This window comes from Nuphar pumila, chromosome 17, assembly GCF_984573655.1.
Source record: "Nuphar pumila chromosome 17, dmNupPumi1.hap1.1, whole genome shotgun sequence".
NCBI lineage: Eukaryota > Viridiplantae > Streptophyta > Magnoliopsida > Nymphaeales > Nymphaeaceae > Nuphar > Nuphar pumila.
The window spans coordinates 17719009-17791097 of NC_143265.1; the positions used below are offsets into that span (position 1 = coordinate 17719009).

General features: G+C 36.7%; 2 protein-coding genes and 1 long non-coding RNA gene across 9 annotated transcripts in view; 2 read left to right on the forward strand and 1 right to left on the reverse strand.

Annotated features, from left to right (window-relative positions):
- The first annotated feature begins 8360 nt into the window (after positions 1-8360).
- On the forward strand, positions 8361-49204 carry LOC149811737 (3-oxoacyl-[acyl-carrier-protein] reductase 4-like). 4 transcript variants are annotated; one of them, XR_016428544.1, is made up of 12 exons: positions 8361-8635; positions 13694-13833; positions 34432-34485; positions 37991-38071; positions 38152-38197; positions 38275-38369; positions 38452-38484; positions 40452-40586; positions 40713-40806; positions 41325-41407; positions 41701-41792; positions 49067-49204. XR_016428544.1 is itself a non-coding variant. In XM_089993254.1 (11 exons), exons 1-11 carry the CDS (start codon positions 8458-8460, stop codon positions 41731-41733), a joined length of 972 nt encoding a protein of 323 aa, XP_089849380.1. In that variant the 5' UTR covers positions 8361-8457; the 3' UTR covers positions 41734-42185. The 4 variants fall into 4 exon arrangements, 1 of the variants encoding a protein (XP_089849380.1); XR_016428543.1 differs by lacking the exon at positions 49067-49204 and adding an exon at positions 41899-42050; XR_016428545.1 differs by lacking the exon at positions 49067-49204 and adding an exon at positions 41915-42050.
- Positions 44398-51375, reverse strand: LOC149811738 (uncharacterized). 4 transcript variants are annotated; one of them, XM_089993251.1, is made up of 12 exons: positions 50865-51375; positions 50717-50792; positions 47400-47605; positions 47197-47283; positions 46976-47068; positions 46746-46900; positions 46456-46540; positions 46290-46376; positions 46090-46209; positions 45392-45493; positions 45142-45312; positions 44398-44772 (listed from the first exon to the last, which is right to left on the reverse strand). In XM_089993251.1, exons 1-11 carry the CDS (start codon positions 51210-51212, stop codon positions 45145-45147), a joined length of 1527 nt encoding a protein of 508 aa, XP_089849377.1. In that variant the 5' UTR covers positions 51213-51375; the 3' UTR covers positions 44398-44772; positions 45142-45144. The 4 variants fall into 4 exon arrangements, with proteins under 4 accessions (XP_089849377.1, XP_089849379.1, XP_089849378.1 ...); XM_089993253.1 differs by lacking the exon at positions 44398-44772 and adding an exon at positions 44821-45000 and having other exon boundaries at positions 50865-51374; XM_089993252.1 differs by lacking the exon at positions 44398-44772 and adding an exon at positions 44821-45006 and having other exon boundaries at positions 50865-51374.
- Positions 51376-71671: 20296 nt separating this feature from the next.
- LOC149811739 (uncharacterized) overlaps positions 71672-72089 on the forward strand; it is a 1942-nt gene continuing 1524 nt past the window's right edge. Inside the window, exon 1 of the long non-coding RNA XR_016428599.1 lies at positions 71672-71759. This is a non-coding gene — a long non-coding RNA (uncharacterized LOC149811739). The remainder of the gene's footprint in view (positions 71760-72089) is intronic.

Below are 72089 nucleotides of genomic sequence, written 5' to 3' on the forward strand. Positions count from 1 at the left end.
AGGGTTTCAATTAGGGTTCTGGATGGCTACAATATGCCTATGGCTTTTCTGCCAGGTTTTGGTTTGATGAAGCATGAAACCAAGGGAATTGAGTTCACTTAGATGTGAGGGCGCCATCATTCCCAGTAATTGAAGTCCTGTTGTTGCCGGAGACAGCTTGGATCAGGGGCTGAGTATTTTGGTTAGGGTGTTAGAAAGAGCACCTTTTCATTTCCCAAAAGGATTCTAGTAACAAGTTAATGGTGTTTTTCTTTATTGATCAAACAAGTTGCATGACTATGGATCTTTAGCCCTATGTTGGTTAAATTTGGACACTGAAACTTGATCCAATTGTGGATTCAGAATTTGTAATGATAGTCCAATTTCAACTGTTTTATGGTACTGAGGAGACTTTGCTTTGCGTGGAGGTTATCTGGGTCCTTTCTCCAAACAAGCAGCTGGCTATGATATAGTTAGGGCATGGTTGCACATGACAAACAGCTTTCTTATAATAAAGTATGTTGGGCAGCAAAGACTTAAACCATAACTTTGATGGTTCCTGGTGGTTGGGTATGTGTGGTGGTCAATTTCTGACTTGATGGTACATGAGTAGTTGAATATTAGTGTGCTGCTATAAATGGAAGACTAATAAATTAATTATGGCACAGATCAGATTAAGGTTATATTGTCAAATCTGTAAAAAAAAAATTGTCATAATCCGATGAATGCGGCGAGGTTCCAGGATTATCTCAACTTTTACCTAAAAGTCAATGTTGGTTTCTTCACTTAGCTCTTGTATAAACTTGGTCACTCAACCAACGGGGGCTTCGCTTGTCTGGCAGGAGCAGTTAGTGCACGTCACCTTGTGTTGGGACGTTGCAAGTTTGAACCTATTATGATTGTATAACTGGTAGGGGTCTGCCTAACCCCAGCTTTCTCTGTGAAAAAAAAAACCTTGGTTACTCGATGTACTGAGTTCTTATTTTTTTTGTTTTAATTTGATTCAGGGTGGAGGAACTTCTGCTTTTTTGGGCATCTTGCTACAGGCTAAGAGGTGTCAGGTTGACCGTTGAGCTGAGTCGATATCTGCAGTGTAAGACTCTGCGAGTACTCTCCTGCCCATTGGGGATAGTTTCACATTTGGCTTAGCCTTGCACACCAGGTATTAAACTCTCACCTCATTCAACTTAGAAGCCTGAAGACAACCCACCTAGTCGAGTGTATGGAACCCTTGTAAGCTAGTGTACTAATTGATAATGGCTAGGTTGGCTTGGTTTGAGTCGATCAAGTCTTCATAAGCTCACCATCGGGAAGCTCCACTTGTTTGGTAGGAGCAGCTAGTGAACGTCACCTTGCATTGGGACGTTGCAGGTTCAAAACCCAATGCTATAGTTGTATAACTGGTAGGGTTCTGCCTAACCCCAACCCCAGCTTGCCTTTTAAAAAAAAAACAAAGTCTTAATAAGCTCCTAACATTTGCCTAATGTCATGGGATCTTCATAAGATTTAACAGACTTCGCCAGGTGGTAGGCTCGATAAATTGTGAAACTTGTGTCTTTTTTTTCTTCATATAATTCAAGGAAACAACCCCTCATTACTGACAGCACATTGGCTGGCCTCTGATTGGTAAAATCCTTAAGGTTCTCCCTTTACACCCAGATCGACCTTGCAGCAAGGGACGTCCTGTCAACTTGGTAAAACATTCACAAGTAGCCCTTAGCAGATAGGGGTGGCAAAACCTGACACGACCTGCCAACCCGCCTCTTAGGCGGGTTCGGGTTTGGAAAAAATGAACCCGTTTAATAAACGGGTCGACCCGCCTAACCAGTTTATTAAACGGGTCGGGTTCGTGTTAGGGGTATGCCAACCCGCCTGACCCGTTTAATAAACAGGTTAGGCGGGTGGGTCGACCCGCCAACCTGACCCGCCGACCCGCCAACCTGACCCGTCAACCCGATCCGTCAACCCGCCAACCTGACTCGCGAACCTGAAAACCCGTTTACCCGACCCAACCCATTTATTAAATGGGTTGGCGGGTCGTGTCGGGTTACCCGTTTATTAAACGGGTCGGGTTCATGTTTGCCACAGCCGACCCGTTTAATAAACGGGTCGGGTTCGGTTGAGGTATGCTGACACGTCAACCCGCCAACCCGACCCGATTGCCACCCCTATTAGCAGATGAGGTAGCAGCCCTTGTGGGCAACTTGTGTCGTTTAATTGTGACCTCTCAGTTTTTTAGAAATCTTAAAACAGTGGGGTTGGCTCCTCCCAAACATTTGTCAGAAATAATTTATGGATCAACTACTCAAGATTCCCACCTTCTTGAGCACGGGACAGCATTATTCTAAGGACCAAGCATCAAGATGCCAAGATGGATTCTCAATTATAAGTTGATAACCTTTAAAAACCTTAGTTTCCTTCTGTTTGGTTTGTCCATTCCGATGAAGGTGATACGATATAGTTGGCTTGCTGAGGTCTACGTGATAAATACATTGACTGAAATCTAACTGGATCCAGAAAGAATGGGTCAGGCTAAATTGCAAATGGTTGGATGTGGACACATTGATTAGGCTTTCTTTGGGAGCAATTGAATTGGAGCCTTGGAGGTGCCTTGTACCACAGCGGGGGTCACTGTAGGGTCGCCCGCGCGACCAGCAGGGTGGTAGTGAGCAGGGTTATCAATTGGTGGGTTTTGACCTGGACCCAATCCATATCAAACACTATAAGGTCAGGGTTTGGTGATAAATAAGAAGGCCCAACTAGAATTCAGGTTGGACCCAAAGGGTCCGATTAATATATGGAGCCAGGTATAATTTGTGAAATTTCATATCAGACCAGGGTCTGACCCGTGTTCCATTTAAGATCTGCAATTTTTCAATTTAATAATGATAAAACATATTATTTTACTAGGTATAGTCCCTGTCTGGTTCACGTAATCTTTATAGGATCTGGGTATGGTTTCTCTTATGGTGGGTCTGATTAGACCCAGTACCATCATCCCATGTCAGGTTTGGATCTAGTTCCACATGAATCCGTTGACACCCTTAGTTGTGAGGGTACTGAGATGAAGGCACTGGATCAAACCCTGTTGGTGCACGAGTGTGTCCGTAGCTTTTAGAGGTGAGTTGCATAAGGCAGGGTAGTTGTGGGGCTCCACTCAGGGGTTTTCTTGCTTCAACAAGGGTTATTCGTCATATAAAAAAACAAAGGTAGAAATAGAGTTGACAAATCCAATACTAGAAGACCTTTGCAACATGTGATTTGTGGATTTTCTCAGCTTCCTCCGATACACTGCTTTCTCAAGTTTAGTAAAACTTGAAAGTACAAGTTGTGAATTCGATCCTCACATGAGAATGTTTCTTTCTGGAATTCTGTGAAAGTTGGTCACACACAAAACTCATCTTGTGAGCAACAATCACATCTTTTGGGTTCTCGGTTGTGATTGTTTATCCCATACAAATACATTTCAACGCTATTCACAAGAGGAATTTGTTTTTTGCAATGGCAAAACCATTTTTTGGCAAACATGTGGAAAGTGTTTCCATAGTGATGCAAGAATCCCTAATGCTCTATCAAATCTCGCAAAACTTCCATATGAATTGGTAAATGCTGGAAAAGTTTTTTCTGATGTCAACGCATCTTAGGACCCTGTTGGAGGTGACCTCCAACCTGTCTGATTAGTTGGGATCAAACCTGTTTAGAGTCTACAAATCCGTCAAGTTGGTAAATCTCAAGAATGGTAAATGGTGAAAAACTGTTATTTGGTTTGTTACATGCGAAAATAACTAGCGGGTTTATATATGATTCGAGAAATTTATAAAAAATATTTATTTGCATATTTGTCATAATTTCATAAATATGTAAGTACAATATTTAGGATATCTAAAAATTTGCAAATAACTTCGCGTTCAATATATGCAAAGGTAAGCTATTTGCGAAATTAGTGGTAAGAGTTTCACAAATATATTTATGCAAAATATATGCAAAAGAGTAAGATATTTATAATTTTTGTGGTTTCAATTTCACCGAGATTTCGCAAATAAATTTATGTGTGTTCGTGAGGTTTAAATTCGCATAAAAAATCTGCAATTCTGGATTTAAGTGGGTGTTGGAGATATTCGAAAGGCGATATAATTTTATCGCAAAAATGCCTATATTTATAATTACAAAGGGTGAAAGTGTCCTAACGATATTGAATATTTACAATTTTAAACATCAAGAGAATATAAAAAATTATAAGATTTCTTTTTAAAATTATAGCAAATTATCATTTTCCATAAAAAAATTATGTCATTATGGCCCATACGGGCTCTACTCATTCGGCGACTTGTGAAGGTCACCAAGTTGACAAGACATCACGAGTTAGTAACCCATGAATGCATCCCAAAGTCGAAGTTGGGTGCATTCCCTGGTGGGCTGGGGTGGATATCAGAGGTTTTATCCAATGTTGTGGTATCGGCCCTGTATCGTTTGGCTAATGATTTTGGTGAACCAGCCGAATACTCAAGTCAATCATTCTGAATCGGTCAAAAAATAATTAAAAAATATTATATGTCAATCAGAACATGACATGTGTCAAATTCATTAAAATAATATTAAAAAATAATTTTATGTATGTTTATGCTCCTCTGCTGTTCCATCCCCAACAGAACAGCGGAAGACGGACACTGCCAGATACTTGACAAATAAAAATAAAACAAATTTTCTTTTGGGTGCGTGGACAGGGCGGGACGAGAGAGGATCCGCTGTGTGGGGTTTGTGGTTGTAAACGCTGAGAGCGTTTTACAGGATCCTTTCTTGGACGGGACTGTGCGTCACACCCCCAACCAGTACAAGACAGAACAGTGCATCCCTATCTACGTCACGTATGAAACCCAGTGTAATATCGTAGCTTTGCTTTACCTGGAAAGACACATTTTTATCGGTTGTGAGTCTTGTGACTGCACTGACCTCGACTAAGGGTGTCAACAGGTCAGACTTTCACCGGACAATGAGTTGGGACCCATATTTAACTCTTTCTAGCAAGAGTCTGGGTCTGACCATGCTTACCATAGGAAAACTAGGGTTTTAAAATAACTAAAATATGTAAACCAGTCAAATATGTAAACTGGTATGCACCCAGATTTTCATAGTTTTTTTTTTTCTAAAATTTCACAATACAAATGTGATCTAAATGCATGATTTTTATAAAAACAGACTCTTAGATCATCCAATTATAAGAAGGATTTATTAAGGCTTGAAAATCAATGGCTCAAATTTTTTGTAAATATGTAATTATAAAAAAAAACATTTAATCATATTTTTTTATCTGATTATGATGATCCAATAGACGTTTCCAAGCAAATGGACCACGCCGAATGCATATGGAGGGTTAGATTTGCAAAAAAAACTATAAAATTCTTGATTCATACCAGTTTTACATATTTTGTTAGTTTGCATATTTCAGTTTTCCTATATATATAAATATATATTAAATTAAAAAAATTGTAAGTCCTAATGGGAACTCGGGTAACCTGTGCTGGTATAAAATTTTGGTAAACCAACGCCGCACCCCTTTCTTTATTACCAAGCACGGATTCTATGGGGCCAGGTATGGTTTGGGATCCGGTCATACCCGACCCATGGAAACCTGTAATTTGAGCCTTCATCCCACAAGATCAGGACTTGCACCTTCAGTTGCATTAAGGCCCGTCTGGGATGCCAAAAAGACTTGAAACTTCCTGAAAGTTTCATGTTCCTGCAAGTTGCAGAAGACATGAAATTTTAGAGAATTTCAAGGCATCCAAGAAAACATCACTATTAGATCAGATGAAAAGCAATCTTGTAGACTATAAAGAGTCCAGGTATAGAGCTTAATTATATATGCATGGGTATTGCTTCCAAGCCTACAAGGCAAGATAAACAGCAGATCCGAATCATATGCGATGAGGTAGGTTTGAATCTAGATCTGAAATACATGTGGTAATACTGGATCCAGTGAGAAAGACTAAAAACAAGCTTTTCACATGTTAAAAAAATGCAATCAGGTTGGATTTTGATCCGAATCCATATTAGATTCAACATAAAATACTGATCTGAATCCAATCCAAAAGAGGAATAATTGAAAAAGCAAATCTGTATCTGATCCAAATGCAAATTGTCATCTTATTTTAAGTATCTGAATTAGGAAAATAAAATTTTAGATTTGTATTGGATATCTGATTATGCCCAATTCGTTTGCACCTCTACTACACAAGGCCAATCCTGCCTGGCCAGCTTGAGTGAGTTTTGCAATTCTTGCAAGCCAACTTAGTGAGTGGACCCAAACCGGGATATATAAGGATAGGAAAACATAGACTAGCAGGGGTTTGGATGCTCCCATATATCCAAAAAATGTGGGATGAATAAAGGCTTTGCAATGAGTATCACTAATCAATTTCCTATGTCCTATCCCACTTTTCTAGATAAATGTCTCCATAAAGAAAGAAACCCAACAAATTCAACCACAAAAGCACAAGCTTAGTGACTTGATCCAGTTTCAAGGCCCGACTTGGGAGGCACAACTAGGGGTGTAACTGGGTCGGGTCCTGTAAGACTAATTTTCAGTTGGATCTAATTAAAATTAGGCTCGAACACCAACCAATTTGATTTAAGTTTAGGTCCAATCTACGTATGGTTGAAAATTACGGACCCATATAGGTTCATGGGTTTGGGTACATACTGGATTTGGTCTTGAATATGTCCATTTTAATGGGTGTAGAAAATAGATCCGACCCAATTTGATTCAATTTTGTGTCCAGGTCCGGCTATGGGTGAAAAATCTAGACCCATGGGTTTCGGTACAATCACCATTTGGGTCTTATCTTGGCTCAGGTTATAGTTCATATCCAGGTATGACTGAGATTACAGACATGGTTACAGCCCTAACCAAATTTTAAATATGTTTATTGGAGTTAAGCTTCCTTTAACAACAATATGTGCTAACAAACTTTACTATAAGCACTTAAATTAAAAAGTATAATCACTATACTAAAGCATGTTAACATTTAAATATAAAAGAATATTATTTTAAAACTAATCAATTATATCAATTGAAAACGAAAATGCATCAATTATATCAATTGAAAATGAAAATGCATCAACATTGTGTCGTATTCAAAATTATTTTCTTGAATATTATTCATGGAAATTGTGATTCACTTCAACTTGAAATTTTTCATGGCATGAGGGCAATAGAGTATTTGCAAAAACATAATTCAAAATTTTGATTATTGTAGATATGGATTTTTTTCTTTATCGAAATGCAGATATGAAAATCGATCCACTTTTTTTAGAAGTGGGGTTTGTTTTGCAAGACGAGTTTAACTGGCAGGGGTCTGCCTAACCCCAGCTTGTCTTTAAAAAAGAATGAGTGCCTTTCCTCCAGTGATGAGCAGAGATCAACCGTGTCATAACAATGGTTTGTCAGTCACGGATTCCAAGCATGCTACACAAACATACCTCCATCAGATTTCTAAAATTAAGTGAGTCTCATGGTACCATCAGAATTTGAAAGAACAAACGAGTACATGAAAAAATAGAGAAATCACAAAAAGGTCCGATTAGAAATTGGGTTGGACTTGAAGGGTGGAGCCGGGTATGATTTATAAAATTTCATATCAGACCTGAGCTTGACCCAAGTTTCGATTAAGATTTGCAATTTTTCAATGTAAAAAAGATAAAATATATTATTTTATAGGGTATGGTTTGGGTCTGGTTCATGCAATGCTTATAAGATTCAGGTATGATTTCTCTTATTGAGAGTCCGATTGGACTGGAGTCTGACCCTGATACCAATTTCTCAAATCTGGTTTGGGTCTGGTATCACCTTAGTCCGAACCTGGTACCAACTTCTCAAATCTGGTTTAACCTGAGTCTATTGGATAGGTTGACACTCCATAATTTAATGTGATTTTAAATCACATTTGAACAATACCAAAAAACAATCAAACATAATTTTTTTTTTTGAATACATAACTCAAAAAATAAATAAAAAATGAGTTGGTAAATCACCTAAAAGTGAGATCTGGTACATCACGTCACGAAATCCATGGTTTCCTCTTCCGCAGAAACTGAATCGGACCAGAAAACAAGTTCCTTTACTGCAAGAAAAGGAAAGCCTGTGTTTGTATGGCCGCTGTGGGTCTCGCGGAAACAAACGCCCGTCGATGCGTTTCCGCGGAAAGTGCCACTTTCCGTGACAAGCAAACGGACCCCAAGTGGTAACAAAATAGTGTTTATGCGTGTTTTTACTTTTGACAAAGTAGAGGAGAAAAAGGTAGCGTTGGTTATCCACGCTCTTTGCGTGTTCCCTATGCTTTGCTTGAAAAAATGGTCTTTATAGTCAGATTGCCTTCGCCACCGACCATCTCGACCTTTAATTGACGCCTACCCACCTTCATTTCTTTGCATCTCTTTCCCCACCTGGCGTACTTCCTCCACAGCAGCATTGCCAGAGCTATGGCCATCTCCTCTTCCTCCTCCTCAGTCATCTTCAAGCCCACAGGAATCCTCTCGAAATCTTGTGTTTCAAGCCATATGATAGCTCCTTCCCATCTTAGGACCCCGTTCCGATCGAACCAACTTCATGTTTTGCCGAGATTGTTCTGCAAACCCGTCTCTTCTCTGAGAATTTCTGGTATTTGAGCGGTTTCCTTTTGTGTGTGTTTGAGATTTGGTGGTATTATGCGGGTTTTCATGTTGGTATTGATGATTTTTGTTGATTTCTGGTGGTGGGTGTGGTGGTCTTTTTGGTTTCTTGTTTCTTTCTATTTTTTATGTTAATTATTCGTTTAGTTTTTACTCATGGTGTGTGGAATTTTTTGGATGGGCGGATTCGTTTTCTTCGTTCTTCCTTTTGTTTTCCCCTTTTCCTCTGTTTTTGGTTTAAGTTGTGTATTTGGTGTCAGATTTGAGCTGCATTTTTGCATCTTTAGTTGGCTACTCTCACTTAAAATTTGTATGTTCAGTCATGAGGTAAATTACGATGAATGTTTACCTTTCTAGATCCTTCATGCACACAATCTGTTTTCTTTTTTAGCTTCACATGCCCACATGCAAACGAAGGAAATATGGTCTGAGAAAGATTTTATTTATGTTTTCATGACATCAATATCCGGTTTAGTCTAATGGTTGCTACACGAGCAGAAGGTGGGATATGAGCCAGGTTTTGTGGGTTGAGATGCCAATACCATTTTATTTTCTACACTGCCTAGACAGCTTGATCTCAATTGGTGACCTTTTAATGTTGTATAGCCCACGTTAACGTCATATTTGGGAGTTTGAGTTAACTTCAGCATGGAGATTGTTGGAGATGCCTATTAGGGCAATACTCTAGGCATTTACTAAGTTTGATGATCTGAGCTATTTGTTAGTGTTCCTTTTGTGCTACTAGAGTGGATTGGCGATTTTGGAAAGGATACTTGTCAGTCATATCTGTCATCCCTGTCTTAATTTTGGACGTTATCAATAGTAATATCTGGAAATTCAAAGATGTTTTTTTTTCTTCCTTGAGATGTGCTTTATTTGAGGCGAAAGGCTGATTCCTCTTATAATGTTAGGAAGCATCCGTTGTAATGGTGAAAATAAATTAAGCATTTTGTGACTCTTTTGTTTTTGTTTTTTGTTTCCCAGTCCTAAAGCCATTTTAAAGATCTGGAGTCTTAGTTTATCATTAGGTGACTCAAAAACATAATCCAGGAACTCTGCATGAGATGCATGCTTTTGTAATAACAACCTGACTAACTAAGATAATATGTATGTTTAAAGTAATTTGGGGAGGTTTATGGATTTTCTAATTGTTTGATATCTATTTATCTTCCTTTCTTTGATCTGCATCTATGAAAGGCATATCTGGGTTGTAAATGTCTATACTTTGTGTATGGTTGTTGGGTTTAACAAAATTTAGTCACCCATCTGTGATTCTATCAGAGTAACGTTTGAAATTCCACTAGAGGGGGGGGGGGTGAATAGTGAAATATGATAATGATCGATAAAATAAAATAATTAAGCAATAAGGCACAACACATAAAACACATAAGTTATACTGGTTCGGTCAATATCCAGACCTACATCCAGTCCCCAAGCAAACCACTTGAGATTTCCACTATAACATCCGAGTCACCGGATAAATAGTACAACACCCTCTTCCCAAAAGGTCTTCTTCTCTCAACAGAGAAGGGCAACACCCTCTTTCACAGAGGTCTACTTCTTTAAACAAAGAAGGAATACAGTGAATAACAGAGTTACAATACTTCCTATAGAACCTTCAGAATGATATGAATGCACGAATGAAGGATTCTAAGAATGTTCTGTTTGTCACTCAGAGGATACTCTTTGTCAAAGAGCTGGACTTGACTTTTTCTCTTTTCTTTCTTTTTCTTTTTCTCTTTCTTTTTCAAGGCTCTCTTTTCAAATCACGAATAGAATTTTTTCTCTTTGTAAGCTCACACGTCTATTTCATTCCATTGTTCGAATAGTTTATTTGTGTGTGTTTATATAACTTATAAAAAGTAGTCGTTACATTTTGGAATTGTAACTTTTTGAAATGTGAAATGTTAGGTCATTTCAAAAGCATCTTTTAGAGAAGTTCGAGAATGCCTTTTTCCATAAAGGTGAAATAGAGGGTACACTAGTCGTTGTAATATTTTAGGTAATACATATTTTATGTAAAAAGTCTATTTCTTACAATAGTACATTGAACGTTGGGTTGTAGTTTTGTCTTTATTCTAATTAATGATTTGAGGTACATTAGTACTTCTTTACTTTAAATGAGTGTAAGTACTATGAGTGCTTTGAGATATTTATTTGTACATAGTCATGTCAAGTGTTTTCTTTATGTTGTGTATTTCAAAGTCTCCAGAGAGAATGAGGACCAAAAGAAGGTCGACATTCTTTGAGAAGGATATTAACAAGGATTTGTTACAGGAGGCATTTAATGCTTTGTAAAGAGAATGATGACTTCAAGTAAGTCGACATTCTATGGTTATGAGAAAAAGTAACTAGAGTCCTTTCAAAAACATATTTTATTTGTTTTTCTTTTGTGTAGCCGATTTATGTTTTTGTCTTCTTCTTGTATTAAGAAATATTTCATTAAAGAAGATAACTAAAGTCTTTTCAAAGACATATTTTATTTGTTTTTCTTATGTAGTCGTTTTTATGTTTTTGTCTTCTTCTTATAAAAAATATTTCTTTAAAGAGGGAAACTAAAGTCTTTTCAAAAACATATTATATTTGTTTTCTCCATGTAGTCGATGTTATGTTTTTGTCTTTTTCCTACATTCCTTTTTTCATGTTGTCTTGTATATAGTATAAGGTACAATTATTATATGACAAAATATCTTTTTTATGAAAGGTTGTACGAAGGTACAATATTAGTTTTCAAAAAGGAGCTTTTTGAAACTATCGTATACTTTTATGATATAGTGTTTATGAATGAGTATGTAATATGCAATATGCAAGTTTCTGAAGGTTATGTTACATATGACTCTAAAGAAGAAAAAAGTCTTCATCTTGAGGTAGCCGATCTCTTCATTTGAACTTTAGGAAAGCATGGCTCATCAAGCTTTTTCTTCAAGGAGTATGATTGCACCATAGTTGTATTTGAACAGGAAGTCTCCATCCTTATTTGGTGAGATATCCTTGCATCAAATACTCGTTAGATTTAAGGCAAAACATATTCAGTCATAATATAACATTATTTCAAGAGGACATATTATCATATCATATAAAATCAAATGAGACAGTGTATCATATTATGTGACATCAAAACCGAATTTCTCAACAACGTTGTCATGAACTGAAGTTAATAAGATATGAATATTCACTATTGGATGTCAAATTGTATTTTCATGCACTGATAGATGAATGCCAGTGATCTTGGTTTCTCAAATGTTTCCTTCTGATTGGAATTTTTTTAGTCTATCTGGATGTTGAATTCCTATATTTATGGGAGTTGTATGTTACATTCTAATCTTTGTTTTTCAAGGAGCAATCGTTTGTTAACTAATTTCTACTGAGCCCTTACCATTTTCTAGAAAATGGACTTTATTCTATTTCTGGGTAAATTATACATGGCATTATCAGACTAAAGTATTCTCTATGATGATTCTGGCCCTAGTGGCATCTCATGAGTAGTCTTGATACTTGTATGATTGGTTAGAACTCCATCACTAAATCAACCAACAATAGTTATGGATATGTTGATATCTATATCACAGATACGGCTACAAATACCGGGATACGTCCATTTTTATGAAGTTTTGAATATGTCTAGTATATAAGGGGACAGGATATGGGGGCCAAAATGGAATATCCGTGTGACATAGGTTGATATGCACACACACATGACAGTCACAAATATCCGCTTACTTTTTTCTTTTCCAATGTGTTTCAAGTTGTAAAGGCTTTTTTGTTCAAAAAAATATCAGTTTCCTTTTGTTCATTATCCAGCATGTTAAGTGTGTGTCTTGGGGTTGGGCGTGCCAACTGCTTTTCACTTCATGGAATAAGGGATGCTTGGATTTTTTAAAGGTTCATCACTGTATGTTTTGGGAAGATCAACTTCATATTGATTGACTTATTTCATATTATTTTCTTTTGAAAGCTAAGACGCCCATGAGGCCAAACCGGTTATCCTTGTTATTATTTGATTGCTTATGAACACATTTTTCCTTTACCATTTTACTGTCAAAGCAAGAGGAGTTATTTTCTTTTATAATTAGGGAGCTTGATGCAGATGTTATTTATCTTGGCAAACGATGAGTTCTTTGGTAAGCACTAGTAGTATTTGTATCAAAGTGCATTATCATACTTTGTTGAGACCAGACTTTAATATACATGTTAAATATGATGCTTGACTACCCTTTGAGCTTGTAGGTCATCATATAATACTATTAATTCAGTCTGAAAATTGAACATTAATCCATTGTGTTTAACTTTCTAGGATTGCAATATTTTAGATTCCTTTCTTATGAGTCAGTGTTGGTATGATTATTAATTTTTTCATTTGCTTTGTCAATATATCTTTAGTGTCTCAATTGTAATAGCGGGATTCTCCTACAATTGAATCATGCTTCCTTTAACTTTGTAATTTTCAGGCATTTTCTATGTAAGATTGGCAACATAGATACTCTTGATGCAGGTCCTGTCATTGCTTCTGGGTTCTGGCTACTATAGTTTTGATTCTTAGCCTAATTTTGTTTGTAGATTGAATATAAGGTCTAATAGAGTAGAACCAATCATGTCATTCTCCATTAAACGTTTTGAAATCTTTATGTTGGTTGTCCTTTTTATTAAAAAGGGCTAAGTCATTGGTGCATATTTTTTGTTTAATGCTATTTAATCGAAGACTTCTGGGGAAAAGAACAAACTGCTTCCCACTTCTCGGTGTAAACAATTATACCAAGTGAGGAGGTCTCTTGTGATGCGTGCAGTTCACTTGCATAAAAGTTAAACTTCATGCGGGTATCAGCTGTTCTTAATGGCTGATAAAGTTTGTTGTTCCATGTGGCAGTGGATGCTTTCATTCAGCATTTTCATCCCATGCCTAATGTGGTATTTGATGATGTTTGCATGCATAAGTTTCAAAACCTTTTTACAGGTTTTATTTTCTCCTTGCATTTATTTTTTTCTAAATCTGTATTTTTGTGCATTATTATCTTGGATGAAAGTCTTATGAATGCAATTTTCCATGTAGGAATAAGAGCTGTGGCTACCATAGAGGAAGCAAAGACTGAAACTTCTCAAGGTGTGGAAGCTCCTGTAGCCATTGTTACTGGAGCTTCCAGGGGAATTGGGAAGGCAACTGCACTGGCGCTAGGAAGATCAGGCTGCAAGGTTCATGGTTGTCTCCTCTTGTGTTCATATAATGGCTTTCTAAAGAAAAAAGCTGTAGCAATAAATGTTGCACACAGTGTGCATTCTTCTATGACATGATTATCTAATATTAGAACTTCAACTGGCATCATAGCGTAAAGTTTTCATACTGAAACTTTGATATGCAGAAATTTACTACATGACAAACTACAGTTTGTTCTTTCTATACTGTTTTAGTTCTTCCTCTTGCCGTTGGGAAAGTGAAATCAATTAGGATTGCTTTTAAGAGACTAAAACAAGGTAATTGATTTTCATTTGGAAATAGCGGTTTTATAAATAACTCTATAAAATGAAAGCTATTTCTTTCTTGATAAGTGCCTGCCTTATTATTGTAATATTTGAAGGCGCTATGTCTTCATAATATTATGTTTCTTCTTTTTTATTGTCGAATTTATGGGTCATCTACTATAAAGAGGCTCTGTATAATGGTGGTGCTTAATAGGTGTCTCTATCAGTCACTGGGAGAAACAACTGATGTAGTTTTTATTGTCTGGAAAAGCTTGTTATCAATGGCACGGCATTTTATTTATTTAAGAAATTATTTGAAAGAAAACCATGGTTAGCATTTCAATGTTTTATTATATTTAAAGTTTTAAACATCAATGTGTGATGTCTTAAAGGAGGATAATTGTGGCACCATGGAATTAAAGGCACTAACACCATTTTTATTTGTTTCATTATGTTTTCTAAACGAGCAATATTCACCTGTTTTATTGAGTTCTTATTTGATTGACTTTAAGTCTTTATGAAGCCTATCATGGAACATGATTATTGCATCATGTTCTAAATTTTTTTTCTTGTAGTTCTCATGATCTTACAGTTGTGTATTGAATGAATTATTTTACACTAATATATGTTGATATATACAGTCATATAGTTGTTATATATATAGATATATTTTAATACAGATGCATCTTTTTTTTCCTTGCCCTGTTCTTAATATTTTTATGGTACCATTTGTCACTAATAGGTATGTTTGTCCTTCCGCAAACTCATTGGACAGTATTGTGTTTGCAAGAACCTTATGCCTTTTTTCAATTTAGTTAAATTAGTTTTGCATTGTTTGCTCACATGTTCCCTATTTCATGCTATTAGAGCTTGGGCTTCTCAGACGTGGAAACTCCTTTGATTCTGCACAATGTTTTTTTTTTGGGCGCTCCAGGAGCTTGCATTGGTATTTCTCAATTTCCATGAAAACCTAAAATAAGTTAGCATCTGAGAAAAAAATTTGGGTGACATTCTTAATCTGTCTATATCAAGATTTACGCTTGTTTGTGTTAGGTTGTTGAATTGTTAGAAAGTGACTCTTTGTTGAAGTTTAGTTGAATTATGAAATTTTCTTTTGAATTTTGAGATGTGATACTTGTTAAATTATATCATCTTTCCTGTATATATATATATATATATATATATAGATTGTGACACATATACATATATATGTCTATGTGTCCTTCCCTCTCTATATATATATCTATATCTATATATATATATATATATAATTTTTGTAATGCCCACTAGGGGTAAAATAGTCATTTCCCTGTAAATACACATATTCACTTTTTGAATATGCTTTTCCTTTCTTTTCTTTTTTGTACTTTCTTTTTTCAACTTTTTTCTCTTTTTTTATTCATTTGAGAGGGGTCCACATAAAGTCATTGGACCCCTACAACGTAAAAGATTCTGTGTGGGCTCAACCTTCACTGCAGAAACTAAGAAAAGAGAGAGAGAGAAGAGGGAGATTCACAATGGCTAGGGGCAGCGCACGATAACCCAACCTCCCAGCCCTAAACATTATAAATAGGGAAAAATACAATAGCTGGAAAAATTACAGACATGCCATTAATGAAATGGCATTGAGCATGTGTTAAAAGTTAGAACATAACGTGCGTATGGATCTGAATCCAGATCCACACGCATACCATATTTTAACACCCTCCCTCAAGTTGTACGTGGTCCTGGAGCATGTACAACTTGCTCTTCAAATACCAAAATTGATGTCCTGTTAACCCCTTGGTAAACAAGTCTGCCACTTGATCTTCTGTTCGAACATGATGTAGTTCTATCTCCTTCATCTCGACTTTCTGCCGTATAAAATGTTGATCAATCTCAATGTGCTTCGTTCTGCTATGCTGAATAGGATTACATGCAATGTTTATTGCGCTTTGATTGTCACATAAAAGAAATGATCGAATAATTGTCTCTCCAAGATCACTCAATAAGTGTCTAATCCATGTAGCGTTTGTAATGAGATATTGCGGAAATATAAAGAGTGCATACAAGCATTTACAACAATGAATAAAAGAGACAATATCACAAGTCCACAAAGGGACAATACAAGCACAAGCCTTTAAGAAGGCAACAATATAAAAAGCCTCTTATTGAGAAGAGAGAAAGCTCTCAAGAATGAAAATACACAAGGGGTTCACCCCTATTTATACAAGAGGGAGAGGAGGAAAAAGGAGGGCCAAAGGGCCTCAAAAGGAGAGCCAAAAGGGGGCTCCCATAGAGTCGTTGGGAGCCCCCAACGGTCACATTTGTGACCGTTGGGGGCTCCAACGACTCTATGGTTGGAGCCCCTTTTAGTCCTCAAAAAATACAAAAAAAGAATTCTAAAAAATAAAAAAAGAAAATTACATTTTATGAAATTCGAAAATAGTTGTTTTCTAAAACAACTATGTGAAATTACAAAAATACCCCTATCGGGTATTGATGTAATATACAGTATATATATATATATATATATATATATATATATATATATATATATATATATATATATATATATATATATATATATATATATATATTAGATACATTTTAACACCCCCCTCAAACTTTACGGGGAAATGACAAAAAGTTTGCCAAGAAGAAACATGAAGCGAGGAGCCGGAAGAGCTTTAGTGAAGAAGTCCGCCAACTGATATTCTGAAGTGACATATGGCAGAGCAATAGTTCCTCGTAAGAATTCGTCACGAACATAGTGGCAATCCATTTCGATATGTTTTGTACGTTCATGAAAAGTATGATTGCTCGCAATATAGATGACACTCTTGTTGTCGCAAGATAGCTTTGAGGCTTCGGTAATATCAACTCTCATGTCTTTAAGCAAACTGCGAAGCCATACAAGTTCCATTGTCGTGGTTGCCATAACTCGGTACTCAGCTTCAGTGGATGATAGTGAAACTTTCTGCTGCTTCTTGCATCGCCAGACAATCAAAGAGTCTCCTAAAAAGACACAAAAACCAGTAGTTGAGACTCGATCATTGGGATTACCTCTCCAATCCGCATCAGTATAAGTAAGAAGATTCAAGGAAGAAGAGGAGGATAAAAATAGCCCTTTATTGATAGTATTTCGAATATAGCGGATGATTCAGAGAACAACACTCATATGCACAGTTGTAGGAGCATGCTGAAATTGGCTAACTGAGTGAACCACATGAGTGATATCTGGTCTGGTGATGGTTAAATAGGTAAGAGACCCAATGAGTTGTCTGTAAGGTGTGGGATCTTTCAGAAGAATCCCATCCTCCAACCGCAATTTGGCATTAATAACCTCGGGAGTCTTTACTTTCTTATCATCAGAAATCCCAGACTTAGAACATATATCTGCAGCAAGCTTCATCTGTGACAAAATATATCCTCTAGGGGAATATGAAACCTCAATGCCAAGAAAATATCTGAGAAAACCTAAGTCAGACATATCAAAATTATCTTTTAACATATTTTTAACATTGATAATACTACTTTGATCATTCTCAGTGATAATCATATCATCAACATAAAGCAACAAAATTATGATACTAGAACCTGCATGTTTAACAAAAAGAGCAGTGTCAGTATAACAAGAGTGAAATCCTAACTTTATCATGATATCATTGAAACGATCATACCAAGCCTTAGGGGCTTGTTTAAGACCATACAAGGCCTTCAAAAGCCGAAGTGTTTGACCTTGCTTAATATTTATTTCGGGTGGCGGATCCATATAAACTTCTTCACTTAAACTTCCATTTAAAAATGCATTTTTGATGTCAAGTTGATAAATATGCCATTTTTTGGTTGATGCGACAACTATTAAGGTCCTGGCACTAGTCATTCGAGCTACGGGAGCGAATGTTTCTTCGTAATCAATGCCATATTCTTGAGAGTATCCCTTAGCAACTAATCTAGCTTTATATCGTTCTAAAGAGCCATTGCTTTTAGTTTTAACTTTGAAGACCCAGCGACAACCAATAGGTTTTTTGTGTGAGGGTAGATTAACTATTTCCCAAGTATTGGCCTTTTTTAAAGCATTTAGTTCAACTTCCATTGCTTCAACCCAATGAGGTATAGATTTAGCTTGATTATAGTGGGCCGGTTCAAAATAAGAATGTAGGGTTATTAGACATGCCTGATAGTTGGGAGTTAAGGAATCATAGGATACAAACCTATTTGGGGGTATTGATATTCTAGAAGAATGCCTAACTTGTGGTTCCTCAGTGGATTTAGAAATTTGAGAGTATTTTTCGAGGGCACTAATAGGATTTTCTTGATTTCTTCTTGAGTAAACATTTATATTGGTATCACTATCATGAACATTTATATTTGAATCACTATCATTTGAGAGTGTTATGTCAAGAGGGGATACCTTACGAGTATCGTCTATGTTTTCAAGAAAATCTTCTTGTATGTCATCAATAAGATCATATAAGAATACAGAATCAATTTCATTTGTTTCTTCTATTTTATCAAAACCATTTTCTTCTTATAGAAATGTTACATCTTTTGAAATATATAGTTTATCATTCTTAAAATCATAACATCTATACCCTTTTTGATTTTCACCATATCCCAAAAAAACACATTCAATAGCTTTTGGAGATAACTTATCCCTTTTATGTAGTAGGACAAAATATTTGCAACAAAAAATACGAAGACGATTGAAATCGGGTGAAAATTTAAAGAGTTTTTCATAGGGAGAAGCATTTTTTAACTTAGAAGAGGGCATTCTATTGATTAGATAGGTTGAGGTTAGAACGGCTTCGGCCCAAAACTTCTTTGAAATATTCCTAGAAACAAGTAATGTTCTAGCGGTTTCTATAATGTGCCTATGTTTCCTTTCCACTAGGCCATTTTGTTGAGGAGTCCTAGGACATGACTTTTGATGACAAATGCCATTTTGGGTTAAATAACTTTGGAATTCGTGAGATAAGTATTCGCCACCGGAATCGGATCTTAAAATAGATATGTTACTTTGAAATTGATTTTGAACCTTTTTATGAAAGTCTTTAAAGAAAGTAAATACTTCCGACTTATGACTAAGAAAATAAACTCAAACATACCGAGTAAAGTCATCAATAAACGTAACATAATATGAATAGCCCCCTTTAGACATAACCGGAGAAGGCTCCCAAACATCCGAATGCACCAATTCAAAAGGCCTTGATGAGAGAAAAGTTCTAGTTGGAAATTGAATAGACTTCATTTTTCCAAAACTGCAATCTTTGCAATTAATTTTTTTTCCTTACAAAATTTGTTTCCAAAAGGAAAGAGATACATTTTGGAATAACTTGGATGACCAAGTCTTTTATGCCAAGTTTCCATGTTTTTTTCTTGGACATAAGAACAAAAAAAGTTTGTAGGGAGATCAAGATGGTCCATATAATAGAGGTCTCCCTTTCTATGGCCTTGCCCAATCCGCTTCCCGGACCGGAGATCCTGCACAAAGCAACCATTAGATGAGAAAGATATTTCACATCCATGGTCGGCAATTTGAGAAACCGAAAATAGGTTTAAATTTAGTTTGGGAACAACTCTTACTTTTGGAACACAAAAATTTTGTGAATCTTTAAAAGAGCCAATACTTGAAATTTTCAAAAAAGTTTCATCGGCCGTAGAGACACAAGAGTCCTTTGAATTGGTGCAAACATCACTAAGTGCATTTTCATGAGGGGTCATATGAAAAGAAGCTCCCGAGTCAAGGATCCAAGAATACGTACCGGGTGATGATGATGAAGCAATAGCCGCACCCGATGTGGAGGAAGAAACTTTTAGCATTTGTTGGAGAGCCATAGATATTTGTCCAAGAGTTTCTTTAATGTCATTGTTCTTGCCTTCATCTTCCTTGGTGGTGGTTTCTTCAAGAGAGGCCACTTTAGGCTTGAAGGTTCTAATAAGCTTTGGACAAGCGGGTCTAATGTGACCCGGCTCATTGCAATAATGACAAACAATCATTTTTCTTCCTTCATTGTAGTTTTCTTGTTTCCCAAAATGAGGAGGCTTATAGGTTCTAACATTGTTACCCGGTTTTGATACGGCAAGGACTTCATCAACATGCTTACTCATGCCAAGCCTTGTCTCCTCTTGAGTGATTTCGGCAATAGCATCCTCAATAGGAGGAAAAATAGATCTATGGAGAAGTGAAGATCTCACTTGCTCAAATTCGGGACGTAGCCCAAAAAGAAATTGAAACAATCGTTCTTGTTCCATTTGTTTTTGCCTTAAATCAATATATTCCATAGAAACCCATTTTGGCTCCAAGAGAGCCAATTCATCCCATAGTGGGTTTAGGGCACTATAATAGTCTTGAATGCTAGAATCACCTTGCTTGGTGGTTCTAATCTTTTCTTGCAAGAAGTATGCTCTTGCAAGATCCTTTTGGGTATACATACCCCTCATAAAGGACCAAGCCTCATTGGCTCTACGAAATTTAGCTATATTAGCACATACCTTAAGCTCCACATTGTTCATAAACCATGCAAGGATTTTTGCGTGATTGATTTCCCAATCTTTCACTTCCTTTTGATGACTTTTAATGGCCTTGAGGCGAGCATCTCTCTCAAGAGCCTTTTCTTGACCTTCTTCCATCTTCGTGAGCATAAGCTTTGGTTCCGGAACGGTCCCTATGACAAAACCCTAAAGCTTCTTTCCTTTGAGATTATTTTCCATTGCCGATGCCCACATCATATAATTCTTTCCATTGAGCTTGAAAGTGTGGAAGTAGGAAGCAACCACCTGTGTAGAGAGAGAGAGAGAGAGAGAGAGAGAGAGAGACGGCTGCACAGAAAACTCAATTCCATCATTAGGCTAGGGCTTCTCTTTATATTAAATAGAGAGAGGCAAAAAGGAAAAATTATATATAAGCCCTTATGAGAACAAAAATTCAGAAAGCCTCTAATATAAGAGAACTTAACATAAAACCACCTATTCTCAACACTGCCCCTCAAGCTGGAGCATAGATATCAATCATGCTCAGTTTGTCACAACATTTTGAGAAGTTTGGCCTAGCAAGAGGTTTTGTAAACATATCTGCAACTTGGTCTTCCGACTTTAGGTATTTGGTTGTGATATGACCAGCTTGAATCATATCTCTTACATAGTGACAATCAACCTCAATGTGCTTTGTTCTCTCATGAAAGACAAGATTGTTTGCTATATATGTTGCCGCTTTGTTATCGCACATCATTGTCATTGGAGAGGTAACCTTCACCTGGAGATCATGAAGAACAGTGCGAACCCATATCAATTCAGCAGCTGTTTGAGCCATAGCCCGATATTCTGATTCTGCACTCGACCTGGAAACCACATTTTGTTTCTTACTTCTCCATGAAATCAAGTTGTCTCCCAAAAACACACAGAATCCTGTGGTAGACTTTCTATCTACTACAGATTCAGCATAGTCAGCATCAGAATAGGCAACTATCTCCAGAGTTCCACCTTTCCTGAACAATAACCCCTTTCCATGAGAGGATTTTAGATATCTGAGAATCATTATGGCTGCATTCCAGTGTACCTCAGTTGGTTTGTCCATAAACTGGCTAACTTCGCTTACTGCTAAAGCAATATCCGGCCTGGTCACAGTTACATATAATAACTTCCCTACTAGGGAGCGATAGCTTTTGCTATCAACAGGTTTTGCCCCTTCTTCAAACAACTGAACTTTATGGTCCATGGGAATATTAGCTGGTTTAGCTCCCAACATGCCCGTTTCCTTTAATAAGTCAAGAACATACTTCCGTTGAGACAAAATCATCCCTTCACGGCCTCTAGCAACTTCTATACCCAGAAAATATCTGAGTGAACCAAGGTCTTTTGTAACAAAGTGTTTTTGAAGATGAGCCTTTGTGGCTTCAATAGCTTTCACATCATCTCCTGTAAGAATGATGTCATCCACATATACTACCATAACAACTATGCCTGAGCTAGTTTTCTTTATAAAAATGGTATGATCTGCTGCTGATCTATTAAAGCCAAAGCTTGACATCACTTCAAACAACTTTTGAAACCATGCACGAGGACTTTGTTTCAAACCATAAATCGCCTTTCTCAATCTACACACCTTCTGACACTCCCCCTCAACCTCGAACCCTGGAGGTTGTTGCATGTAAACTGTCTCAGATAGATCCCCATATAGAAATGCATTTTTCACATCTAATTGGCACAAGCTCCAACCATGTTGAACAGCTACTGAGAGAACAAGACGAATGGTACCCATCCGTGCAACAGGAGAAAATGTTTCAAAGAAGTCAATTCCATATGTCTGAGTATACCCTTTTGCGACTAATCTGGCCTTGTACCTTTTAATAGAACCATCAGATTTATACTTTATTGTATATACCCATTTACATCCAACAATGTCAGCATCAGCTGGGGAATCAACCAGATCCCAGGTATGCTGAGATATTAAGGCTGTCATTTCTTCTTGCATAGCCAGCTTCCAGCGAGTATCAAGTTCTGCCTGTTGATAGTTCAGAGGAATAGTTTCAGCAGATAAGGCTGAAATAAAAGTCTTCATCTGATGTCCAATGCGGGCATGGGAGACAAAGTGAAATATGGGATATAAGGTACATTGTCTTGTCCCCTTTCGTAGAGCAATAGGCCTGTTATCATCATCCTGGAGATCACTATTGTCAGTAGAACTTACCTCAGGAGAAGAAGAAGATGAAGGCTCTTGCGGAAGTGGAGCTCTACCCACATATACCAATGGAGGATTATTAGATTTGGACGTGGATGAAGTTTGGTTCGGTAATGGGGGCACAGATTCCAAAGGAAAAGGAGGTATAGGTAATGGAAAAGACTCAGCTGGATCAACCTGCAGCGAGGAACTGGAAATAGAGTAATATGGAGAGGATTCCAGGAAAGATACATCCGCACTGACATACTCTTGGCGAGAAATAGGATCATAACATCGATAGCCCTTTTGATTTTTTGGATAACCGATAAATATGCATTTTGTAGCTTAAGCGGCTAATTTATCACGGTCAGGGCCAAGTTTGTGTACAAAACAAACACATCCAAATATTTTTGGAGATAAAGAGAAAAGAGGAGCATTAGGTTTTAGGATATGTAATGGAATTTGATCACCCACAGAAGACGAAGGCATGCGGTTGATCAGATAGCAACCTGTGGTAATCGCATCACCCCAGTATGACGCAGGAACATTGGATTGAATCATAATGGTCCTGGCAACATCAAGGAGATGTCGATGTTTTCGCTCAACCACCCCATTTTGTTGAGATGAATAGGCACAGGAAGTTTGGGGTTGGATGCCATGATCTTGGTAAAATTGTAACAGACCTTTGATTTAAACTCGAGAGCATTATCAGTGCAAACAATCTTGACAATAGATTCAAACTGAGTTTTTATTTCAAGAATTAGGGATTTTATAAGACTTGAAACTTCAGATCGTTCTTTTATTAAAAATACCCATGACAACTTAGAGAAATCATCAACAATAACAAGATAATAACGACACTGAGTCCTAGTAGGAATCTTACTAGGACCCCATACATCTGCATGAAGAAGTTCAAAAACTTTATTACTAGACTGACTCTGACTCGAAGGAAACGAACTTCGATGATGCTTGCCCAATTGACATGCCTCACACTGAAATGATGTGGTGGAAGGAATCTGAGGAAAGACCGACCGAAGCTTTGACAATGAAGGATGACCAAGACGACGATGCCACTGAACAGGATTGAATAAATGTTCCACTGCAGCATGAACAGTACCCATTGGATGATGTAGGTAGTAAATTCCATTTTCTTCATAGCCTCCACCAATCTTCTTCCCCGTCAGCAAATCCTGAAAATGACAACCCATTGGATCAAATATTACTCTACAGTTTTGTTCTTTTATAAGGCAACTAACAGAGAGTAGACTTTGAGGAAAATTTGGAGCATGAAGAGCATTTTTCAACTGTAATGAGGAGGATATAGAAATATTTCCCTGACCAACAACTGGGGAGGAGCTCCCATCGGCTAAGGAGACTGCAATCTGAGCCTTAATATCCTTTAGATCTGAAAAAACACGAGAATTGCCACACAAATGTCTGGATGCACCAGAGTCAATAACCCACTTACTATCAGTCGGATGAAGATGATTTCCGGTTGAATATGCAACACCAGCTACAGGAGGAGTGGAACTCAAAGGTCGAAGTGCGATCAGCTCCTCATATTCCGCACGACTAAGGGTGATACTACTGTCATTTTCAGCGATATTCTTTTGTACATTTGTAGCCTCGATAGTAGTCACATTTGCTTTAGGAGTATATGACTTTGATGAAGAAGAGGTTGGCCGACCATGCTTATCCCAGCAACGATCTTCTAAATGTCCAGATTTTTCACAGTATGTACATTGAAGTTTTCCTCTGCCACCCATACCACGTCCACGTCCTCGTCCTCTGATATTTTGAATATTTCCACACCCATAACTAGATGGAACCACAAGAGCAGATGACTGAGTTATTTGCTGAGATTGTGGCAGTGAGATAGCAAGTCTACTCAGACGATTGTAAGCATCAGCAAGAGTGGGAACATCTGATCCAGTCAACATTTGAACTTTTGCAACAGAGAAATCTGAAGAAAGACTTGTAGGAAAACGAGCAACCATGGTTTGTTCTTGATGATCCTTTTGCTTCGAGCAACAAAGAGGCCTGTGAGCATTAAGTCTTTCAAACGCAGCTTTGACAAAGGCATAGTACTGGGCCAAGGTCTGATCTCCCTGTTGCAAGTTATATATTTCCTGTTCGACTTGTAGGATACGACTCACATTCGTTTCTTGTGAGTATGTATCACGAAGATTGTCCCACATCAGTTTGGCTGTATTATAGTAGTTCAATCCATCTGCAATATAGGGTTCAACACTATTCATGATCCATGACATAACAATGTCATTATCTTCATCCCAAGTAACATATTTTCCCAATTTCTCAGTGGGTTCGCCTTCCAACAAAATGTGTTTTCGACGATGTCCAGATACCGACATCATAAAGGTTCTGGACCACCTGGCATAGTTGGTTTCATTCAACCTTACAGAAGAGCCATACGAGAAGGGGTTGGCAAAAGCCTTATACTCCCCAATCTGTTCCATTTTAGAATCACTTTTCGAATTTTCAGCCATACTGTTCACTAGAATAGCAAGAATCCAAGTAGAATTTTCAACATTGTAAGGAATCAGCCCCGCTGTTTCCAAACAAGAAAACAGTCCACAACCAGCAGGTAATCACTCCTGCTGCTGTTACGACAAAGGGATAGCTGCACCAAATACACCACGGCCAACAATAATATTGAGTTGCAACACTGATGAACACGACAACTGCTGTTCCCCAAACATATAAAGCATAACTACCAATAAGTCTTCAGAAGACAATTAACTAGAGCAATCATATCTCTATCATACGCAGCAAACACAAAAAAAAATCCAGAATCACGCAGCAACACAGAAGCCAACAACTTACGGCTGAACAGAAGCCAAACAGCATGAACAACCAACAACTACAGCACGCACCAGCAGGCCAAACAGCATGCTGGAACGCAGCAACACATAAGCCAAACAACATGAACAACCAACAGCTACAGCACGCACCAGCAGGAACACGTCAATCTCCAGAGAATCACGACAGGAGATGACAAAACAAACCCCACGAAAAAAAATATTCAAAGGAAATGGTTACGGCTCCAGGGAATCACGACAGGAGGAGATCCATCCTTAGATCTGACGACAGAGAGCGTGACAACCATGACATTCACGACAGCATGCTGTAAATCACTACTGCTAACACAGGAGGTTCATTTCTTCAAAGAACAAACAACCATACGAAGAAATACAAATCACGACAGGGGCACGATAGCCAAACCTGAATATCGCTCCCTATTTGGTCATTAGATCTGATAACAGATCTGGACCAGATCTGTCATCAGATCTAAAAAGTAAATCCACACCTGGTTCGAGATCGTTGCAGCAGATCACGCTCCTGATGTGGGTCACGCTCCTGGTGTAGATCACGCTCCTAGGATCGTAAGCTTTGATACCATGTGGAAGGAGGAAGCAACCACCTGTGTAGAGAGAGAGAGAGAGAGAGAGAGAGAGAGAGAGAGAGAGAGAGAGAGAGAGAGACGGCTGCACAGAAAACTCAATTCCATCATTAGGCTAGGGCTTCTCTCTATATTAAATAGAGAGAGGCAAAAAGAAAAAATTACATATAAGCCCTTATGAGAACAAAAATTCAGAAAGCCTCTAATATAAGAGAACTTAACATAAAACCACCTATTCTCAACAGAAATAAAGGTCAATCTTTGTCTCCATGATGTTGCCAAGAAGTGGGAAGATGTCCACTAAATATGAGATACACGAACCACACATTTCCTTCAAGAATCGAGTGGCTCTAATACCATGTAATGAGATATTGCGGAAATATAAAGAGTGCATACAAGCATTTACAACAATGAATAAAAGAGACAATATCATAAGTCTACAAAGGGACAATACAAGCACAAGCCTTTAAGAAGGCAACAATATAAAAAGCCTCTTATTGAGAAGAGAGAAAGCTCTCAAGAATGAAAATACACAAGGGGTTCACCCCTATTTATACAAGAGGGAGAGGAGGAAAAAGGAGGGCCAAAGGGCCTCAAAAGGAGAGCCAAAAGGGGGCTCCCATAGAGTCGTTGGGAGCCCCCAACGGTCACATTTGTGACCGTTGGGGGCTCCAACGACTCTATGGTTGGAGCCCCTTTTAGTCCTCAAAAAATACAAAAAAAGAATTCTAAAAAATAAAAAAAGAAAATTACATTTTATGAAATTCGAAAATAGTTGTTTTCTAAAACAACTATGTGAAATTACAAAAATACCCCTATCGGGTATTGATGTAATATACAGTATATATATATTAGATACATTTTAACAGCGTCTGCCGTGCCTGCAGCCATCGACCTGTATTCAGCCTCTGTACTTGACCGTGCCACTGCCTTTTGTTTTCTGCTACTCCAGGACACTAAATTGTGTCCAATATATACACAATATCCAGAGACAGATCGTCTCTCATCTGGATCCCCTGCCCAATCTGCGTCTGTATAAGTGATGAGTTCATGCCCTCTATGCAGGTTATCGTTCTTGCGATAAACAAGTCCATCTCCTATAGTTCCTTTTAAATATCGTAAAATGCGCTTCACAGCTTCCATATGACCTTCCGTTGGAGCATGCATAAACTGGGATACTTGATTGACAGCATAAACTATATCAGGTCTGGTAAAAGTCAAGTACTACAACATCCCCACAAGGCTTCTATACGTTGTTGGGTTGACACAGAGATGACCATCTTCAGAGCTCAGCCTTTGATGTAATACACTCGGAGTGCTGACTGGTTTGCAATTCGTCATCCCGGCTCTTTCTAGAAGATCAAGTGTATTTTTGTTGCATGAGTGTCAATGTGTCTTGTTGCCTGTCAACTTCCACACCAAAGAAGTACCTCAACTCCCCTAAATCTTTCATCTTGAAAGTTTTTATTAAAAACTGTTTCACGTCTTGCACATGATTATTTGAGCTCCCAGTTATCACAATGTCATCAACATATATAAGAAGAAGTATAACGATGCCTGTCTTTTGGTAAATAAAGAGCGAGTGGTCCAGAGAGCATCTTCTAAAACCATAGCTTTGAATTTGCATAGAGAAACTTTCAAACCAAGAACGGGACGCCTGTTTCAACCCATACAGAGATTTCCTTAGTTTGCACACCCAGGCAGTAGGATCATTTTCGGCATAACCAGGAGGTTGCTCCATATACACTTCTTCCTTTAAAGTTCCATGCAAGAATGCATTTTTAACATCCATCTGGCTAAGCCTCCATCCTCGGTCGACTGCTAGGGATATGATGACACGAATTGTATCCATTTTGAACACTGGACTAAAAGTTTCATCGTAATCTTCACCATATTGTTGTGTGAATCCCCGAGCAACAAGTCGCGCTTTATATCTGTCAATACTTCATTCAGGCTTATACTTTGTTTTATAAACCCATTTTGAGCCGACTACATTCTTTCCTTCTGGCCGAGGTACTATTTTCCAAGTCTGGCACTCATGAAGTGCTTCCATTTCTTCGTTCATTAGCTTCAGTCCAATGACGAGATTGAAGAGCTTGATTAAAGCAAGTGAGTTCATCCTGTTTTGTGAGCTGAGACATAAACAACTGGAAATCAAGAGAAAAGGTCTCATAACTCACCCATCGTTGAATAGGATGCCTAATGCGTGACGAGCTTTGAGCCGGATCATTTGCGATGCTTTCCACATTCCTCTGCTTTATATTTTTGTCCCGTCTAGTGTATATCTGTCTAGAGAAGCGTTCTACTGGGGTTGGTTCAACACGCATCTGTGAGTCATCCAACCCCCGGCTCAAGCCAAAGGAAGTACAATTCGCCTGACATGTTTCTTCTGTATTAGCAAAAAGATCGCTCATTCATGGATCATATACCTCTACTTCTCGAGATGGCAACGCTTCAGAGTCATTTACCTGAAAATTTTGTTCATAAAAAACAACATTCCTAGAGGGCCTAATACGTTTTGTAGTAGGATCATAGCATCGATAGCCTTTGTATTCATCCGCATACCCAACGAATCTGCACTTAACGGCCTTATCCTGAAACTTATTTCGCAGAGATGAATCAATATGTACATAACATACACAACAAAAAACACGCAACTCATCATAAGAAGGATGTTGCACAAATAAAGTATAATATGGAGAGTGTTGATCCAGAAGTGCCATAGGAAGACGATTTATGACATGAACAGATGTATGAAAAACTTCTGTTCAGAGACTAACGGGCACATTGCTATCATGTAACATGCTTATCGCACTCTCGACAATATGCCTGTGTTTCCTTTCCGCAACCTTATTTTGTTGAGGTGTATGAGGGCAAGAAACCTGTCGACTTATTCCTTTATCCCGAAGAAAGGCAATAAACTCGTTTGATGAATACTCGCCCCCACCATCACATTGTAAGTGCACAATATCAATGGAAAACTTTGTTTTGACCATCGAATGAAATTCCCGAAATACTTGAAAAACTTCATGCTTATGTTTCAAGAAATATATCCAAGTATAACGGGAATAAGAATCAATAAAGATAACATAGTAACGACTACCGGAAAGAGAAAGAATAGGTGCGGGTCCCCAAACATCGGAACAAATAATCTCAAATGGCTTTGAAGCCCTTTTATTAATAATATGAAACGGAAGAACATGGCTTTTGCAGAGTTCGCATGGGGAACATTTATTATTATCTAAAAATGAACATAAACTAGACTCTGGAAACGACTGTGCCAAATATCTGGCTTATTACAATGAGATGAATTAAAAACTTCCAACGAAGGGAAAAACAAAGACTCTGAAGGCGAAGACACTGAAGAATGCTTGAACGACTTCAACTGGAGGACTGGGGCTGAAGGTAAAGACATTGAGGGAATCTCCTTGAAGACGTACATGTTTCATTGTCGCTCCCCCTTAGCGAACGTCTCCTTCGTTCGTAGATCCTTAACATAAACAGAAGAGAGAGTAAATTCGACGGAAGAATTCATATCGTCAACAAGTTTAGCTACATAAACAATGTTCTTTTTAATATTAGGAGCAAGGAGAACATTGGACAAGTGAAGTGAGGACTTTGACATAGGGATATGTGCACTGTCAGTATGACTAATAGAGTGACAAGTTCCAAGTTCCATCTCCTGTAACTATACTACCTTTTTCAGAATAAGGCAATAAGTGGGATAACTTATCGACATTACCCGTAACATGAGTGGCAGCGTCGGAATCAACATACCACTCGCCTTGTTCATTTTGCTTGATCGTCATCTGTGATAGTGCTGATAACAAAAGTTGTTGCATATCTGTAGATGGCGCTTTTGTGTCCACGGTAGTAGCTGACTTATTTTCAATTTTGTTTATCTTTCCTCTATTTTGTAGATTAAACCAACAATCAGCTTTCACATGTCCTCTTTTGTTACATAAGAAACAAGTGGGCACTCTCCTTTGATTCCCTGTATTAAAAACACCAAAAATATTAGGTGTAGGCAAGATACCACGACCTCCCTGCCCAAAACGTCCGCGGCCTCTGCCTCCTTGATGCCCTCCATTTCTTCGTCCAAAACCGACAGAAGTGTCCATGGCCAAAACTGAATGAGAACGAACTGATTCATTTCCTTCTGCTCTTTGTTTCATAATCATCTCATGCTGGAGAAGTTTCGCTTGAAGATCGTTTAAAGTAGGCAAGTGAGGAAGACATGACAAAGCTGTGGTAAACATGTCAAAATCAGGGCCCAATCCATTGAGGAGTTGTTGAACTTTATTTTTATCTGAAATAACACTTCCAATAACCGCCAATTGGTCAGTAATACTCTTCAAGCGACCTATGTATTCCATGACTTGCATGGAGCCTTTTTTCAAACTTTGAAACTCATTTTTTAAGTACATAACTCGAGCTTCTGATATCTGAGAGTATGTCTGAGACAACTTACTCCACAGATCCGCCGCAGTGCAATCATCTGAAAGAGTAACCAACACTTCTTGAGACAGTGTTGACGTAATATAAGCAACCAAAGACTGATCCCGCTTCCTCCAGGCTGTATACTCTGGATTCTTAAAGGAAATAGTAATTGTGTCACCCTTCTCATTGGTGGTTTCCTGCAAAATAAACCGTGGTGGTATAGGAACCAAACCATCCAGATGTTCATCGAGATCCTGACTCCATATAAAAGGAAGTATTTGTCTCTTCCAGGTCAAAAAATTAGAGTGAGTAAGTTTTTCTGTAACAAGCTGACTCAAGAAATTTGCAGAGGGACCGGAGGACAAGATGGATGATGAAGAGTAATCCATATCAATGGGACAACGAATAAACGAACAAGACGAATGAAGAGAAAGAGAAGAAAATTGAAGATCACTTAATCAATCAATAGAACTTTAATAAGGGATGCACCCGTGATATTAATAGACGTAAACCCCCCCCCTTTTTTTTAGGGTCGAGAATATAGATTGTTATAACCTGCCTATAGGCGTTGCACATAAATCATTAAACAGTAATAGAAAAGGAAACTTCTGTAATCAAAGAGGAAATAAATCAAAAAATACTCAATAACTGCAGTAGATTTGATTGCAATCAAAGAGGGGAAACTGCAGTTAAAGAGGGAAAACTGCCGTCGCAATCAAAGAGGGGAAACTGCAGTTAAAGATGGAAAACTGCAGTCGTTGATGTGAAAACTGCAGACGTTAATGTTGAAGAAGAGAGACAGATGGTGATTGCAGAAGTTACCAGAAATCAGAAGTTACCAAGAAGTTACCGATGAACAAGAATCAGAAAAAAAAACGAGTGCAGAAGTTACCGTGATGAAGGAAGAATTGAAGGAGGAATGGGCGAGGAAATGTATTAAAATTGTTCCTTCAGAAGTTACCAGGACTCGCTGAACACACGCCTGGTAGGGTTTCACAACCGAGCTCTGATACCATAAAAGATTCTGTGTGGGCTCAGCCTTCACTGCAGAAACTAAGAAAAGAAAGAGAGAGAAGAGGGAGATTCACAATGGTTGGGGGGCGGCGCACGATAACCCAACCTCCCAGCCCTAAACATTATAAATAGGGAAAAATACAATAGCTGGAAAAATTACAGACATGCCATTAATGAAATGGCATTGAGCATGTGTTAAAAGTTAGAATATAACGTGCGTATGGATCTGGATCCAGATCCATACGCATACCATATTTTAACACAACGGTCATATTTATGACCGTTGGAGGGGCTCCAACGACTCTATGGGAGCCCCTCCAAGGGTCCCATTTGTGTATAAATAAGGGGCAAAGCCCCATGTATTGTTAGGCTTCTTTTGAAGCTCTTTATGAGTAAATCTCCCATATTTTCTAGCTCTTCTCTCTTTTTGTGTTCATTGCCACTTTGTGGCTTGTTGTAGTTTTGCCCATTAGTGGCTATTGTGCTTATTGTACTTGTATGCTTGTACATTTGCGCTTGTGCATTTGCTAGTCACTTTGTGACATTACCTTTCTTTCTTAGTGTTTTGTGACAATACTTTGACAAATTCTATCCCTAAAAGTTGAGCATCTGGGTCATATTTTCTATGTAATTTATGATTGACTGTGCCATATCAGTAAGAGGTAAGTTGGTTTATGATATCTAGGGTTGACAGTTAGACCTTTTTCATTTGTAAAAGATTCAACTTGAATTTTGTGGATAGACATCTGATCAACGTGTTTTGAGCAGAGTTATCAGAAGCGCGAAACATCGTGCTTCTAAAACGTGCAGGGAAGCGCAAAAAAAATTGGGAAGCACACTTCCCAATTTAGGGAAAGCTCGCTTTCCCCTTTTTTTCATTTTTTTGTATTTTATTTTTTTATTTTTTTTTTCTCTTTTTTCGCTTTCCCCTTGTTTCCTAGGTCGCTTCCGGTTCGCTTTCGAGACGATTCCTGGCTTACTTCTAAGTCATCCCACACTTCCTGCCTTCTAAAATTTTGAAAGTGCCTCGCTTCCCGCTCCCGCTTCCTCGACTGACAACTATGGTTTTGAGTTTACTAGTCCTTAGTCTTGGCTTTGAATGATGCTTCTTGTGAGTGATTGAGGAGAATTCTTAAGACTGTTAGTGCTGATGCTGGTTGGATTTGACAGGCAAGATTGCTTTAGTTTAATTTGTTTATTAGGGAAATATGCAATTTGGTGCTGTATGTTTAAAGTTTACAGGTGGTGATGATTTGAGAGCTTCGGAACTTCAGCGCACTTTCATCTTGGGTTTAGAGACTGATTCTGCTTCTGTAATGGGTGGATTAACTATCGTTCTTTGATCTCAGCACCAAAACTTCCAGCAGATCGAGACTTTTCTGTCTTTTCTGGCCTTAGTGCTCCCTGAATCTCATAGGCCTCTAGATTTATGTGCTTTAAATATGACAACTGATGATTTTCTCACACAGTCTGAAACCCCTCCTTGTCATCATTGGAGTGGAGAATATCAGTCTTAGCAAAATAGCAAGTTAGTCCATTGTTGTTCATCATGTCCCCATATTTTTTCTCAAATATCTTTCTATTTTTCAAATTATTGAAATGGCTAGAATGTTAATTTATTTTTTATGACTGTGAATAGGATCATGACTTTGAAAAAAACTTGTATTTAGCTATGGGTAGTTTGAAGTCTACACTACATGAGCAAGTTTCATCTGCTTGTTATGACTGTGATTGTTGAGCCTATAGTGTGGCTGAATTTCTTTTACGAAGCACATTGGATATCCTTCTTAGTTTCATGATTTCATCTCAAAAACTATGAGCCTTGGCCCCTCATTCTGCTATTCAACATTGTCTTTTATTAGATGATCTCCTTGTGAGTCTATTCTGCTTAATCAAATACTGTGGCCAATTTTTAGTGGCAGTCATCCTAATGCAGCTTAAAAGTGTAATTCTATATTGTACATTTCTTCTTGGTGGTTACTTTTAATATGTGGGCATGTTTCATAAAGCACAAGTCCAATATTTTCTGTGCCAGGATCAAACTCTGATTTTGAGGTGGATTGGGCCTGCAAAAGGTAGAACCTGTTGAACCGGGCAAAGTCCTGAACATCTCTTCTCTCTCTTGACATCTCCATCTGAAGTAAGATGCGATGGCGATGACTGACAATTCCACCTTTCACTTTCCACAGATTTGCATGACACCCTTATTTACTAGGAAGTAGTCTGTCACTAACCCACAGAAAACAAAGAAAACCCTTCTGGTGTGTCTATCTCATGTTTTTTCACTTCATGGTATTGTCTCCCACAAATCTTTCCATTGCACTTTCAAGCAAAGTGCTCATAATTTATTTTTATTCTTAGCTCATACCTCATGCATTTGGAACAAAGTTCTTCTTACTTCTGTTTGTGTGTGTGCGCGCACATGTGCATGTGCATGCATGCGTGCTTGCGCACAGGCATGTGTGTTGATTATGTCTCTCGTGTAGAGGAACTGTTTAATACTACTTGTTATCTAAGCCATAGCACAAGTGCAGGCACATGTGTGTGCGTGCATGTGTGTGTGTGTGCATGTGTGTGTGTGTGTGTGTGTTGATTATGTCTCTCCTGTTGAGGAACTGTTTAGTACTACTTTTGATCTATTTGATCTAAGCCAGCCCAAAGTCTTTGGTTATATTTGTTATGCTTTGTTTCTACTACTATGAGGGAAATATTAGCTTTTAAGGACCAAAGATTTGCTGTAGTGCTAGATTTATCCAACTTATTGATTCTCTGATTATTTCTTTTCTATTCATTGTTTCTTTTATTTTTATTTCAGGTTCTTGTGAACTATGCAAGGTCCTTAAAAGAAGCTGAAATGGTTTGCAGGGAGGTGAGTTCTATCACCTCCTCCTTTTTGCAGTTAATATCAAGAAATTGTTCTAGACGATGAAAATTTGTCCATGTGATTTAGGCAGTTGGCTGTATTTTTAAAGTTTAGTGACTTAAATTTCACTACCATGAGTAATGGATAAGGATACATTCATGTTTAATGATTTACAATTGGGGCTTGAGGTTAATAAATTATTGAAGAGTCATGTTCTTTGAAGAGTTGTGTGAAGCAAGTTACCTTTTGGATAAGAAAGAAAAATACTTTTTCGTGATTGGTAAATTATGGTAACCCGTATACTGCAGCTCAATAGAGATGAGAAATAATGAAAGGGTGCCTAAGTACTTTAGTTAGGGTTATGCACCTCTTTACTGATGAATACTTTTTTGCAATGCAATAACAAGGATGGACCAACATTTCAAAATCTTGATTATCACTTGAAGCAGGATGCCATTTTGACTACATAATTCTACTGCTTTTACAGTGTAGGAAGTCGAGTCTTATTGCTTGTTTGGATTTTAGGAAGCTGCTGGGATGCACGGTTGCTGCAGAATAACTAGTTCTATTTAATGGAATCCATAAAAGTTATTTAAAACTGTATATGAAAAAAAATGGAGTAATTCATTCGTTTCAACAAGCAAAACTATGTTTCTTTTCATTGATAGTGGCGTCTACATAGTTGATATGGAGTTTATGGCCTGTATAATTTCAATTTTTAAATGTGTCTAAATATCTAAATGCATGCTGCATGCAGGCTCACGTGTATGTCAGCCTGCTACTGAAGATAATTGAATTTAGGACAGTAAATTCTTGTGCATGTTTTCCTTTCATTTTCATTTCCATTTCCATTGTAATTTTGGTGTCAAAACACTTTGTTGTAAGCCTTCTTTACTCTGTTTTAAATGACATGTTTTATAACTTTTACAAGGAAAAGGTCAGAAAAGGTTGGTACAAGTGACCAGGTATGTATTTTGTGATTGAGCCCCCTTCATTACCTAAATGATTTATGGTCCAAAAAAGATGGTTTGATGTATATCATGCCATCTATTTAATGCTCAGGTTATGGTTATTCTGAAGTTTGCTATGTTCTCATTGTATGCAATCTACTCTATTGTTCAACTGTGTTGTTTCTCTATCAGTTTTAGTTTTAAAATTTACTCGAGTGCTGAATGCCTATTTTGATGTTTCTCTACACTAGCAGCGAGTGGTGATGTCACAAAACCCTATATATGTTTGAAATGCTCATGTATCCTAGCTTTTAAGGAACATTATAGTATATCATCATCATCATCTCCCTACAATCCTTATTCCAACTACATGGGGTTGGACTTATGAATCACATTTTCCTATTGCTTCATATCTAGAGCTACAGCCTCACCTTACAATTTTTTGTATCGCCTGGTGTGGCTCTCTTTCAAGTTTTCAATGTTTTTTTTCCTTTTTAAAATTCCTTTTGCATGCATCATGCACCACTTTTCTTATTGATACTGTGATATACTTTTGCACATGTTCAAACCGTATTAAATGGCATTCACTATTTTTTTTCCTTGGTGGTATTCTTAAATGTTTCCTTATCTATTCATTTCTAATCTTATTCTTTCGTGCATCTCTCTCTCTCTCTCTCTCTATATATATATATATATATATATATAGAGAGAGAGAGAGAGAGAGAGAGAGAGAGAGTAATGGGTAATATATATATATATATATATATATATATATATATATATATATATATAGAGAGAGAGAGAGAGAGAGAGAGAGAGAGTAATGGGTACGTGCTAAATGAAATAGGCTAAATGAAACGTGCTAAATGAGTTTTTCAGGTTTTTTCATTTTATTTTTAAATTCTGACCGTACAGATGTGATCTATGTACTTGATTTTATAGGGATCAGCTCTTGAAGTGTTCGATTCCGACACATGGGTGGGTTTTTATAACATTCGAAAAATCAACGGTCCAAAATCTTTATAAATTGTTGAGGCTCCAAATATCAAATTTTTCATCGAAAACACATGATCCAAGTGTGAATTCCTCTTAAATCGACCATGCCCAACACATTTATGGGGTTGGAATTGCTTTAAAAAACACCGGAAGAGCAGAAAAACCCATTTAGCACATTTCATTTAGCACATACCCATTACTCTCTAGATATATATGACATGTACTCTCTCTTCCTGTCATTTTTAGCAGCCCAAATCTTAGTGCTATCGAAGAGTGTTGATCTTATAGCAGTGTCTTGTAAAATTGTGCTTTTACAATTATTGAATAACACTCTACTAACTTGTCATCACATTGTCTAGACAACACAAATCCTACTATTTGTTTCAGAAACACAAATCTTACTATTTGATATCTTTCTCAAATGTACCAGAACTATTAAGGATTAACACGTCAAAACTTTTGAATCGTATATGTGGATTGCTCTATATGTATACGTTAATCTTTTAAGGAATATCTGGTACATTTTTCGATAAACCTTTTCGTTTATGTTCATTTTTTCTTAAATTAGGACCTATCAAAGTCAATGGGTATATGGTGCAAACTTTGCTTTATAAAATTTTAAATGGCATATGAAACCTTCTTTCTTGATGCCATTTAGTTTTTCTCTTTGGATTAAGGATACTTACATTCTTTGAGGATTGCTTGATTGCCCTAGACATTTCTTTCCTTGGTGAAGTTTGTCTAAGGAGAACTTTTCACCAAGATATTTCTTTAGACAAAGATGTGCATCAATTTTACCCAAAAATAGCATGGGGCTCATGCTTTTTGGACACCTTTTCCTGGTAAAAGTTCCCTCTGTTTGTTGTGCACCATTGAAGAGGGGCTCCATGATATTCCAGAGTGAAAGTGTCCAAGTGGATGTTGTTTCTTCCTCTCAGTCCATACTAATATAATATTCTTTGATCAGACCATCTAATTATTTATTACTCTTGGATTGGAGTGTTTTCATTTTATTTCTATTTGTACCCTAATTTTTTGAGGTCTGCATCCATTATGTGGTATATGTACATAATTTAATAGTATGCCACTTCAATGAATCACTAGTAATGCTGCATCGCAACCGAGTTTTGGACCTTTTATCATGATTTCTACTTGTTGTGTACCCTAGTCTACTCCTATATGAATACCATTTCCTGCTTCTGTTTGAGCAGCAACTGGGGTACCCCTTTTTCTGCCCTCGAATCCACTGGTACCTGCAGAGCACTAGGAAATGTACCGACCTTGTGGGTCTGTACCGATAGTATTGTTGAAACTTGCTTCAACATGAATAACTCGTAGGTGTTCCACACCCACTTTGAATTCATATGGCTATTTCTATGTGAACATGTTGTTATGATGGATTTTGTCATAAACCAAAAAATTACTTAATATATCAAGTTTGAATTGCTTAAATATACCACTAGATGAAGTTTTAGTTTTTCCTTAAATTTGAAATTTCTAATCACCCTTGTATTAGCAGGGGACAGTTTGGCTAGTCCTGGTGGTAATATTCAATTCTGTGACAGATTGCAGAGTCTGGTGGGCAAGCACTTACTTTTGGAGGAGATGTTTCCAAGGAGGAGGCTGTTGAAGCCATGATCAATACTGTGAGCAAAATATTGTGAATAGTGAATTATTTATACTGTTTTCTACATGAGTTGATGTCATGACATTTTGCTATATACAGGCAGTTGATGCTTGGGGGACAATTGACATTTTAATAAATAATGCAGGTTAACTTGAATGCTGTGATTTTGTATTTTGTCACTTACTGGTTCTTAAGATTCTAATCATGCTTCAATGCCTTCAGGGATTACTCGGGATAATCTCTTGATGAGAATGACCAAATCACAGTGGCAAGAAGTTATTGACTTGAATCTCACGGGTGTGTATCTTTGCACACAGGTATACACGTTGCAAACTTTTGCTTCCTCTGTGCTAGTTGACTTTGAATTTGTAGCTTATTGTCTCTGTTCTATTTTTATAGGCGGCTGCAAAGGTCATGATGAGAAAGAAAAAGGTATTGTGGAATTCTTTTTTTTGGTGTGTTTTTAGTCTTTCAAACTAAATGGGGTTCTTGTAATCTATAGTTGAAATCACATACTTGTGTTCTACAGTTGTATATTGAGGTAGCAAGGGCTGAGTATGTTATGATAAAATACCAAAAGCAAATTTAATATGACTAATAAAAGATTAGTTATCCTAAGCACTCATCATTGTGTTGGAGCCTGCATCTCTCTCTCTCTGCTAAAATTGACATGGTCTTTGATGCTTTGGCATTAATTCATCCCAAGAGGTGACTTTGACTTCTATTGATCTAAAATCTTTTCCTTTTAATTATTCCAGGATTTTTATCTTGCCTTAAATTTTTCTATGGCTGTTCTTTATTTTCAATATTGAATACCTTTTCTTCTTTCTTCCTTTCTTTCTTTATCTCTCCTTTTCTGCTCCCATCAATTTGATTAAGTCATAGTGGATCTTTTGAAGAGAAAAAAGAGCTGACCAATTTTACTAGTCATTCTTGAAAGGGGATTGCTGGAGAGTTGGTGTCTTCTCTCTAATGATCCAGTTAGCTCAGGGTTTGGGGAAGAATCAATCTTACAATAGGACATCTTATGTCACACGGATGCTTAGCACACATATCCCGTGTCGACATGACACGGCACTTGGATGCACCACAACACTTTATGCATATAGTCAAACTAGTGTCAGACACAGCCAGTGTTCTGTCATTTACTTTGTCTATTTTCCTTGTATGATCTTGATTATTCTTTTGGTATTTCACAGGCTTTTTATTTCTTTCAAAAATCATCTATCAATTACATTATATTTCAATTTCAACTTATTTTATTATTTGATGTTTTAATTATAATGATTTCTTGTTGCTATTCATGAGTTTGCATTTGAGATGATTTTCATGTTTTATTGCTTTAGGTTAAGTATACACACACATACATTTCTCTCTGTGTCTGTGTTTGTGTGTGGCCATGTCCCATGTTCCATGTCCTAATTTTGAGAACCTTCGTGTTATACCAAGCATATCCACATTGTGAAACATTCCCGCATCCCTATCCATGTAACATAGGGTTTATCTACTTATTAGCACCAGAGGCAACAAATGTTTAATGGATATCGTAACTTCTGGCTTTTTAGGGTTTCAGCTATAAAACTTTGTTGGATACATGAGATAAGTTTGCATCTTTGCATACTCACACATTGCACTGTCTGGATTTTGAGCAACCCTTCATGGAACATTTGATCAACATGTTAAACTACTTTAAATTATCTAGACATATTCCTCCAGTCTGGTGTTGCTATACTGATAAACTTCTTCTGTAGAAGCAATTTGCTTTGGTGCTTTGTGAAAGTAAATATAGGGTTGAATGAGAATACAGTCACGCCATTAGCCCTAGCAATAGAGCTCAACACGAGCGTAGTTCGAGCCAAGCTTGGGCTGTATTGGCTCCGCTTGTTAAGATAGTAGGTTGTTCAAGCTTGAGTCTAGCTCGAGCTGAACATCTTTAACTAAAAAGATTTTTTAAAACAATGAAGGGTTACAATTCAAACTCACCACCTCCCCTGTGAATGACCAGGGGCATACCCGTTAAGTTAAGATCTTTTCTCTATTTATTTTGGTAATAAAATATTTGCATATACTAAACTAATGCCTTATATGACCACACAAACCGAGCTTGATCGAGCTAATCAAGCTTAACTGAGCACCTGTTCAAGCTCGGCTCATTTATTTTCTAAGAGCGAGTCCAAGCCAAGCTTAAATGGGTCGAGCCGTAGTAGCTCAGTTCGTTATGCACCCGTACCTAGCAATGCAAATCCGAGTACAGAGAACAATACATGACCATGACATACAGTTTCAAACATCTTTCACCTATGTTTTATATTTTATTAAGGCAATTTATGGTATTCTTGTGTTCACTTGTTGGATTATTTCACTAATATGTTAATCTTTTCCTCTTCTTGATTGTGCAGGGAAGAATTATCAACGTATCTTCTGTTGTTGGTCTAGCTGGGAACATAGGACAGGCCAACTACAGTGCAGCAAAGGCAGGAGTGATTGGATTGACCAAGAGTGTAGCAAAGGAATATGCAAGCAGAAATATCACAGTGAGAGAGATAGATAGATAGATAGAGAGAGAGAGAGAGAGAGAGAGAGAGAGAGAGAGAGAGAGAGAGAGAGAGAGAGAGTTTGTGTTTTCTTTCCTACATGACCTTTTTTTACCTATGGTATAGGCAAATGCTGTTGCACCTGGATTCATTGCATCTGACATGACTGCAAAACTTGGAGATGATATAGAGAAAAAATTTTTGGACACAATTCCTTTAGGTAAGCAATGTTGAATCATGTGAGGTTTTGTATTAGAGTCCAACTCATTGTCACCAACTTAAAGAGAAACAGAACGTTTGGTAGTTCAGTGCTGGAAGTTGTTGGGCTTTACTCAGAAAAGAGCACATTTAACTATAGTAAAAAAATAAGAAAACTCTAAAAACAGAAAAGAGAAAGATGGTGGAAATAAATAAGTCTGCACCAAACTGAGAAATGGAATGAGGCTTGTTATCAAGGCATACTTTTCACAGGAACAATCACACTCACTCTTTTTCCTGATAACATGCTAAATAACATGGAAGGTCATTTTGATAAGTAAAGCCGAGTTTTTCTTACTATGTTCGCTTGGTGGCTAGAATAAGGCCAAGTGAGGCAATTTATGTCAAAAAGGGATTGGAAAAAGCCATTGGATTCATCACTGAAGCTCATCATGTGATTCTTTTAGATGTTATTCTTTTAATTTGTTTTTTTACCTTGTTTAATGTGCAAATTTCATTCTTAGCCTGGTTCATTTACAGGGAGATATGGAAAACCTGAAGAAGTTGCAGGGTTGATTGAATTCCTGGCTCTTAGTCCTGCAGCTAGTTACATCACTGGACAGGTAATGCTTTCATTAAGTTTCCGTCCTGTGACTTCTTGTCATTTCATACAAGTACCACTTAGTGTCTCATACCAATGAGGCTAAGTGGCATGGGTTGACTGGTATATGATACAATTACATATGCCTTTCCCTATACATGGTTGTGCTTTGCTGGTATTGAGCAAGTGCAACCTAATCTGCAGTGATAAGCAACCTTCTTATGTTATGAGCTCATATTCATGTGAAAAGATTTGTCATAATCCATCAAGTGGTGAATGTAAACTTAAAGCTTAATATCAAGTATTTGTTTTCAGGTTTTTTCCATTGATGGCGGCATGATCATGTAGATCTGCACTGCCCTTTTCCATGCTACTGCCTCCAGCTAGGTGCTTCAAAGTTGAATGAGGTAGGGTGGCACAGCTTACTTGTATGTTGGAGAAGGCGGTTTTAACAGGATATATATATATATTATATATTATTTTTCAAAGTGAGAAAATATTGATTTTTGGTAGGATTTGTGGGTATAAGTTTTCGTCTGAAGCTTTTACAAGGTAGCTGGAGTTTTTCTTCCTTTTGGTTGGGACTGGCAGTTTTGATAGTGAATGAGCAGACAAAGACCGCTAGCATATTGGGAAAGGTCCTCAATTTCTCAAGCAAAATGAAATGAATAGTTGTCCTGTTGGCTGATTTTTTTCAAATCTTATGTTGTCAGTTTGATGCATGGCTATATAACGGCAGTACTTATTTTCCAACAATAGCAAGAAATTATATTAATTGAAAATGAATATTTTCATAGGAATGATGTCTAGCTGTAATTTGGGACGTCCATTGACAGGCTGAGATGTAGGCAAAGATGTGCGATGTTGACTGTGGTCCTGTTTCGATGTCTGCAGTGTAAAACACGACGAGTACTCTTCTCCTTCCCACTAACCTTAGTTTTCTGTTGGCTTTGGCCTTGCGATAAGGGCGTACACCTTGGGGTATCTAACTCTTGATGCCCTTCAATTTGAAGGCTGAGCCCTGCGGGGTTTGTCACTTGTGCTTAACCACACTAAAGTCCTCTTAATTAATTATTTTCAATTCACACATATTTTTCCCGTTCATGTTTATATATGCAACCTGAAGGTGAAACTAAGGGTATGGTTGGCTGCTATTTTCAAATTTGAAAAAAAATCATGAGACTCAAAATCACATAATTTGAAATCTCATGAGATTCTTTTTATCATGTTTGTTGAGGTAGAACCCATTTGAAAGAGTGCCCCTTTGAACCAAAAACCTAGCTAGAGTGAGGGGGTGTTGAACTCACTTGCGCCACCAACAAAAATAGAAAAAAAGAGAAAATGCTTCGATCTCCTATTCGCCCCATCCGAGAAGGGGGAAGGAGCTTGTTGGCAATGATCTTCAGCAAGCTCCATTCTCTGGTGCCATCTGTTCAGATGGTGGTAGCGACTCTACTAAAAACGAAAAAATGGAATCAAGGGCTCACCAATACGCTCCCTTGTTTGAGTTGCAGAGAGGCCAATGGAGCCCGTTGGTGGTTGCAGTGGCCCAAAAAAAAAACAGAAGGGAAATAGGGGCCACAAGAAAGGTAGTGGAGCTCGCCAGAAAAGCAGCATCCCCCCCCCCCCCCCCCCCCACACACACACACACACACACACACACACAAACAAAAAAAGGGAATAAATCATACTTGTACTACTGGTAGGGGTTTTCTTCTCCAGCATCTCAATGGGCTTCTCCGACACCATCTCTGCTTTAGGCACGGGCTTCTGGCATCATCTCTACAGGTGGTCGATGCAATTTCCCTCAGCTTGATAGGGTGAAGAAGCAGCAGCAGAAGAACGTTGGATATGATTCTAAATCACAACCATGCCTGTGAGAATCGGACTCTCGGTGTGATTTCAAATCAATTATGTTTTGAAATCATGGCCCTATTTTCTCATGTTCAGCTTCATTTTCTCATGTTCGGTAGCCATGAAAAAATGGGGCCTAATGAGATTGACCCATTTGTGTGAGAATCTGAATCTCATGTGACCAAACCAAACACGCCTTAAGTGACATTTCTGTTGTTTCTGTCCAGGTTTCTTAATATAGGTTTGATTTACCCTGCCCTAGCTCTAAGTTTAGTTTGGTTAGCCACGGTCAGGCTTCTATGTTCAATTTGGTTTTTCCGGGTTCAATTCAATTGAGCTTTCTAAGTCTAGATGTAAATCATTTTGACCCGGTTTCAAGTTTATTTTTGGTTATCCGTTGGCTGAGCCATATTAGATCAAGGCACAATCTGGCTCCTGATATATTCAATTTGGTTCTCCGATTGGTTGAAACCAGGAATTCTTTGCTTGGTTGGTGCTCAGCTGGAGTCTGCCTAGGTAAGGTTCTGTTCACAAAAGGGCTAGCTAGGATTGTGTTTAGTTCAGCTTGGTCTATATTTGGTCTTACATTCCAGTGAGGTCGGATATTAATAAGTTTATTATCTGCGGCTATTCGCATACGCATATGCTTCTATGGATTTATATCGTATGGAATATGAGAAGAGATAATATCTGAAGTTAAAAAGACTTTGCTCTCTTGATGTTAATTGTGTTCAAGGGAAAGGATTTCTTGATCCATTTGTTATGTTGGTTGATGTATATTTTTTCAACAGCTTGAATTTTGAGTTATGTTGGTTGATGTATATTTTTTCGGGTTATTAGACTTATGAATGCCACCAAGTTGATAGGACATCACGAGTTCAAAATACATGCGACATCATCCCTTGCTGCAAGGTCGAAGTTGGGTATACTTCACAGTGGGCAAGGTGGGGCGCAAGAGATGGAAAGGAGGCTTTTCCTTTGGCCTAGCAAAAAAAGGACATGTAGAATAAGATGGGGCTAAATGCCATGGCTAGGTGGGGTAAGTCGCCTATCTTGTCTAGGGTTTCAAATCCTGCCGGGGGGCATACACAACTTGCAAATTTGGTAAGGTAGGATAGATATAAAATCTTACGTGAGTACAGCAGACTCAAAAACAGATTTAAATCAGCACCTGACACTGACCCCCCATAATCGCAGAACACACATACAACCATATAACTCAGTGCCAACTTAGTTGATTACACCATAGAAGTTTGATAACATTTGCAATTACAAACTGCTGCTAGAGTTTGATCATAGGCTTTATGAAGTTTTCCTGTAAACTAAACCGTAAAAGTCCAGGCTGAGAAATTAACACAGGCACTGCATTAAGCCCAGTTTGCCGTGAGAACCCCAGCATATTAATAAGGTTCCTCTTCCAGCAAAAAACAGCTTTGAGAAGGTTCAGTTAAACCAATGTTGGACGTCAACTCAAGACTAAGATGGTAGCCGTTATCAAGCAAGAATCTCTCTCTCTCTCTCTACATTCCGATCCTGCAGATGAACCATTAAATGAATATTGTTGACCGTGTTGAATTTATAATCACTAAACTAATTCCAAATCAACAAATTCTGTACAAAATCATATTAATAGCCACCGCACAATGACTTTTCATTATTTTCAATATCGGTGTACAATCCCCCATCTCGTTCCCTGCATGTGAGTTCTGCATGCTTCTGCAGCATCTTAAGATCCATTCTAGCTAGTTGATTTGTCAAACTCTGCAACTAGTTCAAAAGAATTGCAAAAATCAAAACACTGTGCATACAGCTTTAGTAGTGGCCACCTAGATATTTGTTGATGCAAGATACAAACTTATGGCAGCCAAAAGGCTACGACTGATGCAAGAGGCAGAAGCTTACACATCATTTTAGTAAAGGAGCATAAGGAGCAGGGCATGGAGCAACAGCATGATCAGGCAAGTCATTTATGAGATTGTCCACTGCTTTTAGACAACCATTTAGCATCTTCTTCTCCAACTTAATTAGCTGGGTTGCAACTTGTCTTTTCGGGTCAATGCGGCCATCTGCCAACTGAAAATGACATAATGGTATAATGATCAGAACAACCTTCAAGAGTAGAAGATAAGAATGACTATATTTTGACAATTACCATGGTTTCATCTTCAGATTGATTGGCGGGATAACCAGCAAGCCTAGCCTTGAAGTAATCACTCAGTTGGTCCAACACTGCTCGCTCCATACATGGGCTTACCTGCTCCGATTTCATAGACTAATGAATTCACAAGGTCGTGAAAATAATACTTCTTCAGAAAGATATAAATTAAGGTCAAGACTCCAATATATTAAGCATAATTGCTAAACAATACTGATTGATACTCAAAAGTGACAGACTACCTCATGCTGGAATGCAGGACACGAAGAAGACACTTTTTGACAAACTAGGCATGCCCAACAAGATAAGATGTCTTGATGTCAGCTTGCCTTGGTTCGAGCATCCAGCATGACAAAAAAAAGAGGGTTACAACACCAGGACATCCATGCTGTTGTTCAATATCATTGCCATTTGTCCACAGCTCAGACACTTTTGAACTGCTGGACTTTGCTAATTATATCCATACAAAATCTTGGTATTAGTCGGGACACAATGTGTTGACAGTCAAAATTCTATGAATAAGAATTCCTACGAATAGAAGAAAAAGACAAAGGAGGATTGAAAGCAATAAAAGTAGAAGTAACCAACAGAATGACTATATGTCCTTTCTTGAATGAACAGCATACAGATATCCCAGAAAACGTTTTGGTAGCAATCACAGCACAGAGGAAACAAGCGATTTGAGATAAACTTACAGGACAAATAGGGCCCTGAGAGGAAATAACTGAATGCATCTCTATAGGATCTGACACATAGCCCAACCGTAGATAGGGCAGCATGTCTATGACAGCCTCCTTTTCTCTTCCCACATAGACCTGAAGAAGTTGCAATACTCAATAGTATGGATAAAAATGCACATAACTTTGAGTGAGTACTACAGTACTACATTACACACATGAAAAACTTGCACTGTTAACTTTCCATTTCTTTGAGCAATCATTCTCTTATCCTGATATTGGGGATCATCCGTGTTCAGGGATGCCTGTTGCAATCACAAATACAAGAATGAATAAAAAAACGACCAATGATGGGAACCATGTAAACATAAAATAAAATTTTACCTCGATTGATAAGCGATCATATGGATTTTCCTCATCTACAAACCCATAATTCAGAAGCAATTTTGAATTTGGTTGTGGTCCACACCTACATCTGACCCCTTTTAAAAAGACATTTCATGCAGAAAATTTTGTACACAAAACTATAGAACAAATTTAGATTGGATTATCCAAACTCTGAAGCAAACTACATTCAACAGAAGAAAAATGCAGCATTCATTAGGATATATGCAAAAATGCACAAGGAATTACAAAATATAAATTCATGATCTCTATGGAAGCAAGGTAAATACCAAACACAGATTGGTTCTCCAGACTTATATGGGCGGTCAACCACCAACTGAACAGCATCATCTGTGGCTGTTGGCATTGCTTTACAACTGCTTTTGTAAGCTAGCAATGGAGGCCCTAAAGGAACCAATGCAAATCTTCGAGCCAGCGCAACTTTCTGAATGAAAAACACAATTAGAATTTAATCCAAGGAGACCTTTATGTAGGAAAGAACAAAGCCACAACTTGTTACCTGCAAATGCACCACACATGACTGAACTGCAACAAAAGCTTGTTTGAATATCTCAAAAGGAAAAGCCTCAGTTGGAGTGTCATATGGATATTGCTATAGATTAAGAAAACAGATTATTTTTGCATCAAACATACAGTCTCCCAAAAGAAAAAATCTGAAACAGTGTAATGAGCTCTTAACAAAAAAAACTAGGAATAACTGAATACGCATATAGAGAAGACCTGAAACAAAGAACCAGCCATAAACCAAACAGTATCAAGCTCATCATATTCCCTTTTGATGCCTGCAGCTCTTTCTAAAACCTCCTCCTGGATGATCATCACCAACATTATATTTCAAGGACTTGGATGACTTTATTTTAATTTAGAAGCTCCTGAAATTTCCAGCCCCAATATATAATGCTACCATGACATAAAACCAGTACCCTTGTTGGACTGCCTGCAAGATATTCCAGCTCACTATCAGACCACAAGAGTGGAGACTCCACTGCAAGTTGCCCTCTTCCACGATGGCGATCAAGTTCCTTAATGAACGGGTACCAGAACGACTTCTTCCCTTGTTTTTTCTCATACATAAGATACAGAGCTAAACAAGCCAATTCAGACAGCTTGTTGGTTGTTAATAGCTCCGCTGCAGAACAAAACCAAGATATCAAAAGATCAACAACAATATCTCTATGAGATGATTCCCTGGCAAGGTATTTATTTGTCCAGCATCAGATAGAAAGAAAAGCCTTGCTACAAAGAACCTATGTCACGTGGATACTCCGTTTTGGCCTCTGTCTCATGTGAAAACTTCACAAAAATGGCCATATCCCCATATCTGCAGCCGTATCCATGTGACATAGCAGAGCACAGTTTGAAATGACCCGTGACTTGACTCATTCAGTCTTGACTCAGGACTCAACCAGGTCAAGCCAGTGATTCAGTCAGATTTTGTTAAACACATAAATAAAAAAATTATGTACATTAGATATGGCAGAAATATCCATGACATCAAAATATTATCATTTAAGAAACAATTATTTAGAGATGTAATTAGTGCCTAAGTTTCAAATAAAACCAGGAAAGTGAACTCATATTTACGAGTTACTCAACCAAGCTTGCCAAGGATCACAAAACTAATTACCACTAGGCACAAAGTATCAAATTCCAAAATAAATCATCATGAAATGAGAACTTAGCTGTGAAGTTGTGAAATTGATAATGTGTGAGATTTTCAATTTGAAAAAATGTTGCAAATCCAAAAGAGTAAAGAATAATGACTAGAAAAGCTAAACTACTGCATTTTACTGGAAGTTAACATAAAAACAGGTTCATGTTTAAAAAAAGCTTCATATCTATCACCAGATTCTGCACACCTGATGTGGATCATGTATAATTTAAAGACTGAAAAGTTAAAAATGTGGGATGAATATTTGCAGACCAAGCCAACCAACCGGCAGCAGTAGGGGGTTGACTTGACTCAAAAGATTCACAGGTCAACCTGTCAGGTTTCTAAACTACAGCTCAGAGTATTGTGTATCACTAATAAGCACCTGAGAATGGACAGCTTCACATGGACTGCCACATAGTCACGTTGTACTGGTTAGTCAGAATATGTGTACTAAGTGGACAGAAGGATTCTAATGAAAGAACCATATCTGCAGATTGACAGGCGTGTATTAGATTTTGTCCAACAATGTTGGAAGTCCTCAAATTAAAAACTTGCAGAACTTCACTTTAGACCGTGGAAAAGTATAGAACACAAATATGAATGCAACATTATGGTTCATAGTTGTTGAAATAGATACCCTGTGGATAGGACTAGGATTATGAAAAGACCAAATTTGGAAAGTAAAGAAGAGACTTAAGGTCTAAAACCCCATGGAAACAAGTTAGTTATTTTGTATTTGTTAATGTTTTTGTGATGTTATATGCACCACTACCCTTTGTTAATGGAAATACAAAGAAAAATCTTACTAGGTTCTGAAAGTAATTACATCTCCTTTTATGGTATCGACATTCAGAATTTTATAGGATAAGTATTGTAAATATGTTAGATATTATCTCCAATTCAACCTAACCATTTCCCCTCTTTCTGTTTTTGTAGGAAAAAAATTAGTCAAATGAAAATACAAGACATGAAGATCTCCCTTGGAAGCTAAAGACAAAATATAGATAATGCTGCCTACCATAGAAATCAAGACGGGGATTGTCCCTTTGAGAATGTTGTGTTTGATGTGGCATCAGAAAATCACCCCAGGATCTAAAAAGTGCATCTGTTTCTTTCATTCCAAACTTTTCACCACAGAAACCAGATCGGCCAAAAATTAATTTGCCCTTTTCCACCCCATCAAATTAAAATACAAATTACTAATTTCCCAATTCCACCAGACGGATGATCAACAAATCAAGCAAAAAACAATGAAACCCTGAAATATAAGAGCCCCATTACTTGTGAAAACCCTGAAATATAAGAGTGACATTACTTGTAAAATATTAACTTGGTAGTATACCAGAGACAGTGATAACATCGCATGGTCTGAAGTATCTCCTTGTAAGAGGGAACTGTTGGAACATCTATATTAATGGTTGATTTGAAGATTCACTACTCTGCAGCTCAGAAGCACCTCATAAAAGTGTCTTTTAGTAAGAAACGCCATACTCAGTTCATAGGCTGCGATGTTTTAGGAATTTTCTCCTTTCTACTAGGAAGTTTTGGATCGACAAAACCATATGACATAATTGATATTTCTATAACTGTCTCTTTTAGGTTTTAAGAAAAAAACTTTTGAATAGATGTTGTTCCATATCCTAGATATTGTGGATCCTCTAAAAAATGGAAAAAAAGTTGATAACAGTACCATAATAACAAAAAAGCAAAAACATAATAAATGGGATGCATAGACTGTTCCACTCGACACAACCATTGTTTCTGCACTACATACACTGCCTCCACTATTCCCTCATTGCGTACAAAGAACCCCATGAAAACAATCTCCCACTTAAGAAGTTGACATATCACTATACCATAAATCAAATATGGATGGTCTTGAACTTTTCAAGTGCAAAAATTGTGCACCAGTATTTTACAATATCTGATACCACTTGGTTCAATCAGTAACACCACTCCAATTAGAAACTAACTAAATTGCATACTCTTTATATTGCCGAAGACCAGTACTAATTTCTCTTGAACATTTCTCATTCACATCATTCCACATGAAATACTCCTCATCAACCTTCATTATAACAGTTCTTATGATTCGAATTCATAACAGATCTCTATTATATGCACTGGTCGTCAAATGGTAACACCAGAATGAGTCCAGCTTACCATGTTTCTGTGACGAACTTCACAGAAAACAAGCAATCCTTTGCACCCCATTTCCTATATAATGATTTCCAATATATCGTTTGTTCATGTTAGTGGAATTTGACATTCTATCATTAGAGAAGGGGAGGAAAAAAAAAGAAGAAACCTCCCAATAAAACATGTACAATATTCAAATTCTATGAAAAACATTCTGCCATAGAACACATTATAAACACAAAATATGGAAACAACTCGAAAATAACATTGAAAGAGAAGCATGAATAAACATCAAAACAGAAAGAACAACCATATAGACGTCTAAGAAGAACCCCATAAACGTCCAAGAAGAACACAGTGAAAAAACATGAAAAGAAAACAGAAATCGCATTCCCATCTAAGAAAATCATCAAAAGAAAAACAAAAAGAATAAAGAAAAGGAGCTACCGATCGTCTCATTCCCTAATACCCTTTCGAGCGTCACTATGAGCGAATTCGGCACCGAGAAGGCCACGTCCCCCGCCTACCAAAAGACCATAAACAATGCAAATCACCAAGAACCGAAGAAAAAGAAGAATCGATGGCTGGTGCATACCTGAAGATCTTCGCCAGCGGCGACGTATCGAATCGGGCGGTGCTTCCGATCGTGAGAGGGTCTCTCTTTGAGGACCACCCTGCAAGGTGGGAGCCCCTGGCTATGCATCCAAGCCTTCAGATCGATCTCCTCCCCATCTTCCTCACCGACCAAATGGGGCTTTCGGTGCACCTTTGTCTGGCTCTGCTTCGCCACCAACGTCTCGGAGGCGCCGTATCCGCGGCAGGAACCCCATGAACGGCCGGAAACTCGTCGGAATCTGGTGGGAACGAGGCGTTTGGATGGGAGGGGGAAACCTTGGACGGAGGAGACGCTTCTTGGGGCGTTGAAGAGTTTCATGGCGCCCATTTTTGGTTGGTGAGTGTCTCTGTGCGTCAATGCCGATGGGAGGGAAGGTGGGTGTCCACCATTGATTGATTTGGTTAACTGATTCGGCACTCCTCTTGTGGGATTTGAGAGAGAGAGAGAGAGTGTTTGGTGTTTGTCTTTGGCCTGAGTTTGTGATATTTGGGAAAGTGAAGGTGTAGAGCGAGGATCTTAAGATAACGCAGATTTTTCCCACACGTGTCTGTTGCACGTGTGTGATATTGGATTTGGATCGCATCCTACCGTATGTTTCCGGTACGGTTTCAAGCTAACACCTCATTGGTAGGTAGGGTATCAACGGGTCGGGTTTGGTTCGGACCCAGGTAGAACCAGACTTGGACCAGATTTTCAGCTATGGTATCGGGTCTGGAAATTGGGTCTATTGTAAGAAAAATCATACCCAGACCTGATAAGAACTACATGAACCAAACACAGACCATAAAACCATATTTTTTTATCATTTTTGCATTGAAAAATTGTGGGTCTTAATCGGAACTCAGGTTGGATCCGGGTCTGGGTTTGGTATAAAATTTTACAAACTATACTTGGGTTCATGTATTAGTCAGACCTTCGGGTATGAACCCGGGTCTTAATCGGGCCTTCTTATTATCACCATACCCGGACCCTATGAGGTTTGGTTCAGGTCGGGTACGGGTAAACCAGGCCCCTTGACACCCCAATAAGTAGGGATGTAAACTGGCCAGACTTGGGTTGGATATAGCATTACTGAGTAATCGAATTCAGAGTCGATTAGTCACAGAATGTAGATCCAACTAGATTAAAGTCTGATATTTGCAAATAATCATATTCAAATTTTAGCGGGAATTGAATTGTAGTCACTCCTATCTAATGCAAAACTCATTTATGAGTCTGGCTATTATTATTAATTGGATCTAAATTTGACTACTGAATCCCACTAATCAAATTTGGATATGAGTGGGATGTCGGATTAGATTCTATCATTAGCGGTCTTCGTGGTGGGTAGTTATGACCCGTGACAAAGAATTATTGTATTTTAAAACTTTTTCAAAATTGTTCGATGTAATGACCTTAAACTTTTTCAACATCACTATTAATCTATAGTTTGCCTGAGTGAAAACACGAGCGTGATACACCAAGGACAAAGACTCTTGTCAAACACCAAATACCACTTACCTAAGCACTAGGGGCCCACTTTTGCTCAACCCAATAGATCCAAGTTTGCATAAGAGATACTTGTCAAAAAATAAAATACAATTTTATAACTAATACCAAAAATAAACTATTGATTTGGGACCCATCACAGATTCACAACCCAAACACTCATTTCAACAAAATATAAAATGAAAACAGTTTCAACTATAAAATCATCTATTCTATGCAATTTAAGATGAAATAGTTCTAAATGATTAAAATCATTAAATTCAATGTAGTTTAAAATAAAATAATCCAAACCATAACCGAACTTAACAAACTCAAACATCAAGTTTATGAAGTTAAACATTTTCAACAATTAAAACCTAGTGACCATCATACCATTATAAACTGCCACCTCTAGTGACCCAACTCCACGGTCTGCTCAACTAAGATTGAGCCTCACTATCTATAAAATGTTAAAAATTAATGGGTGAGAACTCACTTTTTCATATGAGTCCCACATAATTCAATAGTGAGGAACATAGTGTAAATCAAACAAACATTTATTTTAGAACACATTAAAGCATGCATAACAGTTCATATATGTATACTTGCACCCAAATACATTCAAACACATTTGTAGTGATACATGGCACACGAATCAAAGCATAAAGGAAATGTAACAATGCATATTTGATCCATGAATCAAATGCAATAGCATGGGTAACTTTATCTCATTAATGATCATTGCTTTTGAGTGCAAATAAACATTTAATACATCCCCGTGGATACTGATGCAACCTTTTGTAAAAGTATTTTAAAAATATTTTTTCTGTAAAATTCGCTTGTGTAAACTGTGCATCAAATTTCAAATTCTGATTTACACTAGTGGTGAAGTCCGGGCCAAACACAAAAAATGTAAAAAGAAAACTTTTATACCCCACACAGAACAATCTTTATTATCTTAAATAAAAAGTAAACTAAAAAGTGTTACTCTCTGCAGAGGGCTAAAAAATAAACAGGCTTTATTACAACCCAACTTAAAGTAAATGGCTTTCTAGCCTTAAAAAAAAGTAAAAATAAGAAAAATATAAATTTACAAGGTCTTCTTCTCTTGTGGTCTAGCCTCTTTTATTTGCTTGGATGCTATAGTTGAATTTGCAGGCTTAAAGGTCCCTTTCTCAAGGTGCACGTCCCTGAGGGGATCTTTAGAGGGCTCTTTGCACATGAAAACTACCCTGCAAAACACAAAAACATGAAAACAAAATAAAAAAGAGATTTTTTTTCTAAAACTAATGTTAGTTATAACAAGAAAAGAAACATGAATCAAAACTAACTAGATCTAACAAACTAACTAACTTATAACAAATTAACTAAAATATAACAACTTCAAGATTCTAACTAACTACAAAATAGATTTGAAACAAACTAATTAATTAAATATCTATGAACCACTAATTTAATAAACTAAAAGGAAAACGTTAAACAGATTAACTAATCAATAATGAAAAAGCAATAAAATTTAAAATTAGTTAATCTAAAAATAAATAGTTTAAATGACTTTATTTGATTGAAGCTGGAATATTAAATGAGTTGTGTACCTCCAAACAAATACAGTCTACCACTAATTACCAAAAGAGTTAATTGAAATTTAAATTAACTTTTAAAACTTGATGAATCAACTACCGCAACTGTACTACTCGATATTGGCAAAAAAGACTTTGTCTGCATTAATAATGATGGATCATGATTCTGTAAACACCTCAATTTTCCAAGTCTCTTTGAGACACCCTCATTTTATAGATGTCAGTCCCCTGTAGGGCAATATAGAGTCCCCCCTTAGGTTCACTCCAGTCTAGAGGTCAGTTTTACCTCGTTCAATCAATAAAATTATCATTTTACCCTTGAGTCACCCTTAGACCTTTCGTCAGTTAGGTTTAACCAAACCCATTTCAAGATCAGAAAAGTTAGAATGTCTGTCATTTCTAGCTCACGATGAGCAAATCCTGATCACTTCTGATCATTTCAGCTAATTTAGCTCATTTTATGCGAAATAAGCTCATTTTAGCTAAAAAATTAACCAAACTGTCCCCGAGTTAGTCAAATCCATTATATCTTATCCCCGTGAGTCTAATCTAGGTTCACCAAGAGTTCAAACAACTCACTTTTAGTTCAAATTCACTCAAACCTTTGTTTCAGCTCATTTGAGCTCGATACAGTCCAGATCGAGTTGACTCCAGCTGGTTGAGCTAGTGATTCGGTTATGAAATTAGTTCATCTGAGTATAACTTGCTTCTGATTCAGTTCATTCCGAGCCAGTCCAACTCAAATTAGTTCAGACCAGTTTTGTACCGTATTTTTATCCCTGGTCCTACAGGGTAAAGACCAAAAAAATAAAAATTATCCGGGAAACTGTTTCCAACAATTTTTGAACTGTGATAGACCCCAAATTTGGACTCGGATCAATTCCTTCACCTAATATCTTATCAATATCCAAGATCCGATCCATTTCAATTCAGATATTGGATCCAAAGATCGATATGGTGTTTAATTTCTTCTCGGACCTGGATTTTTCATATGATTCATTCAAAAATCTATATCCAGAGTCCAATTCGTTCTTTGAACCTGAAATATCTCATCAGATATCCAGGATCCAATTAAGATATTTCAGATCCATTTCAGTCTGAATCCACCTTCTGATCCATTCAGAAGTTCAATTCAATCAATTTCTGAACTCTGATTCATCTAATATCTGAGATTCAATATTCTCTTTTTGGATTATGATCTAGATCCAAGATCTAATTTCATTTTCTAAACTGGATCCAAGATCCAAATCTCAATTTTCATTATGAAATTGGGGTTTTTCTAGTTTCAATTCTTTAGAAACTCATATTCAAGGTTTGATTCCCATTTTTGAACCAATTTTCCTTCAATTCGAGATCCAGATCCAATCCTTTTTCAAAACCTTAGATTCAGATCCCTTTCAAAAACTCAATTTTTATCCTAATTTCAAAATTAATCTTTGGATTTTGAATTAAAATCCACCATTTTGCAAAAATCCTTTTAAAAAATACCCTGGATCCAGTTCAAAATTCAGTTTGGATTTCGAAATATCAAAATGAATCCAGATCCAGTTTCAAAATCCAATTTTTATTCAAAATCAATTCGGGGATTTTAAATTCAAAATTAAAATCAAATTTTTATCTCCAATTTCAAAATAATCTTTGAAATTTCAGAAACCAAAATCAGTTTTATGCAAAAAATTCTCAAAATTCAATTTGGATCCAGTTTTTGCCCAATTTGGATTTCACAAATCAAAATTGGATTTTTTAATCCAATTATTTTCAAAATTTCTCTTTCGTTTCTCATTTTATTTCCCTTTTTATATTAAATTCAAAATCAAAATGAAAAATATTTATTTTTTAAAAAAGGGCGCCACTTGGTATTTTCGAAAATCAAAATAAAAATCATTCTGAACAAACCTTTAAAGACCCTTTTGCTTTTAAAAACCCACATGAGCATCACTTACAAGGTGATACCATGTGTAAAAGTTTTGCCAAACTTCCCCTTTACCCATTTAAGAATTTTCAAAAAGACCCACATGGACACCCATTTGCAAAAGGGGTGCCACATATGCATTTCTTAACAAATTGCCTTTTTTGCCCATTTGACAAAAAAAGAAAAGACCCACATGGGGGTGGAATCATTTTTGAGAAAATATCTTTAATTTTGATGCCCAAAATACCCCATTTTAAGCTATAAATAAAACCCTTGGGGTCTCTCCTTTCACAAGTTAAAAATTTGAGAAATTGAGAGAATAAAAAAGAATTCTCTCTTTCTCTTCTTTTCTCCTCTCTCTCAAGTGCTCCCCCTCCTCTTTGACTCCTCTCTTGGTGGCTGAAGTGAAGAAGAAGAAAGTCAAGGTGGGTTTCTCTCTCTCCTCTTTTCTATTTTTTTCTTTTCTTTCAATTTCTCAAAAATTGCCCCCATCTTTCTTCTCTTCTTTTTTGTATTTTCCTTTCAATTTCATGTAATAGCAATGTAGATCTATCCTAATTCCATATCAATTTTCATTTTCTATATTTTGATTCATTCAAATTGTCATTTACTTTATGCATTTTCATTCTAGCCATTTAGAATTGAGATTTGATCTTCAATAGATCAAATTCCACACTCTATGAGCCAAATCAATTCTAATTTATGCAACAATGCTTTTAATTTTATTTTAGATGCTTTCATTTATGTTTTTATATCATTTTTATTATCATTTATGTTCTAGAATAATAGATCTCATGATTGATCATTGGCTCAATTCATTTATGAGATTCTATTCCATTCAATTATGTTTAGATGATATTTTCAATTCTGGTTCATTTTTGTTTTCATCATTTTGCATATAATCATATGTTATTTTGATCTTATTTTTTTACTGCATATTCATTAATATGTTTTCAGAATTTTCACCAAAAATAAGATTAATCTGGTTGGTTTAATCCCTCAAAAAAATCAGGACACGGACCCTGCTATTTAGTCTCGTCTGAATTTTTCCTAAACTTTGACCAACTTGTTGGAGTGATTTCTCCCTAACCAGAGATGATCTTTAAAATCTGTAAAAAAGGATGTCTCCAGAATTAAGTATAGTTTGTGCACACCAAATTTCATCAATTTCTATGGTGTTTTCATATCTGATTTTGGTCAAAAACCATGACCCTGTTACTCTATGTCATTTTAATGGTTCAGAATTTTGCCTATTTTGTCAGAGTCATATCTCCTTAATGGAGATCATTTTTGAGATATGTAAAAATTATATTTTTTATATGAGTGTCTTGTTCATCTCATTAAAATTTCATCCATTTCTATGAAGTATTTCTATTTATTTTGCATTTTACCTCGAAACTCTGCCTATTTGTAATCTCAGACATTACTCAGGCCCAAAATCAACTTGTTGCATTCATATCTCTCTAATGGGAGATCATTTTGTAGATATGTATAAAGGAGTTTTATCCTTAGAATGTCTATTTTATGAATGCCAATTTTCATAAATTTTAATTAAATTTTCATCTATCATTCAGATAAAAAACTAGAACCCTGTTGATTTTTCTTTCACAGGCTTTTACAGATTTTTGACCAACTTGATCAGATTGGATCTCTCTAATGAGAGATCATTTTCTAGATCTGTAAATTAGATATTTTTTCTCTGAATGTCTAGTTCATCTTCATAAAATTTCAACAATTTTTATAAAGTTTTCATATCTGATTCTAATCAAAACTCGGAACATTGTCATTTTGCCTCATTATGCATTTCTTAACATTCATTTCAACTTGTTTGGATGTGTCCTGTCTAATGAAAACTTATTTTTAAAATATATAAAAAGGGTTTTCTTTCATTTTAAGTCTAGTTCATGCATACAAAATTTTATAAATTTCTATGGTCATTTGACCATTCATTCATTCCATTTTCCAAAACCGATTTCACAAAATACATCTTCTTTGTTAAAATAGAGTTAATTAGGCATTTTAACATAATTTTATTTCAATTCTTAAATACAATTCTTGTATTTTATAAATTTAAAATATTTTTTTTTCAACTTATAATGCCTTAACTTCATTTTAAACAATTTTTGGAGTTTATTTGCTTTTTATTTCAATCATTTTCAAGGTATTTTCATTAAAATCTCAATTTCATGGTTAAATTCATTTTGAATTCAAAGTTTAAAATGGATTTGTGTGTTTTAAACCCCAATTTCGAAAATATAAAACTCCAAAAACATCTTTTGAAATACTTTTACAAAAATCATGCATCATTTGCATTTTATTATTGATTTTTATTTTATTTTTTGGGGCATAATGGTTAACTTTGGATTTTCTTCAATTTTTAAATAATTGAAGAAAATCCATAAATGCCTACATTTCTAACATGTTTGCTCATTTTGCAGGATTTTTTTATTTTATTTTCAATTATTATAATTAATTCAAGTGTTGTAATAATTACATTAATGAGAATTTTCATTTTATACTTAGTTTAGAATGAATGAGCATATAGATTAATTTCTCATAATTAATTATTGTATTTTCTTTTTTTATTTATTTTAATACACTATATAAAACATAAATGGAACGTGCACCATTTAATAAAGGATAAATAAAACTAAGTAAAATTTATATTTTTGGCTCTAGTCGGAATACGAATAATACTTAGATTTATTATTCTTTATTAAATAAAAATTCAATCTACACTTTTAGATCATTTTTAAAAATCATCATGTCTTTCATAATTCCCTTTTCTTTATTTATTTGAGTTAAAATAAAAATTAATTCAAATTGTATTTGGGGCCCTAGTCATGAATATAATAAAATTAATTTTGTTTTAATTCTATAAAGGCACAAAATCTTTTCTTTCTTTCTTTTTATTAGAATTTTAAATAAAGATTAATTTAAAGTATATTTATGACCCTAGTCATGAATATATGAAAATTAATCTTGTTTTTTATTCTATAAAGTATGAAATTCTCCTTAAAATTCAAATGTTTTTTCAAAGAAATAGCATATTCATCATTTAAGATAGAATTGCATCATTTTTTTCAAATTATTATTCAAGTTATTTTCAAATTTCTAAGTGATTTTCAAAATAAATTTCAAAAATAGTTTTCATTTATAATTTCAAAATCATTTTTTATTTTCATTATCAAATTAAAAAGTTATTTTTCAAATTCCAAATTCAATTTCATCCAATTTCAAATCCTATTTCAAATATCCAATTTTAATTTTTATTTTTTATTTTATTTTTCAATTCTAACTTTCCATTTTTGAATTTCTAATTTCAACTTTGAATTTCATTTTCAATTCCAAGTTTTAATTTTAATTTCCAAATTTCAAATGTTGATTTTTATTTCAATTTTAGTTATCATTTCTTATTTTCCATTTTCGAATTTCAGATTTCAACTTTGAATTTCATTTTAATTTCAAATATCAAATTCAATTTTCTATTTCTTTCAGATTTCAAATTTCAGATTTTTCTTCAAATATCAATTCTAAATTTTCTATTTTCGGGAATAACGTCAACCTTAACGCGTCATCTCCAAAATTATTGATTCGCACTGTAGTGCAGATCTCGAGAAATTCGTCGAGATGACGATATGAGTCTTCGTTGCTAAGGCTATAAAAGGAAGGTAACATCTGGATGACATTGGCCTTGATTTCAAAATGGTTTGCTCCCACATCAGGTCTTGTGATGTAGGAGGCAGGAGTGTATGTGTTAGGCATGAAGTACTCCCTAAGAGGACGAATCAACTGCTGATCTTCAGCCATGGGGCTGGATTGATAGTCTCTCCTAAAGAAAGATTCAGGATCCTCAACAAATTCGGCAAGCTCAGGTTCAAGTGAACGCCGCCCGTGCATGCACCAAAGGGTAGACCGGTGCAGCAACCATCCTAAATTGAGTTTTTCTACATAACTAACGCGCTAGCGGCCAAACCACACAAACCACAAAGCGAGTAACAGAAACAAATACTGAAAACAAGAAATAAACAAGCACCACACAGTTGCACTCAGTAGAGAATGTACGAAAATAAAATCTATGTGCACGGTACCAATCGTACACAGTCACTTTTAAGGGGATCCTAATGGGTGGGCTGTGCAGAAAAGTAACCTCGTCTCTACGGTATGCACACACACATGGTTCTTAGCCTAAATGCGAAAAGCAAACTAAACAATCTTAATTAAATAACTGAATTAAACTAACAACCTATAAATACGAGAACAAACACAAGGCAATAAAGTGAATACTAGTATTTCGCCGTTCCCCGGCAACGGCGCCAAAATTTGGTGTGAGTTTTATGAAAACCCTTTTTAAAACAATATTTTTAATGAAAATCCAGTGAAAGCCAGACACCAAAAATATAAAAACCGGCTCACGCGAGTGGTAGAGTCCGGGTCGATCTCAGGAAACAGAAAATACTTTGTATTCAATCACACAATCTAAACTACTCTTTATTGCCAAAATAAAAGAATTAATTTGATAATTAAATAACTAAGGGAGTACGGCCCTACATAGAGGGCTTAAACAAAATAAATAAATGGTTTTATTACAGACCCAATTAATAAAATAAAATAAAACCCTAATCTAAAAAGAAAAGAAAAGGCTTCAGTGCTTCAAGTCTTCTTGTCCCTTCTTGAGGTAATGTATGTTTTCTTGAACTTTTGCTTTTCTGAGGGCTCCTTGAGGACCTTTCTGAGAGTACACTTAGGGCAAAAAAAGGGCTCTACCACACTTTCCAATGCTTCCCTGCAAAACACAAAACAAAACACGAAGCATAAACAAGAAATCTACAAGAATATCAACAAGAAATATGACAAAAAAATCACAAAAATCTAAAGTAAAGACATGAACTATAAATGCACCACTCACACTGGATGACAAATAGCAACACTATCTAACACAAGAATTCAAAAGCTATTTTCTACAAACTACTCAAGAAACTAACTAACAATCTAACTACTTCAAGAAATCAAAAGTTCCTAAATCACAAAAGAACTAAAAGATCACGAACATACTCAGCTGAACTATAAAATTAATCTAATTAATTAATTTACTATGCACATATAGATCACATGAACGAGAACTATCAAGATTGGCTAATAGAGACTATAAAAATTGGTAAGTTTGCTTCAAACAACTTTAATGCTAATCACAGATGGAAACAAAACTACACTAACTTAACTCAATATGACACACACAAACCTGCTGACCCTAATACCCAACACACAAAAAAAATAGAACTATGTAATGAACTAATTGAGCTATGTATGTGAGAGGTCATGTTACTCCTTAAAGGCATCGTCTCTTGATATTGCAATAACTCCACTTATGAAGGAATTAACTAACAATCTGATCTACTATCAAATTTAACACACAACTAACACACATTAACGTGATTTGAAGTAACCAGTGCAACTAATTAGACAATATTATGTAAAACAACTAAAGCTAATATATTAACCAATCTATGGAATTCACAAAAAGAAAAATGTGACATTACCCATCATCGATTGAACAAAAAAAATAAAATAATTTAAAGAACAAAACTAAATCAACTAACAAGCTATATTAATATGCAATGACTCTCCAACTCTAAACTACATCATATTAGTGGCAGAGCCAGAAGTTTTTTGTTGGGTGGGCAGACTTCGGGTGGTGATCATCGACCTCTGTCAGTGGCGCAGTGGCACGAAGCTTTCATGGTGGTGAAGATCATACATCGAGATCGAAAGCCTGTTTCGGTAGTTGAGCCACCTCCTTCTCGGTGGTGATCTAGCAGCAAGCCGAAGGTCTTCCAACTGAGGCGCCTCCTCAGCTCCCTCTTGAAGAGGACGGTCCTCGCCACAGCATCGAGGCAGAGCAACTCCCTCGGCTGGCTCCATCTTATGTCCACCATCTCCTGCGTCTGGGTGCCATAGGGTACTCTGTATCGCAAGGAGGCGTGATCTTCACTCCTACACGACCCTGCTCTGATTTTTTTCGACAAGCATTCGCAAGGAAATAATGCAACCTCCAAATCGTGGGGAATGAAGAAGAAGACCCGAGTCGTATCATATTTCGACTCGGTTTCTAATTCTGGGGTGGACGACCGCCCACCCATGCCCACCCCTGGCTCCGCCACAGCATCATACGATGATTAATAACTACTTGTGACATAAGGCAATCTGTGCCAAAAATTATTCTAAGTAATATGACTTAATGTAAATTGCAAAAAAAACTATTACACGAGGCCAATGAATCAATATATATCCTAAAACAATTTATGCAAGAGATGCCACACTAACTACGTCAAACTTAAAACAAATAAAAATAAATAAATAAAAACTAAAACGCTATATGCTAACAACGTCAACAAAAAACAAAAACAAAAACAAACTAACCTATAGGAACCTGAATTACCAACTACAGCAGACTACAAATACATCAAAAGAAAAAAATATGCTGAGCCTAAATGGTAAACAAGATGCAACTAATAACAACATAAACAACTGACAAAAAGAGAAAAACTTGATGAACCTAAATATGAATCACAAAAGAAAAAATAAAATGTTTAGACTAATAACAAAACGCTACTAACTTTACTAGTTTTTTTTTCCTTTTTCAGATGATACCAGAAATATGCAATACAGTTATGAGCTAATATCGTGATGCGACTTGCTCAAAGAACTAACAATGTGCTATGCAGTGTACTACGTGAGGGAAAAGGAAGAAGTGAGAGACAACCTATTGCAGCTTGTTCCAACTGATGGGTTGAGGAAGAGAGTGGTCTCTCCCAATGAGATCGTCACGCTGCACCCTTTGATGAAGGAAGACGAAACTGCTGGCGAGAAGAAGGGTAGAAGAAGAGAGGAAAAGAAGTGGAATAAGAGGAGGAGAAGAAGAAGAAGAGAGGAGAATAAGAAACCAGCTGGGAAGAGAGAGAGAGAGAGAGAGAGAGAGAGAGAGAGGCGTGAGCTTCAAAGTGGGAGATACCACTTTTTTTCTCAAACTTCTTATTTATAATATTTTAATTAGGTTTTGGAAACTTTTTCAAAAAGAGTCTGTACATTTTTCAAATATTTCAAACAACTCCATTTTTTTGAAAGTATTTTCCAAAAACTTAATTAATTTCTCAAAAAGGCTAAAAAAGGGTTCAGCTTGCTCAATTTAATATTTGATAAAAATCTTTGAAAACCTTCGCAAACAAGCATTTTTTAAGCAATTATTGCACATGATCATGCATGAAAATATATGAATTTATGTGTAGAAATTATGCATGGTCACCACGGTTCAGACCAGACTCTACCATGAATTAGGTGAGCCCGAATCGGCCACCAAAGCAACTAGTGTCCGATAGACTCCTCGGCGCCGAGCAAGGTGGGGGAAGGATCTGTCATAGGTCTGGTCCTTTGGACCAGACCACGCTGAGACTGGAAGGAAAGGTCTGAACCCACGGTTCAGTCTGATCCCCAAAGGTTCAGCGGCTACAGCAAAATATAGCAGCAGCTCGCCACTAGGCGGCTGCCTTGGAATCAAGGTCAAGCCGAACCCGCATGGACCTGAGTCTGGTCCCTGAGACCGGACCCAAAGAATCCTAACAAGGTTCTGATCTGAACCCTTTGTTCAGACCAGACACACAAGTCTACGACCCATGTCCCCCAGAGACCTGGCCAACCCGGGTGCCTATGGTCCTGAGTGACCCGACGCGCCAAGCACAAACAATGGCTCGAGGGCCTATCTTCCCCCAAAACGGGACCTAGGCCACTCTGTGGCCTTGGTCATGGTGCTAAGAGAGAGCATGCCAGTCCCAACTCTCTTGGGACTGGGTCTAAACCCAACCCACCGAAGAACCTACTAAGGTGGCGACGGTTCACCACCAGCAACCCGACCTGCGCGATGAGGGAGTGCCGAAGGTCTGGGTGCATCTGGATGAGCCCAGCTTGGTCCAGAGTGCACACAACAGTGCTACCACGCATAGGAGCAAGCCATCATGCCTAGCAACAAGGGAAAAGTTCGACAACAAGAAGGAAAGTCAAGCAACGACTAACAATCTGAAAAAAAAAAGGTATAAGTGATGAACAAAGCAAGCCAACGAAAGACAATAGAAAATAATGTCGAATGAGAGCTAACACAGCTAAATCCACCGGTGGAGCATGCATGCATAGATGCCTCGACTCCACGGTTTCATGGTTCATTTTTTTTTTTGAAATTTCTAGAAGAAAGGAACAAGAAATAACGAGATATACATATATTGAACCTTCACCTCACAAGTTCGGAAGAAGGAGAGAGGTCACGGCTGCAAGGTCTTCCTTCAGAAATGACTGAACCAAAACCCATGGCTGGAGCTGTGTGAGAGAGGGGGGAGAATGGGAGAGAGAATGAGAGAGAGAGAGAGAGAAAGTTCAAAGAGAAAAATCGCCCCTTTGGAATTCTTGATTTTTCCAAAGAGGTCTTAAAAGCTGGTAGGAGAAATGGACGGTGGGGATTTCTCCTTCAAGATGTGGGGCTGGGAGTGGGTCACGATTTCCCACTGCCGCCTAGCTCCACCACTCGATTTAAAGGATTCAAAAGGTTTGTTAAAAATTTCAAGGGTGCCATGGGGCTGCCGCCCCATGCACCCAATGAGGCGCCTCTAGCCTCATGATGACCCCTCCATCTTGGAAAGAGCCCTTGGGATTTCCTTGAATCCCAAGGCAAAAAACTTCTTTCAAGACCACACGCATCTCCCAAGGAGGTAAAGGTCGACCCCTCCTCCTTCACGTCAATAGCATTTCCTCTTTTAGTTTTTTTTTTCTTTTTGTTCTTAATTTGGGTAGGGCCAATCGTGGCCCTCCCTTGGATTTCGTTTTTAGCCTCTTACGAGACTGCCATCCCTCCAACTGGTCAACTTGACCAGCTGGTCTCATGGCCAAGGTCGTCCCAAGGCCAACCTAAGTGGATGACCATAGCCTTGGTCGACCCTTGACCAATAAGGAAAAAAAACAAATCTTTTTATCGATTTTGTTATTAAATGAATTTTAATTGTTCTTCACCATATATATATTTATTGTATATTTTTAATGCAATTAGCATTTCAAAGGTTAACCAAGAGAAGAAATCTCCTCTATGAACGAAATGGTTCTCGTTTGGGCCCTCACTAAGTCACTATGCGATCTCCCGTAATTCACATGTATTGACAGGGTTTTTCCGTTGTTCGGGCCTCAATTTTGGGGACAACCAAAATATACGTATTATAACCTTGCCCTAAAAATTTCGGAGGTTAATTCGTCATAGATTTCTCTCAATTGTTATTTAATGTAAACTTACGCGATTTTTGACTCGTATCTTCACAAGGGTATAATTATAAAAGAATGTAAATTAAACAAGAAATTCCCAATCACAACACAATTTGCGTTACATTACCTTAAAATTATCATGGACCTTACAACCTATCTGTTACGATATGCTAAAATCATGTAAGTGTGTGCTGTGAAGTACATTGGTAAACCTTATTACTTACCAATGACATTAAGCAGTGGGTGCTGTGATTTTTTTTCTGTACTTAGAATGATAAACACCTTGCGGTGTCTAAATACAAACAGATTTCTTAAGTCTGTTAAGGTATGCAGTAACAGGGGTGCAGGGATGGAATGTGTCAAGTTTGTATCCAAATTGACAAGTTCTGTTTTCGCTGTGTTTTCAACTACAATTGTGTCCAATTCATATGAGGCTGTAATATACAACATGGTGTGTTATCCCTTGTAAGGGGAGATGCCTTTGATGTAATTGAGAAGAGTATAATAGATGAACCTTATATGAAAGCCAAAGTAAATTTATTTGGGGTCCAAACTTAACAGAAGATCAGGATGTCATGCTGTAGCACACACCCGCGTTAGGTTGGTTACATAGATACTGCACATATCGTTTCACCCATTATTGTGCACACACAACGATTACACTGGTTTTATATTGTTAATCCGATTATAGTTTAGTTCATGACCAGTATATATATATATATATATATATATATATATATATATATATATATATATATATATATATATATATATATATATATATATATATATATATATATATATATATATATATCCTTGGTTGTATATTGCTGCACATGTGCACTCAGGTTATGACCTATTTGATTTATACCTGCTAGTGCATAGAAATATGCATATTAAGCTGAGGTTCAAATGCATATAAATCTTCACACTCTCTGATGATAAATGCATAGTAAGCTGCATATTTGCTGAGGTTTAAGTGCATATTAAACTACATAATTTCTGAGATTCAAATGTCTATTAAGATGCATACTTTATGAAATGTTCAAATGCCTATTAAACTACATATTTTCTTATGATAATTGCCTATTAAGATGCATTTTTTATGTACAAATGCCTACTAAGTTGTATATCTTTGAAATGTTCAAGTGAAAATGTATTTAGAGAAAGGTGTATATAATTATACTACAAATTTCTGAGATTACACCATGTGCTCTCTAAAAGAAACAAACAGGTCTCAACATGGCAAGTTTAAAACCTAATGGGATGTCATGGCAGCTTGCCATTGAAAAAAAAACGTATCTCTTAACTGAGCATGTGGGTCGGTTTACTGTAGGCACATAAGTGTCAAGCAAGTATATTGAGGGTCACGCATTTCCCCTCAAAATTATAAGGTGAATTCACATGTAAATTGAAAATAATTATATTTTTGCTTGACTGGTTTAAAGGTACTGGGTATTCGTACTTTATAGTTTAGAGGTACTAGAGCATTCTGAGTGGGTCTATATAATTAAATGGATAAATATTTGGTTAACATACCTATTTAAGGTATGAATGGTTGGAGATCTACTACTCTGGTGGGATAATTAAATTTTTTGAAGAACTCTAGTGTCTTTGAGCTACTCGGTTCAGATCAGGAAAAACCCTGATAAATCAAGAAATATAAATAAATAAGATAGCAACCCACTCAGATTCAAGCTTACCTTGGAGATGATAGGTGGTATATAACTTTGAAGAATGTGCTTTTTGCTTCAAGCGGCAATGGCTTGTTGGTCCCCAGTTCTCGAAGTTAAGGGACCTAGACTACCAAATTTATTCTAGGCGGTAGTTCTACATTATTCTGCAGAAGTTAGGGATGCATTCTGTTGTTTGGGCCTTTGAGAGGTTCTCTCAGTTATTCAACCGCTCCCTTAGGATTTCAGTTTCAGTTAGACATTCGGGTTAATAAAATACCAATGCATAGTAAACCCCCGAATGTTCTCTTCTGTTATTGTTGCCTTGGCTTGCGAGTACCCATGAGATAATTCTAGAGAAACATTAAATTTAACTTCTTATCACTCCGATAAAATATTGTGAGCTTTATATTTGAACATGTTAACTTGTGATTCGTTACTTGAGCATGTGATTAATTATTTAAACCTGTGATTATTTATTTGATTAGGTGATGATTCATGATATGTTTTTTTGTGAGTTGGATAAATTAGTTTCATGTTACTTATCTCTCTATGCCTTGCTTAGTATCATGCAATATTGTCCATAGTTAATCAAACACATTGCATACTTATTACATAATACATCTGCAAAACCATAGTATTCTCCTATGCAGACTGATTGCAGTCTGACACAAATTATTTTACTATTTTTTAGGAGAAGAGTAAAAGATAAAAAACGGTCGTGGCAGTTGTTTCGAACTCTGATCTTATGTTTTAAACTTTTATTATAAATAAAATGAATGTTAGTTGATTTGATGATTCCTCTGACGTGCCTGAAATGTTTAACTCGGTTAACTTGAACAATTTCGCTATTTAAAAAAAAATCATAATTTTGGGGTGTTACAAAACCTAATCAGATTTGTCGAGTTTCATAGTATGCAAACCTGATTAGATTTATTGAGTTTCATAGTATGCAAACCTAATCAGATTTGTCGAGTTTCATATTATGCAAACCTAATTAGATTTGTTGAGTTTCATAGTATACAAACCTGATTAGATTTACTGAGTTTTATAGTATGCAAATCTGATATGATTTGTTAAGCTTTATAGGTATGTAAATTTGATCAGATTTGTCAAGTTTTGTAAGTATGTAGATCTTATCAAATTTATCGAGTTTTATGTGTATGCAAACCTAATCAGATTTATCGAGTTTTATAGTATGCAAACTTGGTCAGATTTGCCGAGTTTTATAGTATGCAAACCTAATCAAATTTGTCGAGTTTCACAGTATATATATCTGATCATATTTGTTGAGTTTTATGGGTATGTAAATATGATCAGATTTGCCAAGTTTTATGAGTATGTAAATCTTATCAAATTTACTGAGATTCATGAGCATGTAAATATGATCAGATTTGCCGAGTACAAGTTCATATTCATTTTGGCTACAAACTTATATATTTGATTACATGTTTCGTGGTGATTTAAACCTGTCCAACTACATGCTCATGCATTTGAATATGATATTGCAATTCATGTTAGTCGAATTACATGTTCATAGAATTATATGTTGCAGTTCTATTGTTTTTGTACTCATGTATGAGTGCAGCCAATATGTTGTACATGTTGTATATATGGTTCCTTATGGTTAGTCTGATCTATGTACATGATTATGATCATGTACATGGATCAGCCAGTATGATGGAAATGTGTATTTTTCAGCATTGGTTGACCCATGTACATGTATTTGATCATGTACATGGATCAACCCCAGTTGTTGGATTGATAAGAAACTTCTGTATAGTTGATTTAGAACATGAATTTGATTATGTACACGTTTTAAGATTGATGTATGCCTTCTTTCTTAAGTAATACATAAACATGAGTTTGAATTGATCATGTTTGCAGATGTATATATCATACACATGAATATGCAATTTATTTAATATTTGCATAAATATGATCATATGCATGTTTGGTTCTTTATGCATAAAATTGATCATGATAATATGTTTAACATGTATCTATTCGCATGCATATGCTTTTGGCTTCATGTGAATTCATTTTATGTATTTGAATGTGCATTGTAAACATGTTTTAAAACAATTAGTGTGTTGCATGTTCACTGAAATTTTGCAAAGGTGCATAAATAAATTTTGAGATGTGTTGGTGGTCAAATGTGAACCACTGTGGGTCATGTAGGATAGGAACATATGTTTCTCCACTTATTGTTGACTTCATTTATACATTGCAAATTTTATTTATGAAAATTTATTGATTTTCTAAAATTAATTGCACCATTAAATTATGCGGGTTAGGGCTCAAAATTGGTTTTGCATGTTGATTTACAAAACGGTTCTTGTATAAAAAACTTGAAATTATTTGAAAAGTTAAAAGAGACCAAACAATATAATTAATCTCTTCCTTGATCTCCCTTTTACAGTGCAAAAATCTCGGATGGTGGTCATGGGGGATCATGAGAATACTAAAACTCCGTGTGCGTTTGTACTTTTAAATCTGATATGGTGGTTCACCTCCCGACCACAGTTTTAAGAAGATTTAACCACTTTGCCTGGGGGTATTGTTGTTGACTCAGCTGTAGTTATTGGTTACTCAAGAAAGTGATGTCACTGGATATTGATTTTTCTGATGTTCCGATATTAGATATTGATTTCTAATGTTCCGATGAATGATGTTGATTCCTGATATCGGTCGAGAAACAAGTGTGAAACCTAGTAATAAAATATAAATTGTGTATTAAGTTACAACTAGGAACCTAACTTGGACTTTGGAAATTTGTGTCAGTTTTGAGTATCCGCGTCTTTAAGAAAAAACAAAAATTAAATTTGTGTGTATTTAATAAGGACATACATGCGAAAGCAACTCTGCTAAATAACTTAATAAGTTATTTATGCATGTACATTGAATCACGCATATTTACTTTTTAGCATTAGTTCATGCATTTGTGCATTTTTGGCTTTACATAACACTTGTTTTTGCATGATATTTTATTTAAATGCCTGAATGGTAAGTTGATTGTGGTAAGTTATTTAATTGTAATATTCTTTTAAAATGCATAAAATTGGTTTATCCTATTTTCTTTACTATTTAAATTTTTAGAAAAATTCGTATAAAGGACTTTGGTTTTTACCTATTTTCTTAAAACTGTTTTATAGGCATGGATGCACAGTGATGTCCTGACTAGCTGGCTAGAGACTACGAGTTGTGTGACAGGTTTCTGGTTTTCTGACATGATGGCTCAATTATATTATGAACGATTTTGGTGTCTTAGATTATTTGACATTATTCATTAAATTAATAAAGTTTGATTTTATTCTTCATTCGATTCAATGCACAATCTGGTTTGTAGTTTGCCATATTAAATCTGTGAGGCCCCAGATTCATGGGTTAGTTTCTGATTCATGACAGAGTGACTCTACTGAGATAGACAATTTTGTGTTTAGACTATTTGATATTTTTATTGAATTAATAAAGTTGAATTATTTATTCTTTTGATTCAATGAACAATTGGTTTGTGGTTTGATATATTAAATCCATAAGGTCAGATTCATGGGTGAGTTTTCATAATTGTTTAAAAAATAATAATTCTACCATTTTTACGAAGGTCTGTTGGGGTTGTTACAACTTGTGGCTAAAAGTCTAAAACTATGTCGTGTTTAGCTATATTCAAGCTATTCCGCTTTGGATTTGGTGCCATTCTTTTTCATCTCAATGCTAGCTTGATTCAAAATTAGATTGGACCAGATTCAATAACTGAATTAGACCCATTTATATCTAGAAAACCAAACCAAGAAAATCCACAATTGCTGCCTCACCAAAAGCTATTAATGGACCCATATAGTGTGAGTCTGGTGGCATGGGCTTGTAAATAGTGGATACGGGCTTGAGCATCCTTTACCACCTAGAGTTTTGATAGAGGCAAGATCCGCTCAACCCTAGATCATTGGGTCAACTTGCCTCTTATTAACACACTGACACATGCACACAATAACCACATTTTATGGGTCCGTTTGCTTCATTCATATCTATGGGAAATTGCTTATTTTTAGTAAAACTTTGAGTGGAGGCATTTTTTTCACCAAATGTCAACGAAACAGTGTTTTAAGATCCCTTTGCATATCTCCACAAGAGCATTTTCGCAAGCTTTCTATATATATATATATATATATATATATATATATATATATATATATATATATATATATATATATATATATATATATAGTAGGTGATAGCAACGCAATCACTAGGAGTGCGATGTCATTGAGTTCAGCAATATTTATTCCGCAATAACACTTTTAGACAAAAGTCGTTGCTAAAAATGTTTTTGCATAAACAATGACACTGTATCCATTGCGTCGTATCACTAGGAGCGTAACGTTAGTACCTTTACTGGCAAATTTACTGGCGCACACTTTTAGTGCGCCGGTAAATGTCTTTTTTTTGAGGAAAATTACGGTACTGCCCAGCAAGTTGTCACTCATGCTGTCCATTTGATCTTTTTAGACCCAACGGCCAGCGCTCAGGGTATTTAAATACCTGTTACCCCCTTTCTCGCCCTCACCCGCTCCCCGTTTCATTTTCCTCTCCCTCTCCTTCTCCTTCTCGTTGGACCATCGATAACCACCGACCACCGCCGACCCCTGGACCGCCGACCACCGCCGAAGTCGTCCTCGCAACGGAACCCCCAGGAGCCTCTCTCTGCAAGCTCGAGGGGAACAGACCCTACCTCTCCATCTCATTGCAAGCTCGAAAAGGCCAACCGTCGCTCGATGGAGCCCGATCGTCGGTGCCAGCGCTTTCCTCCACCCCTCAAACCATCGCCGGCAGCTCGAACCATCGCCTCTCGTTCTCCCTCTCGTTAAAGCAAAACCGGCGCCAGCTACTCTGTCGTTCTCCCTCTCTCCCTCGCTGAAAGCTCGAACCATCGCGGAAATCGCAGCCTCAGGTGTGTCCGTTCCCCTCTCTCTGGTTCTCTCTCTCGCTTTAAACCCTAACTGATTTAGCAAAACCCAAAACCTCTTACTGATCCAGGGTTTGGGTTTGCTAAATCGGGTGTAGGGGAACGATTTTTTGTTCATAAAATCTTTTGGGGTTTCTTGTTTATGGAATTTAGCAGATGCTTTTGTGAAATAGTTTTCATTTTTGGTATTCAATTAATGGGAGTTTCTTTACTGGTTTGTTTGGCGTTCTTTTTTTATCTGTTCCATGCTCTCTTTCTTTACTCTTATTGAAGTGGTTTTTGTTTTGCCTTTAGATTTGGTTATTCCCTCTCCAA

What these genes read in the sequence shown, in the direction of transcription:
- LOC149811737 (XM_089993254.1), top strand. Translation starts at nt 8,458, where the DNA reads ATGGCCATCTCCTCTTCCTCCTCCTCAGTCATCTTCAAGCCCACAGGA. An exon ending in TAGGAAGATCAGGCTGCAAG is followed by an intron (nt 13,834 to 34,431) that starts GTTCATGGTTGT and finishes TTTTTATTTCAG; the next exon opens with GTTCTTGTGAACTATGCAAG. An exon ending in CTAGTTACATCACTGGACAG is followed by an intron (nt 41,408 to 41,700) that starts GTAATGCTTTCA and finishes ATTTGTTTTCAG; the next exon opens with GTTTTTTCCATTGATGGCGG.
- LOC149811738 (XM_089993251.1), bottom strand. Translation starts at nt 51,212, where the DNA reads ATGGGCGCCATGAAACTCTTCAACGCCCCAAGAAGCGTCTCCTCCGTC. An exon ending in TTGCAGGCAGTCCAACAAGG is followed by an intron (nt 47,284 to 47,399) that starts GTACTGGTTTTA and finishes ATGATCATCCAG; the next exon opens with GAGGAGGTTTTAGAAAGAGC. An exon ending in TAACAGTGCAAGTTTTTCAT is followed by an intron (nt 46,210 to 46,289) that starts GTGTGTAATGTA and finishes CAACTTCTTCAG; the next exon opens with GTCTATGTGGGAAGAGAAAA.